General features: G+C 47.1%; 2 protein-coding genes and 1 long non-coding RNA gene across 3 annotated transcripts; all 3 read left to right on the top strand.

Moving 5' to 3' along the window:
* Positions 1-30,473: 30,473 nt before the first annotated feature.
* Positions 30,474-36,747, top strand: LOC133898703 (uncharacterized). Its single transcript, XM_062339377.1, has 5 exons — positions 30,474-30,892; positions 31,675-31,760; positions 31,924-32,274; positions 32,366-34,968; positions 35,077-36,747. Exons 1-5 carry the CDS (start codon positions 30,871-30,873, stop codon positions 36,323-36,325), a joined length of 4,311 nt encoding a protein of 1,436 aa, XP_062195361.1. The 5' UTR covers positions 30,474-30,870; the 3' UTR covers positions 36,326-36,747.
* A 1,637-nt stretch (positions 36,748-38,384) lies between these two features.
* Positions 38,385-40,116, top strand: LOC133898704 (uncharacterized). The gene is made up of 2 exons (XR_009906254.1): positions 38,385-39,053; positions 39,747-40,116. It is a non-coding gene; the product is annotated as an uncharacterized LOC133898704 (long non-coding RNA).
* A 12,136-nt stretch (positions 40,117-52,252) lies between these two features.
* LOC133899411 (cytokinin hydroxylase-like) lies at positions 52,253-54,879 on the top strand. The gene is made up of 5 exons (XM_062340400.1): positions 52,253-52,552; positions 52,654-52,883; positions 52,974-53,215; positions 53,698-54,091; positions 54,188-54,879. Exons 1-5 carry the CDS (start codon positions 52,270-52,272, stop codon positions 54,626-54,628), a joined length of 1,590 nt encoding a protein of 529 aa, XP_062196384.1. The 5' UTR covers positions 52,253-52,269; the 3' UTR covers positions 54,629-54,879.
* Positions 54,880-72,089: the final 17,210 nt, after the last annotated feature.

The raw sequence follows: 72,089 nt of genomic DNA, 5'->3' as shown, positions 1-72,089 counted from the left end.
CTCATGTACGGTCACTTCCCTCTCCCTCTGCTATGTGGCCCCCGCGAAGTCTTCCTCCTCCGACTCGAACTGGAACTCGTGTCGCCCGTGTTGGATACGAGTGTTGACGCTGCCTCTCCCCAAGCTCGTATCCCAACAACCCCCAAGCCTATCTGATTCCCACGCGCAAACCCTGCCTATATAAGTCCAGTACCCCCTCGCTTGATCTATTCCGCCAAACCTTAGATCGTTTCCGCCACCTCCACCATTGTTGCTCTTGGTCAAGCTTCGCTGCAGGCCGTTCTAGCCGCGCTTTACCACATCCGAGCGCACCTTCGGTACCACAAGCTCACGGGGAGTTGATTCCGCCGCTTCTTGTCGCCTCTCCTCCATCGTCGAAGACCTGTACACTGCCGCCACCCTCTCTCATCGCTAGATTGTCTCGCTGCCTCCCGGAGCCACACAAGCACCTAGGTGAGTTCACCACCCTCTTGATTCTCTTCCACCACTTGCCGTCGTCGCCGACGAACCAGAGCACCGATCCGACGAGCCTCCAGCCACCCACCGTTGTACCAGGTCCTCTCAGCCCGCTTTCTCTCTCCCCCCGGCCGCCCAACTCCCTTGACCGTTGGATCTAAAACATGCGGTCAATATTAGATCTTTAAATACCCTTTCACCATCCAACCGTGCAACGCCACGTGGCTACATGAACCCAGTCAGCTCTATGAACCAGCTTAGCCTACCATGTCATCGCCCAGTTAGCCGACCACATCATCAAATTCACCGACATGTCATGCCACATCATCAAAGCCGTTATCCAGTCAGCCTTAGTTATTTTTAATTCGGGAAAAATGGCAATTTTGCACTGTAGCCCCTAAACTTTTCTATTTTAACCTAAAAGCTCTTATATTTTTACATCTTAGACCCTAAAGTTTCTCATATTTGTAAATAGGTCTCTCTATTTTTAAAAAAGGTCCCTAACCTCTCTGTTTTATTTAAAATAAGTCTTTTTCTTTTTCAGATTTAACCCTAAAGTTGGTTTTAGCGTAACTTTCTCATCCTAGCTCCAATTTAGACGATTTTCACTCTCTCGCGTTCGTAGTAGTGTGTACTATCTTTTAGTACCTTTTCATAGATATTAGCTATTGTTTGGTGTATTATTCTTAGTTAGTTTTATTGTATGCTTTTTTTGTGTGTTCCAAGAGCAGACGAAGAGCAGTTCGAGAATCTTCAGGATCAAGTCTTTGAAGAGTATAAGTAGCATGTTAGAAGAGGTAAGTGTCCTCGAACATTCTAATCCTAGTTTTTCAAACACGTTCTTTATTTTAAACATGCATGCTGTTAATTATGAATCCTATTTACTTATAGTACCATATTCCATATATTCTTTGTCGCCTAGTTGTCAGTAGTGGTTATGTTGGGTAGCTTATACTTAGCTTTGCACAAGGATGTGGATTGGTAGTTAGTTAAACATGACTAATGAACTATGAAACTATGAGTTGGAAAATTTTTGTAATAGTATAGCAACATAGAACCTTAGGTCTTGAGCAAAGAGATATTGGTGATAGTGGTTACAACTATATTGTTGGTTTGGCAATTGCTCAAGTGACCTAAGTAAGGACCGGTTCATGGAGCTACAACCCAATAAGTTTCGTACCAACCACGAGGCTTGGTATGGGATATGAATGTCCTATTAATTAGTGAATTCTAGTTTTATGCGTGCCAAACCGTAAGAGTGGATGTGTGAGAACACTAAGGCAAGAACCATTTGGTTAGCGGTATGTGATGTGTAGTGAAAGGGAAGGTATATCTTTCTGGAGCTACAAGATGCAAAAGAGGGCTTATGGGTGGTGTAAAAGCCATTTTGATGATGGTGAAACCTAGCGAGCGTGCACATGCTAGATAAATCTTTATAACGTCCTTGTAGTGATTTTTTAGGCGGCACACCATAGGTGTGTGTTAAGTATTTCGCGAATGCAACAACATAGAAATCATGACTCGTGGGGAAAGTTGGATAACCTCTGCATAGTATAAAATCTGATATATTAGCCGCGATCATGGTTATGAGAGACTTAGATCCTCACATAATTAGTGTGGTTTAGTTGGATTGGTTGGTAGGTTTTTACCTATGATGGGTATCAAGTTGGTTAGTTTGTGATTCTGATGTGGTGTTCAGGTAGTTGAGAAACATGTGGATATGTTTCTAGGAGTTGAAAGTCTAGTGATAAATCACCTAGTTAAATAAGTTGTTTTTATAACTCTACGTTAGCATAGTTGGTATTTATGCAAATTTAACATGTTATAGCATATTCTTTTATTTAATCTTGCATGTTATTTATTTCCCACGCTTGCGACATACAACATGTACTCATACTTGCTATTTGCATCTAAATGTATATCAAACGCTGCTCAGATAATAAAGGAAAAAACCAGACTACTACGTCGATGAATATGAAGATTGTTAGACTGGTGAATCCGCGGTCAATTACCTGTGAAAGATAGGAGCTTTGTTGTATTTTGCTAGTCTGTTTTAGTTAAAGACTTTGAGATCTTTCTATTTTATTTAAGTTAAACATTATAATAATGGAATTATGTGAGATACATTAATGAAAATATTGTATGTATGAAACTTGATCCTAACATACGTGTGGTTTATATCTGGTTTTGTTTATAAAATCGAGTGTGATAATGCAATTACATAATATTTAAAAATAGGCTCTAAATGTCTGTGGTTATAAATCGTAGGATAAATATGATCAAATGGCATATGACTTTCCTTCTTTAGAGTCTTGTTCTTGTCCTTCCTCGTATTAGGTCCTCACCTTCTTCCTCAAATGCTTCTTTCTATAGCATACCGAAATTAACACCGAATAACTAAACTACGGCAAAACAGCTCAAGCTCAAATAAACTCAAACAAAAAATCAAATGAACTTCAAAAAATGTGAAATTAGTATGATTGGACATATCTTGAATTTAGATGAATTTTTGTGAAAAAATTGTCGAATTTAGAGTTGGAACGAAGGGGAATGGGCCTCGGAAGATTACAGAAGGTTTAATTTAGAAAAAGAAAAGGGAAAAATATTCCATGAAGTATTCTCTAGAATTTCCTAAAAATTATTTTCTAATTTATTAATTATTTTGGAAAAGTCAAAAAAGGACTATTCAACGGTGAACATTCTATGGAAATGTACACTAGGTTATAGGTCAATGTTGACTTAGTTAACGACAATGGGACGACTACTGTTTCATGGACTCGGTCTACGGAATCAATACACCGGGTCTACAGATCTGTTTTACGTGCTCATGAGATTCTCGATCCATGGACCGGTAGGCTAGAGGCTAACTGAGACATGGGGCTTGTCAAAAGCACATGCTACTTAGAATAAGGACATGCTACATGGCAGTTATGTAGGAGGCGACGTGGCTTGGAGATGGAGCAGTGGTTCCACGGTGGTACGGAGGGAGAGCCTCATTGGAATCCTCACTGGCGATGGCTTAACAATAGCGAACCCGAGCTTGAGCTACCTAGGGTGTTCTAAGGGAGATGGCGGAGATAGTGGTGGGGTTCGAGTCGATGGAATCCAAACGGAGCGGCAATGAGGGCTTATTGGAATTTTGACCGGCGACCACACACTATGGGATAGCACGAAGAATTGTATTTCCTGGGCTTTCTGCTATCAGGGAGTCACCTACGAAGTTCAGTAAGTGCCCCCAAGGGTTAGCTTAGAGTAGTGTCACCGGTGGCCGGCCTCGAAGAACAAGGATGGCGGCCATGGTCAGGGGCGAACCTCCCTTGATTCAAGGGCATTCAATTGAATGCCAAATTTTTTTAGCAAATAATTAAGCATATATATGTGTATTTGGCATATGTATAGGTATGCAAGTAATTTGCTATATATGATCAGGTTTACTTACTTAAACTTGCTCAGTTTTATCATATAAACTTTTCAAATAAATATTTGATGTCTCTTAGTTATCAAGACTCTTTATTAAAGATATATGTACAGATAAAAGGTTTGGAAAGTTGAAATATCTTTTGAGCTTTCAGTCATGCTTGTTAAAAGAGATAAGAGTATCATGTATCCTATTGTTTACAAGCTTCTCGACTTATTATTAGAAACTTTTTAAGTTGGTGTTAATTTTTTCGTGACAACTGCTAGTGTCGATAGGGTACTTTTAGCAATAAATTATAAAAAAAATAAGCTAAGAAATAGAATAGAGAACTAATTGTTGAACGTAATTGTTGAACGACTGTCTGGTCCTTCGTTGAGTGTCAGTTTTTGAGACAAGTCATGAACAGATCCTGATATTGTGCATCCAATCCATAAAGAAGCGTAAAATTAAACCATACTAGTTATTGTATAATTATATAAATATTTGAGTTTATCTCTAATATGAATACTTTATATTATATTATAGATTTTAATATTATGATTTTTTTTCTTTTATATTAAATACTTTATGCTACAGTTAAGTTTGAATATCCAATCCAAAAATCCTGAGTCCGCTACTACACGGTGACATGGTGCGGTGCGCGTGTGGGCTCAAGGAGAGGGAGTTGGAGCTCGAGGAAGAGAAGGGAGGGAACGCGGTGCTTACCAGGTGAGAGGATCGGAGATGGGCTAACGACAAAGGATGATGTTGGCGGTGGCGGCTTGCTTCGGCTCCCGTCCCGTTCTTCTTGCAGAGGCTCCCGAGCTGTAGTGAGAGGGAGGCTCAGGGATGCCACTGTGACCCAGAAAGGGAGGAGACCATTGGAAAATAATCCTTGCGGTGGCCACAATTGAAAAAAAAAAAAAAGAGAGTCACGGTGGAGGGGAAATTGAGAGTGAAGGAGAGGAAAGGGAAGACAACGAGCGGTGCTGTGAGGTGAGGAAGAGCATGCCGTGGCCATTTATAGCCAAGGAATGGCGGTTGGGCTAGCCAGATAGGCCGAAGCAGAGGAAAAATATCCCACCAATGTGCTCGCATTGATGGGACGTGAGTACGTGACAGCGGGGTGATGGTGTGCGTTCTGCAGCGGGTCAACGATGTGTGGTGCGCTAGAGCTCATGATTACGCCCTTCGCAGCTTGCTTGATGATACGGGAGAGGAGGAGATGGGACTGGACGCGAGAGGGGGGGTGGGTCGGCCATGGCAGAGCGGCCGCGCGCGTGCGTGGTTACGTGCGGGTGAGGCGCCATGATGGCACGGTAGCGAGGCGGCAGCGCTGCACCGATGGGTTTGCCGGCACGCCCGCCTACGCTGTTGCGGCACTGGCTCGGCTCAGAGAGAGAGAGAGGAGATAGATCGAGCACGGGAGGGGAGAAGCCGACAGGAGGAAGGTGACACGAGGAAGAAGACATGTGGTGGTAGAGCGGGCTGAAAGGAATTTTGGGCCAGGCGGTAGATGGGCTGGGCCCGATATGGGAATGGAAAGAAAAGAAAACGAGGAGGGAGGTGCTGAGTTGGGCCAGACCTAGGGTTAGAAGAGAGGGGACGGGGTTCGGCCCGAGGATGGTTTAGGAATTTAGAAATAGGTTTTATATTTTTAGGGAATGAGCAAACTTTAAATTTTAAAGGAATTCAAATTTGGACTGCCGAATAAAACTCTAAATAGAAATCGAAGAAAATCCAAACAAGTTTTCGAATTCAAAATTTTAAATTGGGTACGAACTCGAACTACTATGATTAGCTTCAATGGGAATTGCTGTAAAGTTTTAAAAAGTTCAAAATTTTAGTGGTTTTTAAATGCTGCCAAAACACAGGGTCGTAGTGCCAAACACTTCTGGACCATATATGCACTTGTTCTAATAGCTGTAGGTTCAGCCAAACTTCTACGTATGAATGCGACCTATGAATTTGATGGGAGAGATTGGAGCGAAATAAAACGCGGTGACGCTCAATGCAGTGCCATCTGCGTCGTCCCACCTGCCCCCATCCCCCTCCCGCGCGTCCGCCGACAGGATCGCTTCCACCAGCGCTCCTCCTCTCCTCCGTCCGCAGCAACAGGCGGAGTGCCCCGGCCAGTCTTGCCCGATGCGCCTACGCGCTGGCCGCGAGCCGGTCGTAGGAGCAGAGCTGTCGGCTGCTGATCTCGTCGGTAGTATTTGCATTCCTGTTCTCTTTCATTTGTGTGCGTGTGGTTGAGGACGAGTGGTGTATGCCTGCGGTAGCAATGCGTGGCGCCGGAGATAATCACATGTGGGTCATCGCTGTCGTGGTCTAGTGTGGCGCCGGAAGAAATGAGCTACAGATTGTCGCCTCTTGTGATCTAACGCATGTTCATGGCGTAGGAACTGAAAAGGACAAGGGTGTTTCTTGTCAGTGTAAGTAGAGTATCCGTCTTGTATTCAATCATCTATCGACTTTGTCGATAAACAGAAGGAAGGAAATTAAGGACCGCGTCAGCATTGTTGGATGCGTTCACGGTTCACCAAAAGAATTATCGAGTGATGTTCAGAGCAAGCGTGTCCTCCATGTTCTGCTCCTGTTCCAGAGCATGGAGTACCTAGTGAGAGCTACGAACTTCGACAGAATTTTTGAGAAATCTATGTGTCATTTTCAAAGAAATTGCCCCCCTTTCAGAAGTTGGCACATTCTCACCTGATAAGCTTTGCCTAATAGACACCGTGAAAAGTGTGAGAGATACTAGCCGAGAGGGAGTGATTCCAACAAGAACTTGTTGTCTGTCGAGGGGGCTCTTGGTTTTGCCTGCAGTTAAATCCAATATGTGCCACGGCTCTTTCTTTCCGACAGTCAGTGTCCGTACAGGAAAGAAAACATTCTCATTCCTCAATAGTCTGGGGTGCTCTGTTTCGAGGCAAGATTAGATATTAGACACTCTGCAAGTTTGCATGCACTACGGTAACTCTTTTCATCTATTACAAAGGTGAGGGAGAAAAATTAAGTATAAGTGATTACCTTGTTGAACTTTAAGGCGAACCAAACTTAAGTGATGAAGCAGATCCTTAAACAAAAACCTGTCCTTCAAATTCAAAAGGAATTAAGACACAATTGCACAGGTCAAATCACTTCTCCACTCCGAAACCTCATCTGGTCGTCGCTGCCTCATCCAGATTCGATGCCACTGTTGGGGGTCTGGCACGCACGGGGCATGGAGATGCAGCGGTGCTGCGTGGGAACACCGGATGGAGTTTGCCGGAGGCGGGAACAAGGAAAATAACAGATTTCCTTGGGGGCGAAGAGTTGGTTGGTGGTAGCGTTGGTCGGCGTACGGCTCACTGGAGAGCTTACGAATTACGATGGCAAGCAACATGCAGTATGGACTATGGAGCAGGTGTTCTCTTCGTCTTCGGTACAAGAAGAGGAAGAGGAAAGAAAGAAGATGGGCAAATTTACTTTAACCGGAAACCACAAACATAACTTTTATCTAAAAGCAAGATTTCTAGGCTGGGCATTGACTATCAGAGGTAGCACAAGAGAGCTCTATGAAAATATAAAGGCTCATAATAAAAACAAAATCCATAATACAGACAAAATAACTAGTACAATTTAACTTTGCGCTCCTTCCTGGCTTGCAAGCGGGATATCACGGTCTTGCTAATTGCTCAACGGTGCGCTCTGCGCTGCCTCAACCGCGTGTGTGCCTGCCGAGTGAGAGCAAGAGACAGAGAAGAATTGATTGAGGGAACTAATTTGATTGAGGATTTGGGGATTGTGGAAAAGGGAAATGCGATTACGGATTTTGGGTTCCATGGCGCTGCTCTGCTTCTGCTCGACTGGCGACGGTCAATGCCTGAAGCCGAGCGAAGGGAAGGTTTGTGCGCAGCCACAGGTTTGGGCTGGGCCAGTGGATGGGGACCTGGGGGAGAAAAAATGGGCTGATGACGTCATTTTGGGACAGATATACAAGAGATTTTGGCCCAATCGCAGCATTCTTGTACATGTATGCCTAATACGCATACATATACTAGTCTTTGTGGGTTCTCTCTACTGACTCTGAGGATGAGGCACCATCAAAGGACCTTACAGAGGAGACTCACTTGGTAGCGGTGGCAAACATCGTGAAGTACCAAGAAGAGACAAAACATGGGTGGACAAGAAGGTCGAGGGCATCACATATCGGCCCGGAGATCTCGTGCTCTGGCAAAAGCTAAATCATGAATTAGTTGGGAAGCTCCGGTCCAAGTGGGATGGCCCTTTAATTGTGACAGGGTCTTGAAGACTAGGGTCATATCATTTGGCCAATCTTGAAGGCGAAGCGCTGTCTCACACGTGGAATGTGGATTCAATCCGTAGATATTGGGTATGAGGACCACCCTTTGGTTATTTCCTTCGGTAGAGAGGTTTAGCTAGGATGTCTTTACTTTACTAAAAAATGTAAAGGCAAATGCCTTCAGAGCTATACTATTTTCCTTGTAGGTGAACCCATTCTGGGGTGCAAAGTTTTTAATGAGGCAACTTCCTTGTGTAATCCCTAAGTGAATAAAAATATATACCCTAAAAAGAATGCTTCGCTTTGCCTCGTGCACGAAGCGTTATACTCCAATGACTCCCCTGTGGCTGATGTCTAAGGACTCACCACCTCAAAAAACTAGACGGGTCTAAAGGCCATGGAGGGCTGATGTCTAAGAACTTGCCCGTAACAAAAGAGGGTGGTAGTCTAAGGGTTCCCCTTGGGGCTAATGTCTAAGGACTCGCCCGTAGCAACGAAGGGTCATAGTCCAAGTATGGGCTCGGCGCCTCAAAAACTTGATGAGCCTAAGGGCCCCGGAGGGCTGATGTCTAAGGACTCGCCCATAGTAACGAAGGGTCTTATTTAAGGACTCCTTCATGGTTGTTGTTTAAGGACTCGCCAGCTTAAAAAACCGAACGAGCCTAAGGGCCCCAAAGGGCTGACGTCAAAGGACTCGCTCACAATAACAATGGGTCGTAGCCCAAGTATGGACTCAACACTTCAAAATATCGGATGAGCCTAAGGGTCCCAAAGGGATGACGTCTAAGGACTCGCCTGTAACAATAAAGGGTCGTAGTCTAAGCACTCAACACTGTGACTGATGTCAATAGACTCAACACTTTGAAAACCAGCTTAAGGGCCACAGAGGGTGGATGCCTAAGGACTCACCTGCGATAACGAAGGGATGTGGTCCAGGGACTTCCCTATCTTGGCATCTAAGGACTCATCACTTAGAAGATCAAGCGGGCCTAGGGGCCTCGAAGGGAAAACACCTCAAGATTTCCAGGCAGCTGGGATCCGAGGAACCGCTTTGCATAAAAAGATAAACCAAGAGAAACTAAAGGCCACGAAGGCTAGCGCCATGCTAGTTGTTAGCACATAACTAACTGCGGCAAAAAGGGTCTTCGCAACCAGATGTCTCGCTTCAAAATGAGTAATCAAGCAAGGAAAATTGGAAGAAAACAACCAACACATTATTGAAACAAATAATGTTACATAATACAAATTACAAGGGATTCAGAGGTTTGTCCGAAGACCCTGAAGGATCACTTGAAAGTATCTCCATGTATCTATAGCTTCGCGCCAATTGAAATAAGAAGCCACATCTAGCATCAAAAGAGCGATGACCCCGAAGGTAGTCAGCCGAAACAAAAACCCTCTTGTCATGTCATCATGCCACATGGTTGCCACATCATCCTGTCACCTCAGCCTTCCATGTCAGTAACCCTGCTGATGTGTCATTCTTGTCATCCTAACACGTCATCCAAAGTCACCCAGTCAACTGTCCAGTCAGTAATTTAATCTTTTCCATTACACAAATAATTCCAGAAATTGCATCATTTGCATAAAAGCCCCTGTAACTTCAAAACCTCATATCTTTTTCGTTTTAGCTCCGATTTGAGTGATTCTTATGCTCAAATCTTCCTAAAAACAAGATCTATCCAACTATGCCAGTTTTAGGTGTCAATTCTCATATCTCTATAGTAGTTTTCTCTCATTAACATCTAGATCCCTATAACATGAAGATATTGTTTTATTTAGTAAATTTGTGGTTGTCACAATAACATATAGGTCATGAACTACATGTCACTGTATCACAAACATGGATTTATGATATTAAAATAATATATTAATTTGTAGGTCTTACATGTTAATGATTTAGTTAATCATTTCTATCATTTCGTGTGAAAACTTAACCCTAGTTCTTATATCTTTATCTTTCTTCGAAAGAAGTCCAATCGATTATGTTATCCTTGTCTAGCCCAATCCAAGATCTCAGTCTATCATTCTATTCCTATTTTTTTTTAATAATTTGGAGTTTATTTGGTGTTTATTCGATGTTGCTTTTGTTTGTCGATAGAATTTGTGATTGGTCAATAACTCTTCGGATCTGTTCGAGGGATTTCAAGACCAAGATTTCGATAACACTAAGTAGCATTGGGTAAAAAGCAAGTGTACTTCTTGATCATCTTAAACCTATGTTTTAAACTGTTTTATTCTACAAAATTGCATGCATTGTCAACTTGATGGGTAGTCACCTATGTTAGGGTTTATCCTAGTTTTTCCTTACATCCTTTGAAGCCTAAGTGATTTATGGTTAGGTGTCTTTTATGGGTAGAAGTTCTTAGCCATGCTATCGGGATATTGGTAAGTGTCATTTACAGGATTAGTGGACATATGCAGTGCCGATGGTAAACTTGATATAGTAACATGGAACCCTAGGACTTGGGCAAGGAGATTGTTTGATAATGGTGGTTTATGTGGTGGGCTTGTGGATACGTTCCAAGCAAAGATGTTAGGTTTTATTAGTTATTTTCCTGTTGAATAGTTTTTGCCTAAGTGTCACATATAAGGACCAGTTCATGGAGCGATAACCCAAGCAATATCATAACAACCACAAGACCGATATGGTTAAGGCTTAACATATTAATTAGACACCTGACTCGCATCCGTTGGGGTATCAGGACCTAATTGATGGACCATGCTTCATAGTGATCTCCTGACGGCACATCACTAGAGTGTGTTAAGTGTCTTGCAAGCATGGTAACATGGAAATCACGACTCATAGGGAAAGTTGGACAACCTCTACAGAGTGTAAAATCTGATATATCAATCGTACTCACGGTTATGAGAGAGTTGGATCCTCACATGATTATTTTGTTTGGGTTATGGTTATAGAATGGTTATGGATACGGTCTGGTGATATGGGATGGTTATGGTTTGCAAGGTAGGTAGCCTTGAGTGATAGTTATTGGGTCATTTGGGTTACATTCACTTAGCAACTACTTAATCTTTTCAATTACATTACTATTTTTTTACTCACCTTCACGCAAATATGCCATGTGTTAACTTATCATTGATATAAGCCTGCATATCATTATTCTCATATATATTGTTGAGCATGTCATGTGCTCACACTTGCTATTTTTCCTACGTCATGCGACATGTGTGGTGCTACTCAGTGAGTGAAGATGTTGAAGACTATCAAGACGAGGTTATGACATTCTAGGTGCGTATCTTCTAGTCGGTTGCCTACGGTGTTGTTGGGCACCAGTACTTCTGTTCCGCTGCAAATCTCTTCTTAGAAGACAATATATGTGAATTGTTGTAAAAGTTAACGTTTATTGTATAAAAATTATTGCTTTTGTTACTTCACATGTGACATCCTTATGTGTGTTGAACATCTTGGGCACACATAAGCTGCATCTAGTTTTGTCCATTAAAACCGGATGTGACAGAGAAGACGTAGCGAAGGCTGAGGTGTAAAAATTCCTCGATGCTAGGGTCATACGCGAAGCATTATACTCCGAATGGCTGGCCAACCCGGTGTTAGTCAACAAAAGGAACGGCAAGTGGAGAATGTGTGTTGATTTCACATACCTGAATACAACATGTCTGAAGGATGACTTCCCTATTGCACGCATTGACCAGTTAGTAGACTCCATAGCTGGTTGTGAAATTTTAAACTTTCTGGACGCATACTCAGGATACCATCAAGTTTGGATAGCGAGGGAGGACGAGGCAAAAACATGCTTCAGAACCTCCTTTGGAATATACTACTTTGTAAGAATGGCCTTCGGAATGCTGGGGCCACCTTCGCCAGATTGGTACAGGTTATACTACAGTCATAGTTGGAAAGGAACGTCGATGACATAGTCATCAAGAGCATCAAAGAAGACGATCATTTGGATGACCTTTGGGAGGCTTTTGGCAATCTACGAAGCGAGGGTTTAACGTTGAATCCAGAAAAGTGTGTATTCGATGTGCGCTCCAGGAGGTTGTTAGGATTCTTGGTGTCAAAAAGGGGCATCGAAGTAAACCCAGAAAAGATACAAGCAATAATTGATATGATGCTCCCGCATAATAGGAAAGAGGCACATCGCTTGGCTGGAAGATTGGCAGCTCTAAGCCGATTCGTTGGCAGGTTAGCTGAGTGAAGCTTACCCTTCTTCAAAACTTTCAAAGGCTCCGACTCGTTTAGGTGGAGCGCAGAGTAGCAGAATGTTGTTGATGAGCTGAAAAAGTATTTGACGAAGCTCACAGTGTTAACTAACCCAAATTTGAAGGCTAAGTTATTGATGTACATTGCGGTATCCCCTTCAGCATTAAGCGTAATACTTGTGCAAGAAATGCAAGCCAACAAAAAATTGCAATAGTTTCTGGTGTATTATGTTTTGGAGGCATTGCGGGGCTGAAGAGGCTCTATTCTAAGATGAAAAAATGGCATATGCAGTGATGATGGCCTTGCGAAAGCTTTGACATTATTTCAGAACACACAAGATAACGGTGCCGACCTCTTCCCCTCTTTGAGACATGTTTGAAAATCGCGAGGCGATGGGAATAATTGGAAAATGGGCCACGGAGATAGCACCGTTTACGCTATCCTTTGTCGCATGGACGGTGATAAAATCTCAAGCCTTGGCAGAATTTTTGGCAGATTGGACACAGCAGATCGAAGGCTAAGAACAAGTACCATTAGACTCATTATGGCACCACAACAGTTGTATCTTTGCTTTCGAGCGTGCATAAAACTACGATATGCAGCCAGACTCCATTTCCAGTCAACAAACAATGTTGTAGAATATGAAGCAGTCCTCCTGGGCCTTTGTAAGGCATGAGCCCTCAGTGCTCGAAGGGTACTAGTCAAGACAGATTCCCACGTATTCGTTGGTCAAATTGACAAAAATTTCTAGGCAAAAGAGCCGTAGTTGGCTAAGTGTAGGCTCTAAGTGTACGAAGCATGGAAAAACATTTATTGCGTTTCACTGTCAAGAGAATCTCAAGAAACGATAATTCCAAAGCTCATGACCTCACAAAAGCTGCGACACAACAAACTGTCGATTCCTGCATACGCTTTTTATCAGAATCTAAATATACCACCAGTCGAAGCCCCATAGTAGGCGGCCCATTGTGTCACCGTAGTTGAGAGCGAAGATTGGCGATTTGCTATAATGGCCAACCTTCGGGGCCATTATGAGCCCGAAGACCAAGTAGAGGCAAAGCATATGGTGCATAGAGCCAGGAACTACAAGATTATGGGGGCTGATTTGTACAAGATGGGAGTTCATGCATCGATGCTTCGATGCATATCCCATACAGAAGGGCAAAGTTTGCTTAAAGAAATACATGAAGGGTTGTGTGGCTCACACATTGGCACTCGAGCACTCGTCCAAATGCTATCAATGATGCGGAGGCCACAGTCTGAAGCTACGTGAAATGACAGTACATGGTGAAGAGCTCTAACAGGCCTTCATCAGCGATACAGCTCATCCCACCGATTTGGCTCTTTACTCGATTTGGGATTGACATCATAGGATAGTTGCCAGCCGTTCCAGGAAACCTTCGCTATGATGTAGTGGCAGTTGAGTACTTTTCCAAATAGGTGGAGGTGGTTCCATTGGCAAAGATCACATCAAAAAATGTTCAAAAGTTCTTGTGGCAAAGCACATCTGTCGCTTTGTCATTCCACGCGAAGTAACAGTCAACAATGGAACACAGTTTGACAACGAAGGCTTTAAGAAGTTTTGTGAAGACATGGGAATCAAAATTCGTATTGCTCTGGTGTACCATCCCCATTTGAATGGAGCTGTGGAGAGGGTGAATGACAACATGTTGGCTGGTGTGGCAAGGTGGCTGCAAGGTGTTCCGAAGGGAAAGTGGGTCGAAGAGTTACCGAAAGTCCTATGGTCACTCGAGACAATAGCAACTAGACCAACGGGTTTCACATAGTTTCGCTTACTCTATCAACGTTTCCTGCCACAGCACACTCGACGGGGCTGTTTCCTCTATCGACGCAACCGCCAGGCGAATCTCCCATAGGTCGTGCGATGTCAGCGGTTGCCAGGCGTACTTTCCTCGATTGGTGCGGCCGCCGCGCGTGCCGCCTGCTCCGTCATCACGCGCCGCCTGTCCCATTGTCACACCCTTCGGGAGTTATGTGGACGCGTGTCCATTCGGCTCCCCCGTTGTGCCGTGCCAAAGGCCCGGACCGGAGGAACCACCTTCTGAAAGCTCGCCACGTGGCGTCCGTGCCGACTTCGGCCTCGTTCGCGACGAAGGGCCCATCCGCAGTCTCTGGGCCATTGCCTGCCAATGGGCCCGGGGGCTACTATCGGTGTATCAGGAACCAGGGGTCCCCGAATCCCGAGGCCGGGCCAGCCATCCGCCACATGGTGCCATCCCGCGGGGTCTCCCCTGCAAGATGAGAAAAGATCAAAGTCCCGGGAGAAGGTGCTCGGGGCCACAGTCGGTGGCCCTCGAGTACCCTAGTTCCCCGATGATCCACGGAACCCAAGTACCGGGAAGAAAGTGCTCGGGGAGGTGTGCGATCACCCTCGAGCACCCTAGTCCCCCGATGACCAGGAGAGCTAAGTTCCGGGAGAGAGTGCTCGGGGCTGCGTGCGGCAGCCCCCGAGCACTCGGTTCCCCGAGGATCCGTACCAGAGGGCTCGGGAGAGAGTGCCCGGGGAGGTGAGCAATACCCCAGAGCACTCGGTTCCCCGAGGACTAGAAGGAGTGCTCAGGAGAGAGTGCTCAGGGAGGTGAACAGTACCCCCCCGAGCACTCGGTACCCCGACGACCCAGAAAGGCCCCCGAGGGGCCCACCGCTGAGGTATCAACCAGTCAAAGGCTTGAGGCTGCATTTAATGAGCGTGCGTGGCCTGTCACCTCCAACTGCTCCCGCCGCGCTCAGCGTCAGTTCCTGCCACGATTCTGGCAGAGAGGCGTGGGGCTATTAATTGCACGGATCCCGTCCCGTGCCATACGGCCTGTCTCGGGATAACGTCGTAAGGACCAAGGCGTTCCGTCTGCCGTGCTGCTATGGCAGGGGAACAAGACAGGACGGGCACGTCGGACTGCTCTGCGGCTGCCCGGTGGGCCCCCTCCACGGCGCCCGTTGCCAGGGCATTTATTGTGACGGATGACCGGACGTGCGACGCATTTTCCACCCCCGGTCATTTCGCCCAGAGGAAATGATGATGCCCTTTCCATTTATGGTGTCTCGAAACTCGTGCCCCCTTTTCCGTTCGGGGCACGCTGCTGTCGGCGGGTACTTAAAGCAGCCGGCGGCACAGAAGCAAAGGACGAAGAAACACAGACGAAAAAAGAGAACTGAAGAAGACGGTTAGAGGCAACGGATAGCTAAGAACACAGGGCAAGAGACATACTGTAAGGAAGGCTGAGCCCAGTCCCAGCCGAAGAACAAGGAGCCCTAGGCTCTTAGATAGAACAAATATTCTTGTAACCAGCAAAATCCTTGAGGGACTTCCTCAGGACAGTTATAGTATCCATACAGGAGTAGGGTATTACGCCCCCGTGCGGCCCGAACCTGTCTAAATTCCGGTGCATTTACTCCTTCCTACACTAGGCAACACCCCCACCACCGGCCGTTGCATTCATTCCCATTTATTTCTCCAACGAACTTATTCAGGATCATCCCCCCGGCCGAATCTCTAAAAAGGGGTCTCTCGGGATCCCTGCGACTGGAGTTAATCCTCCGACAGTCTCCGAAGGAGTTCATTCCAGGGGGTCTTGTGCTACGAAGGCTTCCCAATGCTTCGACTGTGGGAAAGCTATGAAGCAAGTGGGATGAACCTTTTCAGGTGAAGAGTTCAAAGAGGCATGAGTCTTATCACTTGACTACACTTGAAGGAGAAGAGCTTTCGCACACTTGGAATGCGGATAGCCTTCGCAAGTATTATATGTAATCAAAGACATCAAAAGTGGGCTTCGTAGTAATAGGCGAAGCACATGTAGTAGATTTACATTTATGAAGTCTAAATTCAGCATTTCAATTCAAACAATGTACATGTACTATATTATTTTCCTCATAGGGGAACCACTCATCGAGGTGTGGAGTTTTTAAAGAGACAATCACCTTTGTAAACCCTTATGATTATATGAAATTACCCTAAAAAAAAGCATGTGTTTCAATGGAATTCATGCATGATTCATCATCGAAGTGATGGAAACCTTCAATTGATGGATGCACACCAATCGACGAAATAAGGCGGGCCGAAGCCAGCAAGAAAAAAGTTGAGGTAAGGAATGTCAAAGTGTGACTAACACCTTACCCTTCGATTTAAATACAGGTGCACACCTGCAGGAAAAAAAGCCAAAATGTTGCTAGACCTTAAAACAAAGGCAGCACACCTCTTGACTTAAAAAGGAAAAAGCCAAAGTGTTGAGATACCTTCAAACAAAGGCAGCATACCTCTCAACTTAAAATGGAAAAAGCCGAAGTGTTGCTAGACCTTAAAGTAAGGGCAACACACCTCTCGACTTTGAAGGAAAAAAAGCCTGTGTCGCTAATCCACAGTGGAAACTGCACACCTCGACATGAACATAGTTAAAGTACTGCCCGAGTTAAAGATGAGTAACGCACATGTTGAATAAAAAAAGTTCAAGAGAACTTTGAACTACAAAATAAAGACAATTACACCCTTCGGCCATTACATATTTGGCTTTCAAGTAAAAAAGAGAGAGGCAAAAACAACCGTAAATCCATCAAAGCAACGCTCAACTAGGCGACGGCTCATCCCTACTGCTTAAAAGTTGGGGGATGGCATTTTTTTATCGACGCTTCACGCACGTGTTGCTGAAGGTCCCTATGGCTTAAAAGTCGGGAGGGGGGGGGTATTTTTTCGATCGACGCTTCATACACGTTGTTGCCGAAGGTCCCTACGGTATAAAAGTTGGAGGGTAGTTTTTTTATCAGCACTTCGCGCACATCACTGTCGAAGTTCCCTATGGCTTATAAGTTGGGGATGGGGGGACGGTGTTTTTTTGATCGACACTTCACGCACATTGCAGCTGAAGGTCCCTACAGCTAAAAAGTTAGGGACCGAAGGCTCAACGAAAGAATGCAACAAAGAAAAACAAAAAATCATTCTGTAAATTAATCAATGTTAGGATCTACAAAATCTTTATACATTTGACTACATCTAAGTTGGAAAGCGATACCTAGCCTTGCGAAAAAAGCTATGTCGGGTCCAGCGAGAACTCGACATAACCATCCAAAGAAGTGCTAGACGAAGGCAAAGTCGGAACACCATGACCGTCAACAAATGTTGGTCCTTGCAAGGGCTGAGGTTGCCGTCCATAACAAAAGTGCAAGAGCAAGGTCGAGTTATACTCTTCATCAAACGGCTCAGGCTTTGGCTCAAGGAGCATGTCAGAGGGTCAAAGTATCCACGCTCTATCCTACGGATTTTTTGTTCTACCCTTTGGATCTCTAAGTCCGAAGGGCGAAATGAATCCCAAAATGCTTTCGTTTTAGCGTTTCTAGCGTCATATGTCCTAGTCGCTGCTCGCCAATATTTATCAAATTCTATGTCAGGGTGGTGAAGGTGGAATGAATCCTAACAAGTCCATGGCATGAAAAAGTTGTCCCGCATCATAATTATAGGGACACCACCTTTGACTACCTGCGTGCAGAGTCCAAAGGGGTACCAGCACATGAAGCGAAGATGGCCAAGATACATCATGTTTTAGTCACAAAAGACTTCAGTAAGTCACCCCTCGCTCACACCTGCTCTGGCCCCACATTTTGTGCTTCATCAGCATCCTGCGAAGGAGGGGGTGGCGAAGTGGGATGGGCAGAGGTTCTTGTAATGGCTGAAGCATCCCTGGTCTTCATGGCAACCTACAATAAAAAACAGTTAAAATAAAATGAAAGAATAATAAAATAATGCTAAAAGGTACTTACTCATCGATGGTTGTTCTCCGCCTTTTGAAGGGTGAGGTCACGCCCTGTAACACCCGGTTTTAAGACCAAAATCAGATGTAAACTATATGTATGCCAGGATCAGTTTATTCATACATATAGCGACTTCATCAGTGCATAACAGACACAGTGCTTCTTATAACAACGCTATTTATTACAAAATGACCACACACGGGTCTAAAAGAAAATACACCACAGCGGAACAGAACAGCGCAGTTCCACACCAACAGGCTACCGACCGGGAGCTCCACAAGCCTAGAACTTGGCATCATCTTCAGGGAAATCATCCTCAAGGAATTCTTCAAATGTTTCACCTTCTGAAATAGCAAGCGTGAGTATTTCCAATACTCAACAAGTGGGGGAAAATTAAATTTGATATGGTGCCTTGAACCAAGGTTTCCTATTATCTAGGGTTTCATTTGCATAAAAGCTGATTTTATCCTTGAACTATGGGAAAAAAATTTATTTTTAAAAGGAAAAGATGCACAAAAGATTTTTCTTTAACCTCCGAGAATTCAACCAATTCTCAACCATGAAAGACATCCACCCGACTAATCATGTGAGGGTCCATGCTGCTCATAACCGTGAGCACGGCTGAATATTCAGTTTGACACTCTGCAGAGTTTGTACACTTTACCCACGAGTCGTGATCTTCTCTGTGGCCGGTACCTGCCGGTACCTTACACACTTCCGGGGTGTGCGCCAAGAGATCACTACGAGGCTTTTCCAAAGAGTCTCCCAGTATGCACTTGCCCACTGAGGTTTCATCGCCGTACATAAGTGGAGTAACCCTCTACCCCAGAAGCCCCCTCTTGTGCCGGGTAGAATCGGGAAGTAACCATTCCTTATCTACGCATCCAATTGACTCAAACAACACTGGAAGAACATCTAATTACTAGGCCAAGCCATACCATATTGGTCTCGTGGTTGTTCTTTTTGCCATGGATGATCGCTCCACGAACCGGTCCTTAAAATGGTCTGGGCAAGATCGCCAATAATCCCATAAGAGTAGATTACCAAACATTTCCAATCAACTAACCATGCCGAGAATAACCCTTTCTTGCCGAAACCCCCAAATATCCTTGTTGTTAACTCCTCTAACAACATCAGTTTTCATGTCATACTTCTTATATCAACTTTTAGTTCATAACTCATGATTCATCACCTACATGCTACATGTTCATCTAAAAGCATGGCTAAGCATAAACATGATGTTATTTTGAGGATAAAACATCTAAAACTAACACTAGTATTTGCTATACTACCCATTTTGTAAAACAGCATGCATATTTGATAAAGACTATCTTTATGTAAAAACTGGGTTCGCAACATGGTCAAGACACTTGCCTTCGTTGAAGTGATGCACAGGTCCTTCAAAATCTTCTTCCTGAAAGTTCCCGAACTCCTGGACTGAATCGTCTACACGAGCACACAATCATACAGAAGAACAGTACACCAAACAATCCTAAAACTAGGGGAAAACCCTATAAATAGAATCTACACATCGCTATGAGAATATGAGCGTAACGATCGCCTAAATCGAAGCTACGAGCAAAAAGTTATGAGCGTTTGAAGTTCCAGGGGTGTTTCTGCAAATTTTTCTTATTATCAGAGAATAAAACCGATTATTTTTATACTAAAAACAGGTTTATTGTGCAATGATGATGTCATAAATCGGACATCAGTAATTCTGTGAAGAAAAAGGTGGTGGACTGAGTCCACCGAGCGGTGAACCGGCCGAGATCCCTCGGTCCATGGTCCACCGAGGACCGATGGCTCTGAAGCGGCTACGGGCCAGCGGCGGGCGGCCGGGGGACGGCCGGGAACACGCACCGGTGAGCGGCAGGCTCCGGCGAGCGGCTGAAGAGAAGGAGGGAGGGGCGGCGAACTCACCCCGGGCGTCAAGGAGACCGGAGCGGCGCCGGAGTGGCTGGACGATGACAAGAACGGCAGCGGCGGTCAGCTAGGCGGCGGGAGGGGTGTTCCAGCTACCGAATGACGAAGACCATAATATCATCAATAAACATCACGACGAACTTGTCCAGAAACTCCATAAAGACCTTATTCATTAGGTACATGAATTATGCTGGTGCATTTGTCAAGCCAAAAGATATTACCGTGAACTCATAAAGGCCATATCGGGTAACGAACGCGGTCTTTGGAATATCCGAAGCGCGAATCTTCAACTGGTGGTATCCGGACCGAAGATCAATCTTGGAGAAAATACACGCTCCATTCAACTGATCAAACAGACTATCAATGTGAGGCAATGGGTATTTGTTCTTGATAGTTACTTCATTGAGAGCCCGATAGTCTATGCACATCCTTTGCATTCCATCTTTCTTCGGTACAAAGATGACTGGAGCTCCCCAGGGCGAAGAACTAGTGCAGATAAACCATTTGTCTAACAGCTCTTGGATTTGCTCCTTGAGCTCTGCCAGCTGATTAGCATCCATTCTATAAGGTCTCTTATATATAGGTGCAGTTCCTGGCACTAACTCAATAACAAATTCTATTTCACGATCTGGCGGCATACCTGGAAGATCATCGGGAAAAACGTCCGGGAACTCGTTTACCACATTGATCTCTTCTATAGGAATACCCTTCATTTGATTTAGTGAGCATTCCTCTGCCGAGGGTATAGTTGCATCAAACTCGACCTGCGTGCCTTCTCTGTTGGTCAGTTGAACTGCTCTTCTGGCGCAGTCTATGATTCCCTTATATTTCGCCAGCCAGTCCATACCCAAAATAACATCAATTCCACTGGATTCCAGAACTACAAGGTTGGCTAAGAAGTCTACCCCCCTTATATAAAGGCTTAGCTTTGAGCATATATACTTTGTCCTCATCTCTCCTCCAGGAGAGCTAATAATCATTTGCTGCTTCATATGCACAATTGGCAAATTATACTTTGCAACATATCTTGTAGTGATGAATGAATGCGATTCTCCTGAATCAAATAAAACTGAGGCTGGGTTTGAGTTGACAAGGAACATACCAAGCACCACATCTTGCACTTCTTGGACTTCTTCAGCAGTGACATGGTTGACTCGCCCACGTGCATAGTTCTGTTGAGCCCGGTTGGTTGGAGCTGGTGCCAGGTTCCCATTGCGGCCTGGAGCTTGATGCTGACCTTGCTTTGGAGCATTCTCATTGCCATACTGCATGGGAGTGTTGTTGGATTTCTTCCTCAGGCATTTATTGGCATAATGCCCTACTTCACCACAGACGAAACATGCTTTTCCGGTGGAAGGTGCCTGATCGCCAAACTTCTGTTGAGGTGCCGGTGGTTGGGTCTGACGAGGGGCTTGGTAGTTTGAGCACTAAGCTTTCATCTGTAGCTTGTTCTGGTTTTGATGCTGGTTCTGATTTGGATGCTGGTTCTATTGGCGGAACATTGGTCCTTGTTGAGGTGGGTTATAGCAGGGTCGAGAGTGACTGCTTGAGCCTTGGCCTTGAGAAGACATTTTCCTCTTATGATCCATCTGGCGGCGTTTGTGTTCCACCACCAGGGCTTTATTCACCATAGCCTGGAAGCTTGCAAAGTCTTGGGGAAGCAATGCATATTGGATACCATCATTTAGGCCCTCTAGGAAGTGCTCCTGCTTTTTCTCATCCGTATCGACATCCTCGGGGGCATACCTTGATAGTTGCGTGAACTTGGCCACATATTCACTCACAGACATAGCTCCTTGTTTAAGCTCATGAAATTCCTTCCTTTTGAGTTTCATTGCCCCAGCTGGTATATGGTGAATGCGAAAGCTGGTCCTAAACTCCGCCCACATAATGGCTTGTGCGTCTTCATGGGCGTTGACATATGCGTCCCACCAATCTGCCGCTGGTCCGGAAAGTTGATGTGAAGCAAACAAGACCTTTTCCCTGTCGTTGCACTGAGCTATCTAGAGTTTCTTCTCCGTGGCTTTCAACCAGTCGTCAGCATCCATTGGTTCCACAGCCTGTGAGAACACTGGGAGTTTGGTTCTCATGAACTCTCCCATCCTATTCTGCGGTGGAGGAGGAGGAGGAGCTTGCATGTGCACGGGGGCCTGCTGCATAGAGCTAGTCCCTGAAGAATTTGCGTTTGCATGGTCATCATTTGCTCCATGTTGAACTGAGGTGGCGGAGGAGGATGCGGTAGTTGCTGGTTGTTGTTGACATTGTTGTTGTCGGCGCGAGGGTTTCTCCTGGTGTTCACCATCTGCTGGTTGCCAAGGTATGAGCGGAGAACAGAGGGAAAAAGCAAAGATGACAAGATATGACCGAAACAGATAGAACAAGAGCAAAAGACTCCCAACTAATTATTATATTATAAGATAACTGATGCAACGTGGAGAAAAAGCATCCACCTTACATCAACAATCACGCAAATATCCAGCTCATAACATTGATCACAAAACAGACACGACCACACAAAAACTAGAACAAACGACATAAACAATCTAGACGACTTATTAAACTGGCTCCAGGTGGTCTCCTAAGCATGCGATCCGGCAGATGGTTTAGCAGTTGACTGGTCGTCGTCCTCCGAAGACTCCTCATAGAAGGATCATTGCGGCGCGGCCTCTTGGGAGAGGGTGAGTGAACGGACTGGTCCTCTGAATCAGAAGAGCTGGACATCCCATTGAGGCTCTTCTGCAGCTCCCTGATCTATGCTTCGGCATCACGAAGGCGCTTGTGTGTGTCCTGAAGCTCGTCCAAAGCTTCATCCAGGTCCTCATGCAGTGTCGTAGCTAGTAGCACCTGCTCTCGAGCCACACCACTATGCTCGTGCGTGGTCGTCTTCACCTTGATGTCCCGGCTTCCACGCTCTCAACGAGGAAAGTAGTCATAGGAAGTCCCCCTCAGAGTGCTCCTGTGGTGCTCACAGACACGAGCCAGTGCCTGTCTTGCTGCGTCTCGGATCCCTGCTTCGAAGCTTGCACGGACAGCCATTACTTTGTGGATTCCCACGATCTCATAGTTGCCGTTGCCTTCTGGAGAACCGTAGATGCACACTTCTACCGTCTACTCCTCACGTCTTGGACGAGTCTGACGAAGACCGTGGTAGACAGGCGCCTTGGTGTACCCCAAACGCTGCAACATTTCTACCAGTATCATTGGTGCCTTCCCTGCTTCGAATCCCTTGGAATGGTACAGCTTCTTGCTTCCATTCTTAGGAATAGTGACTCCACGGCTAGGTCCAGCAGAGGCGTTAGGTGCAAAGGTGGCAAGGGCACAGGGAGGAACATAGCCGTCGGTGGTCTTGCGGGCAGTCTTCTTGATGCGGGCCATCTACAGTTTGGAAACAAGAGAGTATCAGTAAAACATTTTCAATAAAGCAATAAAATGAAGCTCAAGGGTAAACGAAAAATTTACAAATATAGTTTTTATAAATTAATCCTTAATATGCAACCATTTCTAGCTAGGCTTGCGACGTACGGTCAACACGGCTCTCATACCACTTCTGTCACACCCGGTTTTAAGACCAAAACTAGATGTAAACTATATGTATGCCAGGATCAGTTTATTCATACATATAGCGACTTCATCAGTGCATAACAGACACAATGCTTCTTATAACAACGCTATTTATTACAAAATGACCACACACGGGTCTAAAAGAAAATACACCACAGCGGAACAGAATAGCGCAGCTCTACACCAACAGGCTGCCGACCGGGAGCTCCACAAGCCTAGAACTTGGCATCATCTTCAGGGAAATCATTCTCAGGGAATTCTTCAAAAGTTTCACCTTCTGAAACACCAAGCGTGAGTATTTTCAATACTCAACAAGTGGGGGAAAATTAAATTTGATATGGTGCCTTGAACCAAGGTTTCCTATTATCTAGGGTTTCATTTGCATAAAAACCAATTTTATCCCTGAACTATGGAAAAACAAATTTTATTTTTAAAAGGAAAAGATGCACAAAAGATTTTTCTTTAACCTCCGAGAATTCAACCAATTCTCAACCATGAAAGACATCCACCCGACTAATCATGTGAGGGTCCATGCTGCTCATAACCGTGAGCACGGCTGAATATTCAGTTTGACACTCTGCAGAGTTTGTACACTTTACCCACGAGTCGTGATCTTCTCTGTTGCCGGTACCTGCCGGTACCTTACACACTTCCGGGGTGTGCGTCAAGAGATCACTACAAGGCTTTTCCAAAGAGTCTCCCAGTATGCACTTGCCCACTGAGATTTCACCGCCGTACATAAGTGGAGTAACCCTCTACCCCAGAAGCCCCATCTTGTGCCGGGTAGAATCGGGAAGTAACCCTTCCTTATCTACGCATCCAATTGGCTCAAACAACACTGGAAGAACATCTAATTACTAGGCCAAGCCATACCATATTGGTCTCGTGGTTGTTCTTTTTGCCATGGATGTCCGCTCCACGAACCGGTCCTTAAAATGGTCTGGGCAAGACCGCCAATAATTCCATAAGGGTAGATTACCAAACATTTCCAATCAACCAACCATGCCGAGAATAACCCTTTCTTGCTCAAAACCCCAAATATCTTTGTTGTTAACTCCTCTAACAATATCAGTTTTCATGTCATACTTCTTATATCAACTTTTAGTTCATAACTCATGATTCATCACCTACATGCTACATGTTCATCTAAAAGCATGGCTAAGCATAAACATGATGTTATTTTGAGGATAAAACATCTAAAACTAACACTAGTATTTGCTATACTACCCATTTTGTAAAACACCATGCATATTTGATAAAGACTATCTTTATGTAAAAACTGGGTTCGCAACATGGTCAAGACACTTGCCTTCGTCGAAGTGATGCACAGGTCCTTCAAAATCTTCTTCCTGAAAGTTCCCGAACTCCTGGATTGAATCGTCTACACGAGCACACAATCATATAGAAGAACAGTACACCAAACAGTCCTAAAACTAAGAAAAAAACCCTATAAATAGAATCTACACGTTGCTATGAGAATATGAGCGCAAAGATCGCCTAAATTGAAGCTACGAGCAAAAAGTTATGAGCGTTTGAAGTTCCAGGGGTGTTTCTGCAAATTTTTCTTATTATCAGAGAATAAAACCGATTATTTTTATACTGAAAACAAGTTTATTGTGCAATGATGATGTCATAAATCGGACATCAGTAATTCTGTGAAGAAAAAGGCGGTGGACCGAGTCCACCGAGCGGTGAACCGGCCGAGATCCCTCGGTCCATGGTCCATCGAGGACCGATGGCTCTGGAGCGGCTACGGGCCAACGACGGGCGGCCGGGGGATGGCCGGAGTCGGTCGGGAACACACGCCGGTGAGCAGGAGGCTCCGCGCGAGCGGCGGAAGAGAAGGAGGGAGGGGTGGCGAACTCACCCCGGGTGTCAAGGAGAATGGAGCGGCGCCGGAGTGGCTGGGCGACGACGAGAACGGCAGCGGCGGTCGGCTAGGCGGCGGGAGGGGTGCTCCGACGACCGAATGACGACGGCAAACCACGGAACCGACGCCGGAGGGTCCTGCAAAGATGATGAACGAGTCAATTTGGCCAGAGGCGGTTCGGTCACGAAGAACGAAGTCGGCAGAGCTCCTCACCGGAGACAATGGCGATGGCAAACCGAGAGAGAAGAAAGGGCGGAGATGGTTGGACGGGGTGCGCAAGAGAACGGCGAACTCAGTGGCATCGGATTTTATAGAGGGGAAGGAAGGGAGAGGGACGTACGGCCGGCCGGACTTCAATGCCGGTGCTAGCTCCATACGGCCGGAAACGGCAACGGACGGCCGTTTCACCAAATTGAAGAAGGGAAAGGAGGGGAAGGGGCACGCGCATGCGACGGAGGCGGTTTGGGGTGGGGAGATGAACGGGGGAGGCCTTAATTGAAACCGGCAGCGGCGGCAGTGCTTAAACAAGGAGGCGGGCGAACGGAGGTGGGAGAAGGGGAGGCATCAGCTCTGCTTGGCGCAGCCGGCTCGGCTAAAGGGGCCCACCTGGCAGCGAGAGAGGAAAGGAAGGGGCGGCTCGGGCGGGCGCTCGGCTCGGCTCGGAGCTGGGCCCACCGGGCGGCGAGAGCGGGGGCAGTAGCCGGCTGGAGAGGTCGGCTCGGGTGGGGCAGGCTGACTTGGGCTGACGCTGAGAGAAAAGCCGGCCCACGCGGGAGGGGAAAGAAGGGAGTGGGAGGAAGAGAAACTGGGCCGGAAAAAGGAATTCGGCCCAAGCGCAAATTCTTTATTTTTAAAGCCTTTTCCAAATGAATTTCAACACATTTCCAAATGAGGTATTAAAGCGGCGAAACCTAGCGAAATTTTGCAAATTTTTTTCCACCCAATAAAACCTTATTGCATCTACAACGGCATGAATGCATTCAAACAATTATCCTAGGCCAAGTTAAATTTAGAAATTAATTTCCTATTGAGCTAAGTTGCAACACCTGATTAATTTCTAGAAATTTTTTAAATTATTGCAAATATTGAATTTTTGGGTGTTACACGCCCGTACATGCACTAGTAGTTGCTGGTGAAAGCTTTGGCGGTGACCTTCGACGTCTTCATCACCGCCCCGATCGACATGTCTGGGGGGTAGCAGCATGTCATCTCTAAAGATTGTATAAGGCTTTGTCCTGAATCATGGTGCAAAAATCGCCATACAAGTGGGCTACTTGCTGAAGGCCTTCAGACGATTACGCGACCCACCCGAGAAGGCCATCAAGGTTGCAGTGGTTGAATGCTGGAATTGAGGCCGAAGCACCCAATTCTTGAAGAGTTTTGCCAATAGCTTCGTTGGCTCTCACCGCTTTCAACTCCAGAACATCTACCCGCTTTTGGACAGCGTCCCAAGCAAGTTGCCTCGCCTCGTGTAGTGCTTCGTTTAGGCATTGGTTTTTACTTTTTCGGCCGCATAGATAGCTCCAAGTTCTTGGTGATCCTTTTTAAGGTCATCAAGCTCTGATACGCGTGCTTTGGACAGCTCTGCGCATTGGCGAATGGTGTCTACCTCTTTTTCCAATTCCTGCGCACTCAGTATGTCCAGCTTCATTTGTCGGAGGTGTTCACCAATCTTTCCTTCAACCTTCTCTGCTTTTTTTAGCAGCATGTCTCTCGTCGCCTCCGCACCTTTTGGGCGAGCCACCGCCTATTCCGCACGTATTTGCATAGCGCGCGCGAGAAGCATGCCCTATAAAATAAATATTAAATTATAAGTACGACAGTGCAAAGGTAAGAATAATGATAATCAAAAGTACCTTTGTTGTCATGACATCGAAGGCGTCCATATGTTCAGAAGCAGGTTTCTGTGCCAATTGTATCTCGGGCATGGGGAGGGCGAAGATATTGAATATGTTCTTCGCATCCTTCACCTCTTCGGCCTCAATGACTCTAGCATTGCATGAGGCGCCCACTAACATAAGGTCTTTGCCATCGCGACAACACGGCTGTGGCCAAGCATCCCCCTCTTCGGTCTCCACAGTACGTTGACTTTCAGAGGAGTCAGAGTCTGAGCTGGAAGAAGATGAGCTGGCTGACTCGGATCCAGAGTCGACAGGGTTAGCCTCTTCAGCCCTGTTGCCGTGCTGAAGCTCGGTCTCCCTCTCTTTTGCCCTAGTTGTGACAACAAGCTGAGACCCTAGCGGCTCGTCATCATCGCTATCAATTATGAGGGGACGTAGTCGATCCGCGCAGAGGTCGCAGAGCGCCTAGGAGAAGGAGTGACCACATCTGTTGTCTCCTTCAGAGGGGTACAAATTCAACGGCCTTGGGGCCCTGAGGTCCTCCTCACTGCATGCATCACCAAATATTAGTTGGCGAAGCCCCTAAATATTCGATGCAATTGTCTTCTTTTTCTTGGCTACTTGAGTCAGAGGGTTTACACCTTTCCTCTTTTTTTGAGCTTGGGTGGCGGAGGGATCTCCAGTGCTGGAGTCTAAGAGGCGCCCCCATTTGGCACCACTTGTAGAGGGCCTAGTGAGCTTCGGTCTATCCTCATATGTGAGGCCACGTAGTTTAAAGATTCGATTCAGCCGGTGGCCGAGGGCCCGTTCAACACAGGCTTGGCTTTCGGCTAGTGTGAACTTTTTGAGAGAAGTCGGGCTCCGGCTTCCACCTCGTTGACCATCACAGCTGCATCAAAAGTTCAATTTTTTTGGATAAAATAACAAAAATAATTGAAGACTTATGAAAGTCGAGACCAAAAGACACACCTGGTTTTCCCCTAAAATCAAACTGAGGGTGGCACAACCCCTCTGGCCCCTTTAGCCCAAAGGATGGAATATCCCACCCTTTGCTCTGTGGCCAAACCCCTGCAGCGACAAACTCTTCGACAAGGTCGTGGGTTTTCAGATGCTTCACACACCTAGTGAAGGCTTCGAATGTAGCTTGTTGAATGCTTTTCAGCATGATGTCTGGGGCATAGTTGCTTTTGTAGTCTTGGCACTTGGATACAAGATACCCCCTCTTCTCCACTTTGTGGTAGAACCACCACTGCGTCCAATCCTTCGACCATTTGTTCTTATAGGCCGTGATAGGTGCAGCCAAGCCCCCACGATAGCAAAAGTTAACGCAGCCATATTGCGCTTCGCTCTGGACATTGTCCACGAAGACGGGCTTCGGCTGGTGATGAATGTCCACGAAGACGAGCTTTGGCTGGTGATGAATGTCCACGAAGACGGGCTTTGGCTGGTGATGAATGTCCACGAAGACGGGCTTCGGCTGGTGATGAAGAAGCTGATGGGCAGCAACAAAGGTTCGTGCGGAAGCCTTCGCCTCTTCTGATCTCGCTGCCCAAGCGAAGAGGCTGAGCCGAACACTGGCATTTGGTGTCAACTAGTGTAGAAAAATCTCGAACATCTTAAGGACCTTTGCCCCCCATTTCATCATAAGGTAGGCAAAGTCTCATGTGGAAGTAATCCATGAAAATAATGGCTTCATCATCTTCTAGGATCGGGATCTTTTGGTCCTTCGGAAGCTGGACTTTCAAAGTATTGCTTATTATGCCCTCTTTCTTTAGGCCAGCCAGGACCCCTTTGTCAACTTTTGACCGCCCGATTCAATAGGTCTTCGGCATCGCGATCTTGCTTTTTGGGGCCATCGGATTAGGTTGCCTCACCTTCGGTTAAGAGTGCGAAGGTTGTCGGATGGCTTTGGGCAGAGTGACAGAAGCGGATTACATGGGCTTGAAAGCAACATGTTTGCGGTAAAAAGAAATGCATCGCGAGGTAACATATATAACGATCAAAATGCCAACTCAAGGGTAGTCGAAAAGACATGCGTTGGGAATCGAACCATCTCATTAATGGTAGTTAAGACAAACAAATAATAATCAATATTTTGGAAATTGAACCGTCTCACTAGAGACTATCACTTATAGAAATGTTAGACACTTCGGGTGAGCAAGGGGGCTCATTTACTGAAGGTAACTTATATAGCGCGAGATCTTTAACGGGCGAAAGGGACGACGTTCGGTGGTACCATCTAATTCATGGGTTCAGCCCATCAAGGGGGAACCTTGCCTGTGTAGGGCTGCTATTGGGGAATGGTCTCACAGACCCCTTCGAACATTGGGTCGAAGACCTCTGCAGACACCTAACTAACAAGGCTTACAATTGCAGTGGATCTGTCGTATTGCATTAACCCTTTGGCAAGCTGAATGAACCATTCAGACTCTCCGTGCCGCAAGAACGGTTCCGATAACTAGGATGGGCGAAGCCTTCGTTGGGTCTTTAGAGCTTGGCCGAAAGGCTTCGCTCGATGCGAGGGATTCATGCAAAGGGATGCCGAAGGTGTAGTCGAGCGGAGACCTTCGGAAGTCCAAGTGAAAGGTGGCCCAAGGCCGACGCGAAGATGGAGAAAAAAAAAGGCGAAGGCATGATCTAGGAGGACCGCTGCTAGGGACCGAAGAATACGCCGAGAATACGACAGTTAGAGGGGTAATCTCGTAAACTATAATAGTGAGCGGTTGATTACGACATGTAAATAGGATGTAAGTATAACTGAGATGACATACGACATTAATACCAGAGGAAATTTCCCTACTTTGTATACATTTCCTTTTAGCCTTCGAATCACTTCGGATCCGAAGCCCATTACTTTATTAGGGAACACTAGTCCAAACACTATTGTTAGTTAAAATTTGAAAAGTTTAACTAAAACTTTTTAAAAGGTATGCATTTATGATAAAGGGAATATTAAAGACCATGTAATGGACATGATTTTGCAGGTGCACACCAGCACTCAACGGAACAAATCTGTTGCAGCTCGGCCTAAACAAATGGCCCGATCCATCCGCAGGAATCAATCCGCTGCGCTGAGCTCGCTCCATCTAGAAGAAAGAGTAACCCCCACCCCAGCCTCCACCTCCAGGGGCAATCCGGTCCATCCGAACGAAGATTCGTGCCACCAGACTCCATAGTCCATACCCACCAAGGGAGAGAAAAAATAGGCATTTATACCGAGCCCTCGCAAAATCACAGAAAAATATGGTCTTCATCTTCTCCTCCCACCCGCAGGCGGCGAAGTAGAACAAGGGAAGGCTCCAATAAAAAAATCGCGACCGGCGGCGGCGACGGCGAGGCGGAGTCGTAAGCGGGAGCTGCGGAAGGGAGGAGGCGTCGCCGATCGATCGGTCCGGCCCGGCGCGGTCGGGGGTCAAAAGCGGAAAAGAGGAGCCGCGGTAATTTCTTCGCGCCGCGGCGCACGCAAGGAATCCAGCGAGGGAAAGACAGCGATGGTGCGGAAGGGTCCGGATTCCAGCTGAGTCCCGAGCACGCAGGAGCGGCAGCGGGGAGAGGAGAGAGAGGGGACAGGCAGAGGCGGACGCGTCGCTGGGTTTGATGAGGAAGGCTGGAGCAAAAGGTATATGCAACCCTAGATCTTAGAAATCTGAGTAGCCTCCGCGGCTGCTGCTTTGCCAGCTCCCGCCGCCGCCGCGACGTCCGGATTTGCGGGGGTTTGGGTTCGGCCGCCGCCGCCACGGAGATCACCCTGTGTTCCTCTGGTTTCTTTGTATGTTGCGGATGAAGGACAGGTTCTCGTCCTTCGGGCGTCAGATCTGCTTTGTCTGAGGGATTTGGACTGCTGGCGGTGGAGTTCTTTTCTCAGGTCAAACTACGGCTTGCCTCTGTTGCATCGTCTCTACATGTCTGCCGGAATGATGTGTTCATCAGAAATTGGCCCGGATTCCAGATCTACCTGCTTGACAGGGGATTAATTGTTTTCAAAGAAGAGGAATTGGTGTTTTCTCTGGGGTGGAGGCCGATGGCTGACGGCAGAGGGCAGTTGACTTGACTTATGAGGAGCTGCTGTGTTATTTTGTCGCTACGGGGTTCAGTTCGGGCAGGAGAGCCTTACTTCTGGTTTAGCTTCTGGCTTTCAATGTGTGCTGCAAGATAAGATTGCTTGTTTGTATGCGCTCGGCCAGAAGTTGAAGCTTTTCCCTGATTAGCACTAAGAGGGTTCAAGTAGTGGCTGTCTGGCTGATGATGGGTGACCAGGGGCGGTGGCATGGCTGCAGAGGCGTTGTTTAGTTTTTTCCTTATGTGCATACTATGTGGACTCTGATGCTATTATTCTTCAAACAGTACCATAAGCTTTGGTGGTGTGGTGCTCAATAGCAACCTGTTGTTTTTGTTTTCCAGAGGGATCAATTGGATCCAAGGGTGCGGTTGATGTGAATCAATCTCCTGTTTCCGTTGCAGTAACAGGAAGACGATCTGATTTGATGGTACGCTCATGATTTACCAACACGTTGATTTCTTTCTTGCGTAAACTGTCTGCGTCCCTAAAAGCTTGTTTCGGTTCACTTCGCTAAAATGCTACTATTTGCCTCCTTGTATCTTTAGCTTTCTGCTGTTCGGGATCTTATGGCTAGCTTGGTCTCTTTTCAGATCAAATTTTGCACTTGCACCGGAAGGTCATCGTCGTCATCATTTCGCAATATCAATAACACAGATATTTCAATGACCTGCAAAGGCTGTACTGGTGAATCAACAACAGACAGAGGCGGGCCTTCGTGTAGCAGCAAGCTTAACGGTATGGGCCTGGAGCTCCCAAGACCTATAGATCCTGAGGTGAGATGGAAAACTGTAAACAGAAGGCAAAGAGCCGCAAGGAGAGCAAGGACCTCCTTCTCTGGAGAGGACAGAATGAAGGATGAAATAGGATCTTTCTATGCATTCGGCAATTCTACGAATCAAGAGATGGCACAAGAAGATGCTCCAGTCTCTGAATCTGAGAAGGTTCTTACTTTTCTCTTTTGAAATATGATGAAAATAACAGTCAATACATTCATCAATGCTAAGTTTTCGAATGATTCAATTTATCTTGCAGTTTGGGGTATCCATTCTTGTTAGACGCTTTAGTGACCCCATGGAAAATGTCCCTATAAAAAAGAGAAGATTTCATATGGATTGTTCTCCATCACCTCCACCCACTCCATTGCTAGTGGATCCATATGAAAAAATAGTGGGCAGCACTTCTGGAGGCATCCCATCATTTGAGAAGCATCGTAAGGTCATGATGCTTAGAGGTGAGTGCAAGGAGGAAAATAAAGGCCCTTTTGACGCTGATGATTTTTCTGGTATATCAATACTAGCTGCTGCTGCTTGTGAGAGTGAGATGGATGGTGACATATTGAATGTGGCATGCTCAAAGTTAGCTCATCCTCTCGAAGGAAGGAAGCTGGAAAATACTATGGGTAGCTCTGAGTTGAGTCTCCTACATGGCATGGAGGGGGATAAATTAAATATTACGGAGGCTTTACATTGTATTTATGATAGGCCTCTCAAGTCACCTAATTCTGCTCCAGATATGAAGCCCTTATTTGTTACCACACTGAAAAGCTCAGAAAATCTTGTTGAATCTGCATCTGCTCCAATGGTTAATTGTTCGCTCTATTCTGCATCGAGCAGTGCAAAGAAAACAGAGATTGCTTCTGATGCTAAGTCGTCAAGTGTTGCAATGCCTAACAGCTCAAGTAATCCAGATAAATCTGTAGGCTGCTCGCAAGATGCAGTTGAGCAAACCAATCGTGCCAATGGCACTTATGATTCTAGGTTACACTGGGATCTAAATGTTGCAATGGAAGCATGGGACACCAATTGTGGTGATGATGATGATCCTACAGTTGCTACTGTAAGCGATCGTAATGATGCTGGAAATGACACGAACAAACCACAGATATCTCATGATCTTTTTAACTCAACAGATGCTGGTGATGTTCCTGGTCTCTCTGTTGACAAAATTCATATGGTTGATGCACTAAAAGATGTTAATACAAAGGATGAAGGTGGTTTTCCTGCTGACAGTTCATCTCACCCTTTGCACCATCAGTCTTCCCAAAATTTGCAGCTAATGAAATCTGAATCTGTAGGGAATGATACCGCTGCAGAAACAATGGATTTGCCTGATCAGCAGAAGAGCAGATTTGCTTCTGTAATGGAATCACACCTAGGGTCTAATCCAGAACCGGCTCTTATCACAGATCATTTTCCTTTAACTGAAAATGTGGAGAAAATCGATGGTTCACATCCCCCACCTGTTGATTGTGAAGGTTTGTCTCATATGTATCCTGCAAATGATCATGTTGGAGGTAATTCAATCCAAACAAGTGAACTGGGCTCGACAGTGAAGCCTGTGGCAAGCAGATTAGTTTCTGAGGAAAGCACAAACCTTCCAACAGTAACTGCTTTCAATAAAAAAATTACTGATTTTGGCTGGAGCGATAATAAAGTTGAAGAAACTTCTGAACAAAGCATATCTGAATTTAAGAACCAGGAACTTTTGGATGTTGATTCAGGAACTAGTAAAATGGACCAGTCAGTTAGTAGGAAGGGTGAACATGGCACTGATGTACTGTGTGTGCCCAAGAGCTCTGCAGATCCAGAAAATCTCGTTCCTCCTCCAGAGGACAACCCAGGGTCATCTGTTTGTGATATGACTCATGTGCATGAAGAAGATGGTGCTGAGGCAATGATTAATTCTAAAGACTGTTCAATTACTTGTGCCAACAGTAGCAGTGCAGAAACATATTATATTTCAGGTGTGGCTCCTCGGGCTCCTGGTTTCAATTCAGAATGCAACAAACCAGGTGTTACTGACACAGGCAGTATTGTGGATTCACAAGCTGCAGCTCATAGCTACCAGAATGGTTACGAAAATGAGCTTGGGAAGGTCGCATCGGATATTTGTTTAGAGAACTGCTATGAAACTGACACATCTCATATTAGCAAAAATCTAGCTGGTATTGGAGAAGTCGATGTCGAGGAGGATGATTCTCAATATGAGGATGGGGAGCTTAGAGAATCTGGTGATCGTTATTGGGCGGATGATGGGTACAAAGAAGTTAATCGTACCAACTGGCACTATCAGGTATCAGATTACAAGAATGAAGCAGCCACCCCTGACATCCCTTCTCTCCCTATTGACTCTGTTTCAAAGAATGTGGGTATTCCTGTTTCTGGTTACAATGGAACACAATCCAGAAAGGAAGATGATGCTGTTTCACCTGTCTCATCTAAGCGCTCGTGGTCAACAATATGCTTAGATGGTGGATCTAGTGCTGGTGGGAAGGATCAGAACATTCATTCCAGAGTGACAGGTGATACTCAGATGTATGAGATAAACCCAGGCCGTGTAACAGTTGGATCTGCTGCAACAGCCAGCCAGTCTGAAAGGTGCAATGATGGTTTAGGTGCTGATCTGTTAAGTATCACAGTGAAGAATACAGGTTGGGATATGCTGCCTGAAGATCAAAGGCACTCTCAACGTGATCCAAGGGACGGATCTGATTCTTCTAACCAGTGTGTTTTGAGCTTATTAGATGCAGCTGGAGATGATGAATCGTTGCGAAAAATGGGGCTATCGAATAGAGATGTGCAACGAGTGGAGCAGCCAAGATCCTTTGACGGACCCCACAGAAATGAACTGAGCAGGTAAATTTTGAGTGATTTGTTTAGTCATCATACAGGTAATTCAATTCCTGATGATTTCATTGTCGTGATACCATTGACTAATATCATGATACCCCTTCTTTTATGCAGATCTGATGATGGTTATGGCTCAGGCTCAAAAGCTGAAAGGACAATTGACTCTCATAGATCACATGGTATCTATGATGCATCACGACATACTCAAGCGGGCAGCCGGGGGGAGCAGTGGGTGGAAAATTCAAAACATCCTCGTTCTACTCGGCATAAATCACCTGAGTATTATAATTATGGCTTGTCTGGTCCAAGGAACGCTGCAGAAGCTGCTGTTGCGAAGATGGAGAGCAATGGTTTTGTTGTTGCACATGATGGCACTTTAGTAAGAGTTGTTGATGCTGCAAATGCTGGTCACATGGCAAGAAGGATGAGAAACACTTTAAGTAGTTCATACCGCCCTTTGTCAGGACACGGTTCTCCAATTGACAGGGATGGAACCTGCGGGTTGTCTAGAGGGCCTGCACATGCTAGGGAAGCATCTGCAGAACGGCACTTTGGTGCAAATAGTAACAGGTCTGGTCGATATGGGCCTGAGATGGAGAAAGATCATACTACTGATGGAAATTTGAGTTCAGTTCGTTGCTCACTGTCCAGCAGACAACGGGGCATCCCGACTGGGAGAGCATCACTTAAACTTTCATGTGCTCGCAGCAGATCCCCTTCTGGCTCAAGGTCTCGATCCCCACATGATTGGTCATCACCAAGAAATAGAAGGAAAATAATGGCAAATGGAGGTTCAACTTTACGGAGGCATAGTATATCTCCACCTAATCACATGACTAAAGTTAGAATGGGTAGAATGACTTCACCTCAGAGACAACCTGGATATGATGATCGAGCTATGTGTTACAGCACTCCATCGAGAAACCACACATACTCCCAACATGCTTCAACATGGGTTGATGGAAGGACCAGCTCAACGGTAGATCTTTCTGATCATAATAAAAGATATTCAAGGAGAAGCCCTCCTCTGAGGATTACCTCACGAAATGACAGATTTGATGTAATGAACTCCCAAGGACGATCAAGTTCTAGAGAATTCTACCGCCCGACACAGGGAAGACTTCCTTATGGCTTTGATAGGGGAAATAAGTATGATGGGAATGGTTATGATCAAAGGGAATATGCTGATAGATATGAAGGTCAATCAGTCAAGCCATATGACCGGAATGGTGCTGTAAAGCAGTTCAGAAATAATACTGGAGATAAATTTCGCACTCGACCCACTCGTATTTCTGCTTCCAGATCACCAGAACTACAAAGAAGGGTGAGTCCTCGGAGGCTTGACAGGAGCTTTGAGAGGTAGTTGGGAAGCTGGCTGTGAATTTGCCTCATAGAACTAAAAAGGATAATAAAGTTCCGTTGGGATATGATTGGACTGGAAAAGGCAGTGTTGCAAATCCTTGATGGAATTCAATCTCTGCAATTTCATGGAGGACTCTCTTGGGAGCAGCACTTTGTGTTCTACTGCTGCTTTATGTGTTCAAGCACAGATGCTCAAATCATGCACTTCTTGGGAGGGGAATGCAGATTAACTTCACAATTTTCCTGTTTTCGCCTGTAAATATTTATATTGGTAGTAGAATTATAATCACTGCTTTCAGCTTTATGGCTGTTCTTTTTATCTTCTAATATTTTGTCACGTTTATCCCTTGTGTTCTTTTTAATGGGCGTTATCCCTGTATGAGGTCTATTTAAGCATATCAATCAATTAATTTTGAGCTCAAATATCTGTCTCTTATGTTTCTAATTTTCATCGGGCATTTTGTTTATCCAACTGCCAGTGGGCAGTGTTACATGTGTTGTTCAATATATATTTAGTTCACAGTGCCTGAGCCCATTTTAAACTCTGTTCTCGAAAGTTTGACATCCGTGAGGTGAATAATTTTCTACTTTCTTCTATTATATTTTGCTTTTTTTGCCACGAAATTGACTTTGACATTCTTTTTTCAGGAGAAAGGTTGGTGTAGTGCTCTTGTACATCCAAGAGGATGCAAGGTATTGAGCCATAGTTGATTCTGTTCCATTTTTTGAGTATATTTAATAATGGTTGATTTCTGGAGTACTGGCCTTGACTTTCTGTCTTTTTTCTGCTCATTAGTCCTAGCACACCATTTTCAGAAATATAAGGGACATGGCTCCTCTTCCATAGGAATTAATCGAATATTAGCATATTACTGCTCTTGGTTTACTGTCACATATCAATTTATGTGATTCAATGGTTATGAATGCAGAGTAGTTTCTCCTAGAACTTTTGTTATGGTCTTCTTTTGGGCATATGGCCTTTGTAAAAACTCTTCGTACAAAGACTTCTTTTACTAACAAAATAGAAAAAAATCAGTAGGGGGCTCCTCCCCTGCTGGTCTGGTAAAAAATGGTTATGAATGCAGAGCTGTCAATGTGCTCAGCCTGATTTATTTTGTTGGGGTCAGGTCCTGATAAGAGCCCCAATTAGATAGCACAGCATGGTTTTCGTGTTGTCAAACAGGCCAAGTTCTAACCTGATTGTGACATGACTATTTGATGTTTTAAGATGGAACAGTATGGTTGAAATGATATATACTATTTTCAGTAGACAATTGGTGAACAGGTCAGTACAACATGGTTGATTCTTGGTACGGGCACGATACCTATATATAATGGATCGAAAACGACAATGTGTTGTATGGAAAATGCAAATGAGAATTTACCAAGATTTAAATAACATTGTTTGACTGGTTATTTGTTTGTCAGCTTGCCATGTTTTGTTAACATGTAAATCGTATTAAGTAGGTTAACCTGACCAACCTAATCGCTGAAAATGTCTTGTTGTGTTTCTCAAACCTGTTAAATCTATTTTTGTCTGTTTAATTTTCACATCTCTAAATGGATGCCATTGCATAATGGCTCATGCTGAGTAGGGCAAAATTGCTTACTAATTTCTGGATGTCACATTCATTTTATATGTGGACTTCATATTATTATGACAGCCAATCTGACAAGGAAATGGTCATCAGTGTTTTAGCCCAGAGAATGCATCCATATTTCACCTACCTAGTTGTCTGCAATCTTGTTTGGTATAAATGTGATTTGTTGGGCAGCCATATGTGGTATGTAGGTTTAATTAGTGAATATGATGTTATCATGTTGTATAACACGGCTTTAGACAATGTATTAGTGTGTATAGACGGTTGTCTTGCTGATTGAGGCATTCAATGTACTGATGTTGGAGCCATTTGCTCCAATGCTGCACTCGTGAATTCATTACACTTGTGTGCTTCAGATAGTGGCATACTCTGGAACTCGTGAATCTTCTTTTGGCTTCATTGCAGGATGGAGGCCCTAGTTTTGTCATGTGCAGGAGAATTTGAAACTTCCAAGTAAGATTCAGTGCTGTCACTCGAGATTCTGCAGATTGCTTAGTTATATTTGAAATTGACGTCGTGTTCTGCATCTCAATTCATCCCTATGGTATCATGGTAGCAGCATCGTGTGATACCAAATTGCGCTCTTGCACTGGAAGTGCAACACAAATTGATTAGAAATCATAAGAAAAATGAGCAGTCCCTTTTCTGTCTTAGAAGATGTGCCATTAACCGATTAATGCTTGTAACACTCAAGAATATGATTCTTCTAAACTACTGTTGTAGTGAAAAGATTTTTTTCCTTAAAAAGAACAATCTTGGAAATTTAAAAGTTTCTTTAGCTTTTAAACAAGAAATTAGGAACATAGGATAACTTTGATTTCCACGAGTAGCTATGTATTTATACATTTCGATTACCTCCATCTCTCTTTATATGATTTCTGTCCTTGTTTTCTGACTCCAGTTTTGTGTCAACTAGATATTCTGGTGGCCATGCCTCCTCGATGCTAGCACTATTGAACAAACACATCATGTATAGTACAATGTCGGAGTTTACTAGAAACAACCGAAATGGAATAACTTTTTTTTTTTTACTTTTTTCGAAGGATATCTCTCTTTACTCTTGATTGCATATGCCAGATGCTAGGCTGCTACACTAGTTTTCGGTGCCTGGGGGCCGGGGGTGGTAAGGTATGAGAATCAATATTGACTTGTGTTCCCTCCAATTTGCGACAGTGTTATCAGAGCGTATTGGAGCATATGAAAAATTCAAGGGGAACTTAGGTGCTTCAATTGCAATCCATCACAATGGGGTGAATTATCTACAAAACAAACGAGTATCCAAGATATCTGCATGACGGCTTTGGTGTTGCTTGATTGCTTGCAAAACCCTCTGTTATCACATAGCAGTGATGTTCCTTCATTGCCAAGTTATTCTTGTTCTGCTACACCCTCCATTCCTGTGTTAATTCGTAGAGATCTGATGACACCGCACTTCCTTATTCACAGACCACAATACTGTATTCATGGTTCAGAACATCCACGACACAGGTTTCCGTTCAAACCTGTAGGCTCTATTTTTTGACAAGTGGTCCAGTTCAGGGCCAAAAATATCCCCCCTTGATCTTTCTTTTTTGTGGAACTATATTGCTTATTAGGCATAGCCAAAGAATCCAGTCTGAGTCTTGAAAAAGAACTTGAAGCAATGGGTGGTAGCCTTTTCCTTTTTTTGTTGTTGTTGACCCCCTGAATCATTACGATGAACTATTGATTTTTTTATATATTTTTCTCCTTAAACATTAGTCTGAACTGACATATCATCGTTGTAAGATCAATCCGATACACTTTATGGCAGTTTTGATTTGTAGCTGGCTATTTTTGCAGGTGGTGGGAACGAACATACACTGCCTTTCGGTTTGTGGCACATGTCCAGCAACTGCAATTCTGTTTCAGAAGCCTCGAATAAAGCTTGCACAAAGGCATCAACATGCCATCTTAAGCAGACCAAGCTGAGAATCTCCTGAATGTGCTTCTCTCAAGCTTATTCAGGAAAACGCCAGAGGTGTGAAGCCGCTCGTGGACCATCCAGATGTTTTATCGTGGCTAGTTGTTACTGAAAAGATGTCAGAAAGCGCTGATGGATTGCACGAATCAGGTCTCTTCGGCCCAGAGCAAAGATTCTCAAATCCATTTGGTGTACTATTAGATCGCATCTATGTTTGCAAAATATATAAGCCAGCATTCATCGTCTCAAGCTGTGGGCAGTCTGTCAAGTATGTTGTGAGATTTGCATACTTTTTCGCTTCTAAATCTGCTATTTAGTTTCATTGCGATAACGCGTCGAAACATGTATGATTGAACAATTAGGCCCTCAGTTTTAAGTCCTTTAGTAATAAGGAGAAATGTGCTGAACCGAGTCATGTTTTGTCTTTGAGATGTGTGTTCAGTTGAACTAGTTAGGCAGAATCCTTTTGGCCATCGACATAAACAAAGGAGCCCTGTCTCGCGGTTGCTCTCCGAAGGAATCCCAAGCTCACCATCAAATCTAGTAGTCTACACCCTTTGTGTTTCTTTTTCCTCGTCAACAAAGCACCGACGCTATTGTTCAAGAGCCACTCTTATCATGAAATTGTTGCAAAATATATCGCTGAAAGTATACATATATATACCCTATATCGTTATCATGAAAATAGGATATGCCATGCTTGCTTTCTTGTTATCGGAGACGAAGAAACTCCAACAGATTAGTAGCCGTGCAGAACGAGTCTTTCACAATGAAGAACTGTTGACATATGACAAGGTGCAGCGCATATTTCACAGAAATGAGGTTCAGAAGACAAATACATCTGCCTGGCTTAGGTTTTAAGCGGCAACTGAAACCAAGGGAGAAGTCCTTAGTCCAATGAATTTTGTAACCTCAACCACAAGCTTTCAGTGTCCGGTGCATTCCTCCAAGAAACTATATATGCAAGCCTTTGACCTCTCTGGAGTCTGGAACTCTGTGATACATGCAATTCAGGCTGTACTCTCCTCTCAAGACGCACCCTTCTGAAGTAACTTGCCACATTTCTTTTCTGCTACTTGCATCAAGTGGAGAGCTGTAATGTTCCTTACCAGAAACTTTGTTTCAGAGAATCATCTATGGTGGAAGACTGAAAGTGAGGAGAACAGAATAAAGCCTCTCAGAAATCTTTTTTTAATGATTGACTTAACCATATGCTTACAAAACAAGAAGTTCAACTTCTGAATCTTATTCTGATAAATTTACTTGCAATGGAATTTAACCTTACGTTTAGAGGAACTAACTACCATGATTCAAGATGTGGAATTACTCATGTTGTAGGATAATCATTAAAAAAAAAGTTGAACTTGACCAGATAACTGAATTGACCAGATATTTGTACCCCACCCACTGCTACCTTATCATGACTCCAATGAAACCATGAGCCCAAATCAAGGTGTCAACTGAAAAGCCTTTGCCCTAAACAACCTGTTTCAATATTGAAGATATGCTGCTTCTTTTCACTTAGTGGCAGGATTGATTGCTACACCAGCTGTACTTAACAAATGCAGTTATCTTAACCGGTGCCGGTTTGCCACTTTATGCCAAAGCCTCCCCACTCACACACCACAAACCACTCTTATCTTTCCAATTTGGCCTCCACATTTCGGTCAAAAACAAGTCAAAACACCTTTCTTCTCACACATAGGTTGCACGAACAAACCAAATACGAGGGGGCGAAAAGGACAATAATGTTCCATTTGGAACACAGGTATTCAGTCCGGTTCTTGCCAAATTTGAACTATTTCCTATGAAATTTCAAGGTAGGCTGAAGGAAAGACGAGACGTCGAACGAAAGGTAGGACCAGGTAACCAACCCAACTTCTGAAAAGAAAAGATTTTAAGAAAGGAGGCGTTGTTGATACTCATTGGGATGTGCCCTGTAACGCCCTAGGTATCCACCTACCCAGAGGTCACTACCTAACACCTACCCTGCATCGCCTCTTTCCTGGACAATCAGAAAACACATAATTCCCACATGCATAATATTTATAAGAAAAAGTAAGCATCACAACCCAAAACTAGGATCCGATACAACGTGTGGATCTGATACATTCGACCCAACATCACCGAGCTGTTTAACTGACCAAACCAGCAACTACAATGCTAAAACATTATTAAAAAGACCACATATTGATATTTATGTGCTGACAAGTGCTGCCACGTGATACTACTTCCCCTTCCAAACATGATGAAATCAGTGTGTACCTAAAAACCAAATGAAACACAAGAGTGAGTAAAAACACCCAACAAGTACAATATGGAACCTGGAAGAACAAACACAACAATGAAATCCATGAAGAGTGAGAAATAGCGGAATTTTTTCTTCTTGAAAACAACAATGAATAGTAGTTTTCGTCTGAAACGGACAAACCTGAATTTCTTGAAAATCAGCAATGAATGGTAGTTTTTGCCTGAAATGAACAAACCTGAATTTCTGGAAAAGCAACAATGAACAGCAATTTTCGTCTGAAACGAACAATTTGGAATACATCCTTAGCATTTACCAGTAAAAATGAGCAAGTGGGCCCATCACTTACTCACAAGAGTATGAATATAATAACCAAATTGCACATCCGGTACCACCAGAACATGAATGAAATTGTAAAGGAACAACACATCCATGGATTGGAACACTCCATGGAACATGAACGATATAAAAGGATCATCATGAAGACAAGAATCAGAAACATGAAACATCACATTGAAACTTGAGTTACGAAATCACAGGAACACATGAATCATGAAGGAGTCAATAACATGATCGATAGGAAGCCAAACCATATGACACACATCAATAGGTTCGTCATGCACTTGTCTTAACCGTGAAGAGGGATCATCTTCACACCATTAGCAGTGACACTCCCCAAACATGTGGAACAAGATTATACTCAGAATATGTCCTAGAATGTGCACATGACTATATGTTGGGTGTCTGAACTAAACTACCTACCCGACCCCAAAATTCCCGATTTTAACGTTTTTCGGAAATTTGACCATCATAATTGATCTATGAACGGTTACTAATTACGTAGGAGCTACCCTTGATGCGAAGATCACAGACTGGTGAAAAATTTAGAGAAATTCCTGATTTTTCCCCTTTTCTCTTCTTCCTCATTTCTTTCTTTCCCTTTCTTTCTTTCGTTTTCCTCTTCTCCTTTTTTTCCTTTCCTTCTTTCTCTTTTCTTTTTATTTCTTTCCCTTTTTCTTCTTCTTCTGTTCTTCTTTCTCTGCCTTGCTTCCTTCTCCTCTGCACTGAGGTAGCAGCAAGGAAGCAGCGGCATAACGCAGGAGACAACACTGACTCCGGTGGCTGGTGGCGGTGAGCGCCAATGGCGGCGGCTGGTGGTGTGTACAGACAATCAAATGGTGGGCGACTACTGTCATGTCTCAAAATGCTAATTACATATTTAGGCATGCATAATCGTTATCGCATGTTCTTGCATGTGTTTGTCTATTAAAAAACCGGTTAAATAGGTCTCAAACACCCTGGAGATGGTTTAGAGCACTTGGGAGAATCCCTACATGACTTGGAGAAGAAAAATGATAGAAGGAGGATGATGAGGGGAGACTTAGGAAAATTTCAGCAAAAGAACCCTCTCGCGGTCTGACCGGTGTCACCCGCAGTTTGACTGCCAGGTGCGCTGCCATGTGGGCTGCCAGGTGGATTTCCCACGGTCCGACCGCTCGAGCTCACGGTCTGACCGCCAGCACACACATGCTCGGGTTAAGTGGATCGGTCACTTCCTTTTGCTCTCTCCCTCTCACTTTTCTCTCACTCTCCCTCTCTCCACCCAACCCTAGAAAGAGAAAGAGAGCTCTACTCATCGCGTTCGAAGGTCGAAGATCGGAGGTGGGAACTCCCAAGAGCTTCCCTGCGGACTTCCCCAAGTTTCCCCCCCTCTTCTCCCTCGTTGGAGAATCATTCATCGACCGCAACCTTCACCACCACTCCGAGAGCCGATCCGCGAATCAGAGCCTCCCCGAAGCATTCCAATATAATAGAAAGCTTCGATAAGCTGAGGTGAGCTATCCCCTACCGTTTCTCTGTTGTTTTCGAGCTCAATTTGACCCTCGTGTCTTTTAGACCTAAGTTCAATCTAGCCTAGATCCAATCCATAGGGTATTTTGAGTTTAGCTCGGCGAATGATATCTAAATCACTTTAGAAACACTCCACTAGTCCCATAGAGCATTTTGGCACCCTTCATTATCGAAGGTCTTGCCAAAATCCTCATCAGCGACTCGGCAAAGGCGGTGCCGGCAAGGTCTAGTGGTCTGACCACCGTTAGGGCTGGTCTAATTGCCAGTTGGGGATCGGAGAATTCGAGCTGAATGTTCAATTGAAGGGAGTCTAAATTGATAAACTATGTTTTATGTATGTTTGCATGTATTGAGTTAAGTGTCGGGCTTATTCGGGTAGAACCTATGTTGAATTGCATATCCTCTACCTAGAGTTGTTAACTATCCTCATCCTTGTCACCTCGGTAATGTTGTTGATGTCTAGTTTAAGAGTTGTTCGACATACTTAGCAATGCATAAGTCATCGGTAGAAGTCGAGCGACGGTGATGCCATCGTTTGCGAGCATAAGGCTCACTTATGGTTTACAAATACGTTTATGATGTTGAGATGGTTGGATGAGTGGTGAGTATGAAGCGAGATGTGGACGGTGTTATGGGTGTTTTCTGCTCAGGAGGAGTCCTCGGGGCAGTTCAGGAGAGGAACCCAGGCACTATAGACCGCTTTGCATCGTTTAAGCACCGACCGTTGGCTTTAGCACTTATAATACTCACCACATACTGATCTAATGGTAAGGTGAGCCGAATACATTTGTAGCTGTAATCATTTGGGCCTAAACATCGATGGTGTGAGTGGGTGGGCTTGTAGGGGTATCTAGTTTGCTCCGGGATTAGTTTTAGATATTTCCGCACCGAGCGATGCACAATCCAAATGGTTGGAGCTTATTGGGAAAAGTTATCATGAGTACCCCTTGTGTGCACTTTAGCGGATGGAATAAGCCGAATGGTCCTCATGTCATGTGGGTAAATGAGTATCTCCCTGGAGGGTGTAAAAACAGTTCGAATTGCCGCGCTCTCGTTCATGAGCATGCCTTCTGTCTATACGCACCATCGTAGAGTCACAAGTTGTGGATTGTGTTGGATATGTTGGTCATGGTGGAGATGGTTCGTGTTACATATATGTTCATGATGGTTCCTTTTACATTTATATATAGTTGGTTATTGTAGGGTATAATTGTATTGTTGTTGGTTATGTTTAGATGATCACACATATGTGTCTAGGTTGCGGGCGCATATGTTTTAATCAACCTTGTGGCCTTTTTCCTTGCTAATGGTCAATTGCATAATCCTTAGAGTCGGGTTTTTTTTTGTATGTACCTTATTTGGATTAAGTCTTGCAAGTACCTTCGTACTCTACTGCTCTACAAGTTTTGCAGGTGAGGAAGATGTGATGTTTGGCTACTTCATGCCCATCGATGCTAGCGGCGGGAATGAGTAGGCAACTACTCGGAGGTCGCGCTTATGGGGTGAAGCCTAAGGGCATATGGCTTCACCCATATTTTGCTGTTTTTAGCTTTTGTTTTCGCTGCGTAGTTTCTCTTTTGGCTAGGAGTTGATCAGTTTTAGTATCCTCATAGATCTCTTTTGCTGTAAATTGTTAAACTTGTAAATGGTTAAGAACTTGTGATATAATTTAATTACTCGCTCTTTATTAAGATTGGTTATGATTGCTTATGTTGGAAATGCATGTGTTCCGATCTGGACACAAAACACATGTTAGGACTATCGGGATGGTATTCTGATTAATCATCAAGGTTGTGGTTATGAATATTGATCCTCCTGATGATTAATTAGAATACTGTTTGGACGGTTCCTCACAACTACACGGCACAACGCGACAACCACCAACATAGGGGAAGGGGCAACAACTGGCGTAAGAGCGAGGAACAACGTGGTTGGGCAGTTGGAATAATGTTATGCGGTGCGACGCGAGTGAAGCTGAGCTATGGCAACAGCAAGTGGCAGTAGATATTTCTCCGGAGCTGAGCTTCTTCCAATTTGATGTGAATAGGAACATAGTTACACATTAGACGTGAACAACTTTGGATATTTCTCCCGCATTTGAGATTCAAGCTCCCATGTTGCTTCATGTTTTGTCTGATTTGTCCAAAGAACCTTGACAAACTTTAGCATCTTACGCCTCATCACTCTTTCAAATTCTTCCAAAATCTTCACAAGTCGAAACTCAATTGTCAAATCTGACCCAATAGTCATCGGGTCCAACACTTTGTGGTGTTTGGGATCCCTCAAGTATTTTCACAACATGGAAACATAGAATACGTCATGCATGCCTTTAGTCGGCTCTGGTAGCTCCAGTCGATATGCCAACTTCCCAACTAATGCAACTATCGAGAATGGACCAATATACGTCAGACTAAGCATCCCTTTGGTACCAAATCTTACAACACCTTTAGTGGGAGAAACCTTGAAAAGTACTTCATCATTCACATGAAACTTCAAATCTCGTCTCCTGACATATGTATAGCTCTTCTGCCTACTCTAGGTAGCTAGCATGTGTTGCCATATCTCAGCCACATGCTGTGTTGTTTGTTGAACCCAATCTGACCCTAAAACTACATTCTCACTCACTTAATCCCAACAAAGTGGTGATTTGCACTTTTGTTCATAAAGGGCATCAAAAGTTGTTGAACGAATGCTAGCATGATAACTATTATTGTAGGCAAACTCCACAATTGGCAAATGATCTTCCTAACTACCTTTCTAAGACAGAACACAAGACCTTAGAATATCGTCCAAGGTCTGAATTTTACATTTAGATTGTCTGTCCGTTTGAGGGTAAAAAGCAGTGCTAAGATTCAATTCAGTACCCAAGGCACTTTGTAAACTTTCCCATAACTTAGAAAGAAACTTAGCATCTATGTCAGAAACAATACAACGAGGTACTCCATGCAATCGCACTATCTCGCGCATGTAAAGTGGTACCCAATAACTAGCTGAATTTGTGGAACAAATAGTGATAATATGCGCTACCTTACTCAGGCGATCAAGTACGACCCAAATATCATCTTTTCCCCATGGGGTACGAGGTAATCCAACAACAAAATCCATAGCAGTATCATCCTAGGGCCACAAAGGGACCTCTCGTGGTTGCAATTTCCCAGTGAAATGTTGGTTCTCAGCCTTAGCTCGCTGGAAAACCCCACACGAGGCCACGTACTTTGACATGTCTACCTTCATGCTCTTCCACAAAAAGCTCTTCTTCATACCATGGTACATCTCGTTCTCACCGGGGTGTACCGTGTATGGCGTGCGATGTACCTTTCAAAGTATATCCTCTTTGACATGGGATTTCTATGGCACAAAAAGACGACCACGAAATTGCACCACTCGTGATGCATCAAAAGTGAAAATTTCCACCTTCCCTTCTCCAATACGTGTTTTTACCCCTTGTAGTAAACGATCATGTTGTTGTTCTTGTAACACACGCTCAGGTATGACAGACTCAAGAATGACATGTGTCCTACTTCTGTCACTCCAGTATAACAATATGCAATACCCATCCGTTCAAATTCTTTTATCAAACAATTCAAGGTAGCGGGAACATCCTTACGACTCAAAGCATCAACAACCACATTGGCTTTACCTGATGTGTATTGGATATTAAGGTCATAATCTTTGATCAACCTAACCATCTTTTCTGCCTCAAATTTAGATCCTTCGGGGTAAAGATATACTTCAAACTCTAATGATCGGTGAAGATATCACAAAACTCTCCGTACAAGTAATGTCTCCGGATCTTCAAAGAAAACACCACATCAGTAAGTTCTAAGTCATGTGTGGGGTAGTTCTCCTCAAGCTTCTTCAACTGCCTCGATGTGTAGGCAATTACCTTTCCATCCTGCATAAGGACACACCCAAGTATTACATGAGAAACATCAGAATAAACGGTGAAATGTGTGCCAGGCTCAGAAAGGGATACCTCTCCTTTAGTACTCCCTCAAGTCATAAATACTTGACGCTTTGACCAAGATCCGGCCAAACTTTAAAACTTTGAACACCAATAACTTTCAAAATATTTAGTTTGGAAACATAAAAATTATACATATAGATTTGTCTTGAAAAATACTTCATAATATTAAATTTTTATTAGATATTATAATTATATTCTAATAGAAAATAGTGGTCAAAATTCCACATCGAAGACTATGAAAAATAAAAAATGCCATGTATTTTTTTTATCAGAGGGAGTATTTAAAAACTATGCTCACACTCCTTAGTCCACTTAAATTTCAGATTTTTTTTGGGTGAGCATGGTCATAGGATTGGCAATGATTGAGAAATCCTTTACAGAATGTCGATAGTAATCCACCATGCCCAAGAAACTCCTTGCCTTCCTGACATTGGTCGGCATTTCCCATTCTACTACTGTAGAAACCCTGCCTAGATCAACCGAGGTACCCTACTGATTAATGACATATCTTAGGAAACTGACATATGAAAGCTAAAACTCACACTTCTTCAACTTAGCATAGAATTTGTTATTTCCTAGGGTCTCGAGTACTTTTCTCAGATGTTTCTCATGATCTTCTTTGGTCTTGGAGGAAATAAGAATATCATCAATGAATACCACCACAAAGTCCTCAAATCGATGCAACATGTTGTTCATTGTCTCCATGAAATAAGCAGGCGCATTTGTAAGTCTGAAAGACATAACTCGAAACTCATAGTGTCTGTACATCATGGTAAACACCATTTTCTCAATATCCTCTCCGTGCACTAGAATCTGAATATATCCTGATTATAGATCAATCTTAGAAAACACTTTGGCTCCTTTCAACTGGTCAAACAACTCATCAATACGGGGCAATGGATACTTATTCTTGATTGTCACTGCGTTCAAGCCATGGTAGCCTACACACATGCACCAACTTTCATCATTCTTCTTAGTAAACAGAACATGAGAATGCAGTGACACACTACGTCAGATCAACTTCTTGGACAATAGGTCATCCAATAGTTTCCTCAATTCTTCTTGAAAAGAACAAGCCAAATGGTATTGTGCTATTGAAATAGGATGAGTACCAGGTATAAGGTCAATACAGAATATCACTTCACGCTTGGGCAGCATTCCTAGCAACTTAGCAGGGAAGATGTCGGGATAATCTTGGACCATAGGTATCTCTTCAATCTCTAAGGACAAGTTTGGCTTTTCAGCTAGATCCTAGACAATTTCGGACTTCATGGAATGCTAGCCCAGAAATAGGCATGACAACATAGATAGAGAATCTAATGGTGTGCTTGCTTGAAATATTATCATCTTGCCCGATGATGCTTCCATGGTAAATACTTTCCAAAAGTAAGGTATCACAGCCTGATAACATTGTAACCAGTTCATGCTAAGAATGATGTAAAAAACCGGCAAAGGAATTACCATCAGGGTTGCTACAAAGTCATCACCCTCTATGTATACTACACAACCTAGGCATACCATCGAACTAGAAAACCAGACCTCACGAAGAATTAACTTGAATGGACCAATAAATTTATCAGTTGGATACATTAGCCCTTCTAACAAAGTCAAGTGAAGTGAATGAGAAGGTAGCACCGAAATCAAACAAAACTAGGGCATCATACGAATAAACGGTAAGGATACCTGATACCACATTTGGACGACCAAGAGAAGAGGTGGTAGGCATGGTGTAGATTTCAGTGGGAGTCAAAGAAATAACACCTTCCCTAATCTACAGTGGTGGTGGGGTAGTAGATGGCACAAGCAACTGAAGCGGGGTAGGTGGCACACGAAGCTGAGGCATAAACCAAGAGTAGCCAGGAGGTAAAGGCATGTACTATTGAGGAAATTGTGGACATGGTATCGGGGAAATGACCATCATCTAGATTGTTCCTTGAGGAGCACTAGCAGAAGGAACTAAACTTCGAGAACTAGCTACTGAAGATCCTATCAAGGAAGAACTAGACCACTGCTACTTGATGATAGAATTTGGGTTCCTCTTGCAAATTGCTCCCACATGTCCCTATTTGCCATACACATGTCATGTCCCAAAAAAACTCAATCTGAGAAATGATGGGGTTTTTCACACTTAAAGCAAATCAAACCCTATCTGGGAACCAGACGCAGAACTGAGGTTCCCACAAGATGTTGTATCGAAGAAGGCTGGGTCCCTGGCTGCTTGGTCCTAAATGATTGAGACTGCTGGGATTGCTGTGTTGGCCTAAACTTCTTGAAAGGTGTTCGTTGAATGGACTCTCCTCTCTCCTAGGGACCCCTCTTCTAGCCACCACTCTGGACACTCACACTCCCGATACGTCTCTGCTGCTTTGTAGTAAGCTGAATTTCCAACTCCATTCCTCTAGCCTCCTCAATTGCTGCAAGATAAATAGTGGGTGGAGTTCTCCTAATCACCTCTCTTTATCGTACATTAAGGCCTCTTAAGAACTTTCTAGTCTTCTCATGCTCATCACACACCATATTGAGCACAAAACAAACAATATTATTGAATTCCCTCTCATACTCATCAACCGTCTTACTCTCTTGTTGAATATAGTTCATCGCATCATTCATCCTATCCCTGAAAGAGATGGGTAATACTTGGCTGTGAACTGATGTATAAAGAACTCCCAAGTAGTGCCACCATGAGCAGGGATCCACGCCTTTAAAACTCCATCCCACTAGATATCCGCCTGACCTACCAGCTGATGTGGTGCAAATTCAACCTTCTTCGCTAGCGTCATCCGACACCCATCCATGACCCTTTCTATCTTGCGCAACCAATAAGCAGCATCCGTCAGCATCCCTGACCCATCAGATATGTCCATCACATAGATATCCATCTTGATATGTCATTCTTTGAACTGTAGAGACCATTGGGACAACAGTAGGCTGCTTCAGCTTTGGCAACTGAGTGTTCCACAAGCTCTTCAGATTACTGGTTCTCTTCCACTACTTGTGCCGGTATCTTGGCTGGCCGGTACGACCTCTAGTGCGACCCTAGTCACAAGCACCATCATGGCTATCGGTGCGTCCCTCACAAGCACCTTCACATGCACGATCAACAAAAATTAACCAAGGACACGATCAACATAAGTTTATCATATCTAAAAAAATACATAAGAGAAAGAATTTCAGACAACAACGTAAATACAATGCATGCCCATACAAACCTATCATATTATGTATAGTGTGTCAAGTTTTAACTTGGCTCAGCCAATATCAAGTTTAATAACAATTTATCTAGGTTCACCATTCACTATTCCCTAAGGAACTACTGACTCTGATATTAACTGTAATACACAAGGTATCCAATATTCATAGATCACTACATAACACCTACCAAAACTGGTAACTTTGGAAAATTCGACAGAGCTTCCTCTGTAACCACCTCTTTCCTGTATAATAAAAAAACACATAATTCCCACAAACATAATATTTATAGAGGACTTTTATAGTACACCTAAATGAGTGCATACCGTCTATTTTCTTCATCCGGTGGTTTAGATTGGCCCAATGATACTCTATCGCCCATCAGTATCATGGGTATCATTAAAGAGTATCATAGGTATCATAAGAGTAGGATTGGAAAAAAAATTATGATAAACTTGTAAATTATATGTTTAATTAGGGAATGTCAAAATATTAGTTTATTCTTCGCATAAGTTTTCACTTATTCTGTTCATTTCATTTATTAGGGTTTCCATCCTCCGTCAGTCGGTCGATGATGGGTAGCGAAGGTTCAAAATCCGGTCAGTCAATGACGTATATACCCCTAAGGGTATCAAGATAATTACATTAATACCTACTAAAATAGATGGTTGGATCACAACAATGATACTCTCTACTATCTAGTATTATAGTGTACCGTAAATGTTATCTATTTATAAGTAAAAGTAAGCATCATAATCCAAAGCTAGGCCGAATGGCGAGCGACATGAGGCGAGCAACTACACAGCACAACGTAGCTACGACCGATGCAAGGGCCAGGGGCGATGCAAAGGGTGAGGGACGACACGGCTGGTCGGCCAGCGCGACGTGGTGCGATCGGAGCCGAGCTGCAGTGGCTAGGGCGAAGGGCGGCACTAGACTAAGGTTTGAGGCGTCGGCTTAGCTAGGCCTTAAGGCCGTGGGGGCAGTAGCCGATTTCTTTAAGCGGCGGACTGACCGTAGGCCAGCTATTCTCATTTTTTCATTGTTTAAGATTCGGGTGTTACATGCCCCTCTTCTTGGTGTTTATATATATGCAGGGCGCCTAGTGCAATCTGCCACTGGCACTTGCAAACAAAACCAGGCCAAGATGACATTGGGCTTACTCGGCCTCGTGCTCGCATTGCCACTCTTGTTCATGCTGACAAGGGCCGTATTGGTCACCGTCTCCTGCTACTGCCTCACGCCGATGAGGATCCAGAGAATCCTGGCCGGCCAGGGCGTCCATGGCCCGCCGGCGCGCCTCCTTGTTGGGAACCTCCGTGATGTGTCCGCACTTATCGCCGAGACCACCGCCTGCGACATGGGATCTCTCAGCCACGACATCGTCGGCCGCCTCCTGCCTCATTACGTCCGTTGGTCCAAGATGTACGGTGAGTAGCTCAAGTTGCATTGCCGGCCGGCCTAGGGCGCGCGGCGCGGCGCGGATGCGGAGCTGACCGGAGGAGTTGTTCGGTGTTTTGTGCGTGCGCAGGGAGGCTGTTCGTGTACTGGTACGGGAGCGAGCCGCGGGTGTGCGTGACGGACGCGGGGATGGTGCGGGAGCTGCTGTCGTCGAGGCACGCGCACGTCACCGGCAAGTCGTGGCTGCAGCAGCAGGGCGCCAAGCACTTCATCGGCCGCGGCCTGCTCATGGCCAACGGCGCCACCTGGTCGCACCAGCGCCACGTCGTCGCGCCAGCCTTCATGGCCGACAGGCTCAAGGTAGTAACCGTGTACGCACGCACGCATGGCGGCGACGCCACCACCGGCACGTCGCGCATTCCTTGACCTGTCGTTGTGACGCCGTGGCAGGGTAGGGTGGGGCACATGGTGGAGTGCACCCGGCAGACGGTGCGTGCGCTGCGGGAGGCGGTGGCGAGGGCCGGGAACGAGGTGGAGGTGGGCGCGCACATGACGAGGCTCGCCGGCGACATCATCGCGCGCACCGAGTTCGACATGAGCTACGACACCGGCAAGCGCATCTTCCACCTCATCGAGGAGCTGCAGCGGCTCACCGCACGCTCCAGCCGCTACCTCTGGGTCCCTGGCAGCCAGTGAGTCACAATTCCTCTGCTCCACGTCCAAAACAGAGCATTGCCAAAAACGCAGCAGAACCTGTGTCTATTCCGTTCGTTGAATGTTCGCTGACATGTAGGACCCACCAGTGCGCAGAAAGGGTGCCCATGGGTCTTAGTCTCACTGAACATTTTACAAGCTTATTTTCCTCTAAAATGCTGGTAATATAAAGGACAATTCCATGCACATGAAATTTAAACTAAACGTATTTAAGAACTAAATTGTTCCTTGCAAAATTCCTACAAAAATCTCATGTTCTAAACGAGTCTCATAGTGATACACTATGTCTTCTTTCAAAATCGAAAATTCGTTTACGCCAAAAATCGATATGTCACACGTTAAAAAAAAGATTTCAATGCTCAATAGTCCGTGCATTGCTCTTTTTTTAGCAGTATAGTAGTATTTTTCAGTGGATATATATTTTTTTGAACGTGATAATAATCCACTGTTTTCATTTCAGGTATTTTCCAAGCAAATACAGGCGGGAAATAAAGCGGTTGAACGGGGAGCTGGAGCACGTGCTGAAGGAGTCGATCCAGCGCAGCCGCGAGATCGCCGACGAGGGCCGGACGCCGTCCTCAGCGTGCGGCATGGGCCTGCTCAGGATGCTCCTTGCCGAGATGGAGAGGAAGAAGAAGTCCGGCCACGGCGAGCTGGGGTACGACGCTCAGATGATGATCGACGAGTGCAAGACCTTCTTCTTCGCCGGCCACGAGACGTCGGCGCTGCTCCTCACCTGGGCCATCATGCTGCTCGCCACGAACCCGTCGTGGCAGGACAAGGCGCGCGCCGAGATCGCGCACGTCTGCGGCGACGTTCCTCCCACCGTCGACCACCTTCCCAAGCTCACCGTCGTAAGCCACTAACTCCGGCGAACCATGCGTTCCATCCGCTTGCCGTCCATGCCAGCCACTTGTGCAGTAACGTTTCGCCGCCGCGCGTGCATGCAGCTGCAGATGGTGATCAACGAAACGCTGCGGCTGTACCCGCCGGCGACGCTGCTGCCGCGGATGGCGTTCGAGGACATCACGCTCGGTGCCGGCGCCGGCGAGCTGCGCGTGCCGAAGGGCGCGTCGGTGTGGATCCCGGTCCTGGCCATTCACCACGACGAGGCCGTCTGGGGCGCGGACGCGCACGAGTTCAGGCCCGACCGATTCGCGCCCGGGCGCGCGCGGCCGTGGGCAGGGCGGTTCCTGCCGTTCGCGTCCGGCCCGCGCAACTGCATCGGGCAGGCGTACGCCATGGCCGAGGCCAAGGTTGTCCTGGCCATGCTGATCGCGAGCTTCCGCTTCGGCATCTCTGACGAGTACCGCCACGCGCCCGTGAACGTGCTCACGCTCCGGCCGCGCCACGGCGTGCCGGTGCGCCTGCTGCCGCTGACGCGGCAGTAGGCCTCACAGTTTAGCTGCATAATTCGCGTGGCGTTTGCTCCTGGTGGTCTTGGTTCTTTACAATTTTGGAACATTTTTTGTTTTTCTTTGATTTTTTTTGTGATGTTTTTTCTTTAATTTTTTGTTTAACTAGAGGGAGAAAATTATGTGCTTCAATTCGCGATGGATTGTCTGACATGTAGAAGAAACATAATGTTTGGAGTCAACATGTTGACAGCGTTTTTGTCACTGGAAAATATTTTTGCGTATTAGTAATGGCATTGATGTCAACATTTGGTTGACAATGTTTTTATGAGCAGATTGCAACCTCCTAATATTACCATTAGAAGATTTTTACGGTACACCTAAATGAGTGTATGCCATCTATTTTCTTCATCCGGTGGTTTAGATTGATTCAATGATACTCTATCGCCCACCAATATCATGGATATCATTAAAGAGTATCATGGGTATTATAAGGGTAGGATTGGAAACAAAAAAAACTATGATAAACTTGTAAATTATATGTTTAATTAGGGAAGGTCAAAATGTTAGTTTATTCCTCGGATAAGCTTTCACTTGTTCTGTTCATTTCATTTATTAGGGTTTCCACCCTCCGTCGGCTGGTATGGGTGACGAAGGTCTGAAGTCCGGTCAGTCAATGACGTAATTACCCCCAAGGGTACCAAGATAATTACAATAATACCTACTAAAATGGACGGTTGGATCACAACAATAATACTCTCCACCATTTAGTATCATGGTGTACTGTAAAGGTTCTCTACCATTAACATTTAAGGCCTATTTGGACGTGGCGTGGGGGACTGATCTTGTAATTTTGGATTTTAGGTCAAAACTGAATCGCAAACAGGTTTTAAAACTTCTAAATTTATAACCAAGGATGGGAGGGTGTGGGCGTACACCCTCACCGTCTAGGTCGTAATCCTCTTTTATTCATATTAAGGTGTCTATTTTAATAAAAAATCGCATAGTTCCTTCTAGTCTTTTTTTGAAAAAAATTCTAATCCACTGGATATCATCCACCTCTGACCTTAATGATTGGCCGGAGTTGTTGGATCAGATCCAACGGCTCTTGTGCCATCTTCGTCTCTGCTAGCACCAATCTCTCCTAGCTCTCCTAGCACTAGATGGTTCCCAGCTACACACCTGAGATACGATCGAACCCAAGTTGTGGCGTTCAGTTCACTCCCTTCACCGTTGGAGGAACATCATGAATTCATGATGGTCTTATTTATCCCATATCAATCATATTCAAAGTGATGACTAAAGCAAAACATGGAGAGGAAAAGTCAGATATAACCGAGTTACCAACCTATTCAAGATAGTACGACATCGGCATTCAATTTGCATTTGAACGGTAAAACTAAATATCTTTTAGCTAAAGAGGTTTAATTCTCTTTCTACTGTCGTTGATGTATGCCTTTCCCATCGCCATGTCTACACCAAACCTAACTCAATGCTAATGAGTCATGATCCTCCACAGTCACTCCACCGCTACAGACGCCCACGGCTCTTATCGACAGCTGGTGAAGTATTGCCACTAGCTATCCTACCTTGTGAAATTAATTTAATTCTATCCCACCAATTAACAATATAGTAGGATCTTAATTTAGGAGATGGAATCATATAGATTAATTGTTAAAAGCATAATCCTACGATTAGCTAAGCTCCCACTTACAGATGTATGCAGCAGCTACACGGCACTACAGCGAGCTACCACTTTCTTTGCCCCAAGTGCCCAAGTGCCCAAGTGGGCAATACTCGATCAGCATCAGTCTCTTGCCCTTTGGCGTCCATGCTTGATCATTAGCTGATAGTTAAATTGAGCCGCGGTTTCTCTACTTTTAATCTGATGCCAAAGACAGCAACAACTAATAGGTTAGTTATAAATATTGGTCACACTGCAGGCTTTTCTAGGCCTCAACCGTAGAGTAGGAGTGGACGACAAAGTTTTATTTATTCAAATTGTGTCGGCTAGAACTTAAACTCAAGATATCTAACTCCCCACCGTATTGAGGTACATTAACTAACCAATTTATTCTAAAAGTTTAAAATGATGAGAGAATGGGGGACAATTCATCGATACAACTTGATTGGGTAATAAGTGTGAACTAGGCATGTTGCAACAATCTTCTACTTTCAGGCTGTCAAATGGAGGCTCTTTATTTGATCAGAAAGAGAGGTCACTCGTAAGTTTCGATAATGCTCCAAGAGGAAAGTAAATTTGGATATTTAAAAATCTAATCTAATTGGCTCTAAAAACTTTAAAAACTTTACAAGATAAATCTATACTAATTTTTATATAAATATGCTCTAGTTTTATCTAGTGTATCTATTCTACTATTCAAAAAGAAATTGCAGTCTATTTAGAAAGGTAGATTGCAAATATGTAAATGTGGAGACGTAAATGAGGTAGAGAGAGAAAACTCGACAAGAGGGATTTTTATCTTGTGCTATCAATAGCATAAATTCCACCTCTAGTTCACATTAGAATTCCACTAAGGATATGCTCCCGAACGACACACGATCACAGCTCTTGAGCTACTATAGCCTCAAGCTGGATGAGCCAACAAGCCAAGCCCTCACCACACGCCTCTCTTTCGGTCACTTGGCATCATGATCACTTTGGAGCTTGAGCCACCAAGGCAAGAGTTTCTACGTCCCTGTACACGTGTCTTACCGCCGCTCCACACCAAGTTGGAGGGTCAACAAGCTTGAGCAACTCCGGCTCAAGTTGCCAGTGAGCCACCAAAACTCCAAGACGCCAACGTACCACTTAGTACAAGGTAGGATCACTCCTTGACTCACTCTCTAGGCAGCAATCACCTAGCAACACTCTCTCTAGGCCTATAAGCACTAATCACTCACTAATCTTGTGTTTAATTGTCTTAGATGATCACTTTAAGTATTTTGGTGGCTTGGATGTCTTCTCGAGTGTCTTTGTGTTTCTCTAGACTTCAGCAGCATGCCACACCTTCAAATGACTAAGTATAGGGGTACTTATAGCCTCAAACCCACTAACTAGCTGTTTTCCCAACAGCTCAAAAAAGCTGTTAACACCGGATGATCCGGTGAGAACAGTAATACTAACACAAGATCATCCGGTGAGTACATCTTCAAAAACTAGCTGTTGAAACCCCATTCAAAGCCTTTGTGAACACCGGACACTCCGGTGTATACTACATCTCTGTCACCGGACTATCCGATGAGTACATTTGAGGCATCCGAGCCTTTACAGCCTCTCTGTGTAAATTACTCCGGTATAAACCTCCGATGCACTTCATCTTGACACCGGACCATCCGTCCAATTATTCTAGTTCTTCAACATTTAGAATCGCCTCTGCAAGAAATGCTCCGATATATATCTTTCGCTGATCACTGGACCTCCTGGTGAGTTCAACTTCTTCTGTCCCGAGCCAAAATACTCTGATGTACACCTTCTTCACCAACACCGGACTATTTGGTGGCTTCTTTAGTTCTGCTCTTCTCTGTAGATAAAGCTCCAGTGCTACACCTTGCTGAGCACCGAACTATCCGGTGAAGTCTCTAGCCTTCTCTCCCCTTTGTCAGAGATGCTCCGGTGTATTCAACATACAGAGCACTAGACCATCTGGTGAGCGCAATTCTCCTAAGACTTCTCTAATTCAATCAATCTTGTTTTGGCTGCGATGATTTCTGTATGTATTACATCTATAAGACATACTAAAGTATATACTTGACAAACATGTTAATTCCAATGACTATATTACCATTAATCACTAGAATCATAATCATAACTAATAGAGTCATTTTCGCTACACGCCTGTTTGGTGTGGTCCTAGGGGCATATCGAATCCATCAGCGTAATAGTTGATTGATTGTTTGTGTGTGTGAACTCAGTCAAACACTTTGGTCATGTCGGCGGAATGCTATCGAGAACATCCTGGCATGTGCGTGACATCACATGGATCCCTGTGGCAGTGCAAGTGTGTGTGGATTCATGCATGAAAACAATGTACTGACCTAGTCCAAAATCCGTGATCTTACGCAAGCTATCATCTCGCTTCTGTGTTCACCCTATATATTGTGTCATACAATAGGATGAGTCCACTCTAATACATATCTAGTTGTCTCTTCGTTTATTTGTCAGTATGTAGAAGCCGACCTTAAAAAAAGGCCGGCTGGAGTTACAATAATATATTGTCGATGACACTCTCTAGCTCCTATCTCAACCAGCACTCCGACATGTAGAGTTTGATAGTTGGAGATGCCCTAAACAGAGCCTCCAAGATGTTATTTTCAAATCAAATAACTCAATATATAGGCCAATGTACATCTTAAATTTGACATAGATGTTGTTTTTCTTAGTTGGCCAAAGAACAGCTCTTGTTTGTGTTCTATAATTAAGCCAAATCATTGCTATGTTGAACTAGTTATCTTGCCATTCATAAACTTTTGTAAAGAACAAAAATATATCAAATGGATTTCTCAGTCTCTTACATATCACCCAAAGGATCGAGAAGTACCAATATATTTGAGGCCCAAAGAAAAGAGACACGAGTGGAAAATAGAGGAGACTATACATTAAAGGAAACAATTTTATTTCCTAAAGAGATATAGACAAATGAAAAGTTGTTGACAATAGGAAGCCACTTGTTGTAGGCAATTGTTAGATTGCATACTAGGGATCATGTTCCCAATCATACTAAGTATGAAAAACTGAAGTTGCATGGTCATGTTAGACAATGTACCAAGGTCCACTACATTTTGCCAAAGGGATGGCCAGTGAGTCAGATTCAAAGTGGCATTTCCCCCAAGATTGATTTGGTCGACCATGAAAGAAACGTATATGTATATATGTGGACTAATCTTTTAGCCTCATTAACTAAAATATTGACCACCCTCATCTTGGGCGAACCCCTCCCCCACAATGCCATCCTTCTACATCTTCAGCGCTCCCACTGCCATCCTTGCCCATCGCCACCCTACACGCCCGTGGCTCTGCCAGCACCATCGCCGCCTCACCACTACCCACTGCCGGGCCCCCACCTCCCCGGCCTCACTCTAAGCCTGAGGGGCCTCGGTGAACCTCAAGCACTAACCTCCCCAGTCCCTAATCCTAACTAGGCAGAAGGGAGAGAGAAGAAGATGCAACCCTCTGGAAAATAGAGAGAGGAAGATGCAACACTTTGGAGAAAAAGGGAGATGTGCAAACATATTTCTAGGATTTTAGAAGATTTCAGGTGCCTAATGTTTAGACATTCCGTATTAGTATTTATAGTGTGCTTTGGCTTGTACTAACATATTTCTATTGAAGTTTGTAAAAAATTTGATTACCTATCTATATCTATACTCCTATAAAATGGATGAGTTGTGGCAGATATGAACGACAATTACTGTACATCTTACATGATCAAACAGTTCACAATCAAAGTTGGCCCCTTGTCTCCTTACCTCTTAATTGTTTGGAAACCTTCAATTAATTTGGAAACCTGCAATTAATATACGCTATCAGCCTTAAAAAAAATCTAATACACAATTATTTCCTTCCATCAATATCAATAACTAAAATCAATATATATCTTCTATAATAATTAGATATAGAATGCAAGAGCTTTTGATATCTACCGTTCATAAGTCTTAATCACGTGGCTCAAATTCGCACATAGACCCCACAAATTATGGAATGTAATTAAATTCACTGATCCTCTCCCCCAGGCAACAACAAATCACCTCACTTGCCTCATATGATCGCATCAAACTCCGAGCTCACTTAACCATGCTGCGCGTAGAAGTTTAGTTTGACCTTCTTTCCTTTTCTTTCCTTTCCTTTATATGTGTAGGACCAAGAAAGATGACTAGAGGAGGGGGGGGGGGTCAATAGGCGCCTTAACAATTTCTTCCGAAGCAGATGACCTTCTCCTATTTTGTCACCCAATGTACCTCAAAAATGGATCACAAAAAAGTGCGACATAAGGCACAAAAACCACAGTAGAAACAGAAGAACCCGGAAGTTTCGAGTTAGATCTAGAAGTTTCGACCTATTGGAAGTTCCGGGTTGAACCGAAAGTTTCGAGTTGAACAGAACCGTGTTTCAAAAATTCAAAATTCAAACTTGAAAATCCAATAAATGGCTAGTCTCATGATTAGAATAAAACACTAGATTTCACAACATACCAATCCATAACCCATCCCCACACAAGGCTTGGGTCTTAAGAAGAAACACCAAAATATCAAAAAGATGAACACCAGATGAAGATAGTCATGTTGATAGATAAGAGGCAAGGGAATTCAATACCCAATTGTGTATGTTTGTATGTGAATTTTATACCTCTAGTAATAAGAAGAACTACTCCAACAAGGTGAAATTTTTTAAATTAAGCACGAAAACAAAAATCGCGACCGAAGGACGAAAAACTTGCAAACTTACAAGGGAACTAATATAAGGAAACTAGAAGGAGGTTGTCGGTGTATCAGGAACCGGGGGTCCCTGAGTCCCGAGGCCAGGCCAGCCGCCCGCCACATGTCACCATCCCGCGAGGTCCCTCCTGCGGGATGAGAAGAGATCAAGTCACGGGAGAAGGTGCTCGGGGCCACAATCAGTGGTCCCCGAGCACCCCAGTTCCCCGATGATCCACGGAGTCTAAGTACTGGGAAGAAAGTGCACGGGGAGGTGTCCGCTCACCCCCGAGCACCCTAGTCCCCCGACGATCAAAAGAGCCAAGTTCCGGGAGAGAGTGCTCGGGGTTGCTTGCGTCAGCTCCCGAGCGCTCGGTTCCCCGAAGATCCGTACAAAAGTGCTCGGGAGAGAATGCTCGGGGCTGCACGTGGCAGCCCCCAAGCACTCGGTTCCCCGAAGGTTCGTGCAAGAGTGCTCGGGAGAGAGTGCTCGGGGAGGCGAACAGTACCCCCGATCACTCGGTGCCCTGACGACCCAGAAAGGCCCCCAAGGGGCCCACAGATGAAGTGTCCGCCCGTGAGAGGTCCGAGGCCACATTAAATGAGCGCGCGTGGCCTGACATATCCAACTACTCCCGCCGCGGCGTCAGTTCCTGCCATGCTTTGGCAGAGGGGCGTGGGGCTATTAATTGCACGGGTCCCGTCCCGTATTATCCGGTGTATCTCGGGATAACGTTGCTAGTATCAAGGTGTTCCGTCTGCCGCCCTGCCGTGGCAGAGGAACAAGACAGGGCGGGCACGCCGGGTGGCTCTGTGGCTGCTCGGTGGGCCCTCTCAACGGCGCCCGGTGCCAGGGCGTCCACAGTGACAAGTGACCAGACGCATGCCGCGTTTTTCGACCGCCCTAGTCACTTCGCCCAGAGGAAATGATGACGCCTTTCTCAGTCATGACGTCTTGGAACTTGTGCCCCTTCCTTCTTGTTCGGGGTATGTCGCGGCCGGCGAGTGCATAAAAGGGTCGGCGCACAGGAAGAAAAAGAAGAGACCAACAAGCCCAAGCAGTCGACCGTTCCGCAACAGACGAAGAAGACGAACCCCACAACGAACCAAGCCAACGGACGAAGACATTGTGAGCTAGCCTGAGTAGAGCTCCTGCCGAGAAACAAGGAGCATCAAGCTCTTAATTAGACACAATATTCCTGTAACCAGATACATCCACGGGGGACCTCCCTCAGGACAGTTATTTCATCCATACAGGAGTAGGGTATTACGCCCTTGTGCGGCCCGAACCTGTCTAAACTCCGGTGCATTTACTTTTCTTTGCACTAGGTCGATCATCCCCTACCACCGGCCGTTGCATTCACTTCCACTTCCATTTATTTCTCCGACGAACTTATTCAGGATCATCCCCCCGGCCGAATCTCTAAAAAGGGATCTCTCGGGATCCCTGTGACAGGAGTTAATCATCCGACAGCTGGCGCGCCAGGTAGGGGGGAACATCCCTGAATCTGTTCGTTTGTTTTCTTCCGCAGGAAAAAATGGCCGGAGGACACCGTCTCCAGCGTTCCGGCTCCACTTCCAGTGAGAAAATGCTGCCCGACGTCCAGGAGGCCCCAGTCGCTGCTGCGTTCCAGCAGCAGCCACTATCTGCACGTGCGGCTTTTCCCTCCCAAGGGGACCAGGGCGCTGGGCCCAGCAGGGCCGCCGCCATCGCCACCGGTGCGCCGTCCGACCCCCAGCAGGTGGTCGAAACCCCGGCCGCCAGGTCCGCCTCTGGACAGCGTCGGGTGCCTCTGCGGCGTAGGCTCGCCTTCAGCGAGGCTGGCCCCGGAAGTGCGCTACTTGCGGCGCACGCTCTCCTCAGGCATCCGCCTGTCCAGGCAACGTCGAACACTCCGGAAGGCCGCTGGATCCAAGACGTCGCCGCCCTGGTCGGCACTGCTCGCCGACAGGTGCTGGCCGGGAGTTCTCGCGCCACCACCCAGCATGGCGCTGCCAGAACTGGCTCATCAACGGGCAACGTTCGCACGGGCCGGGGGGCCTCCAGGCGGAGCGCCACCCCCCTGGCCGCGTCCGAAGCCCAGGACCTTCGCTCGTGCCTCAACGAGCGGAGGGGCCACGAAGATGCGCGTGTCACCCTCGAGCGCTAGCGGGAAACCCGGCAGGAGGCCGAGGCAGAGGATCAGGCTTCCTCTTTCCCGGCCCACGATCGCCAGGAATCCCCGGCTCGCCGGCATTCGCCGCCAAGGACTGCCACCCACGCCACGGGGTACGGCACCGGTTGCCGTGCTTTCACCACTGAGCTCCGTCGGGTCAAATGGCCCTCCAAGTTCCGCCCTGAGCTGCGAGAGAAGTACGACGGGTCCATCGACCCCGTCGAGTTCCTCCAGATCTACACTACGGCCTTCCAAGTGGTCGGGGGCAGTGAAAAGGTGATGGCGAATTATTTCCATGTTGCCTTGAGGGGCTCTGCCCGTTCTTGGCTCATGAACTTACCCCCAGGATCTATTAGCTCCAGGGATGACCTCTGCCACCAGTTTGTGGCTAATTTTCAGGGCACATTCATGCGCCTTGGTTTGGAGTGTGACCTCCACGCCGTCAAGCAACAGGAGGGGGAGACGCTGCGGCGCTTTATTCAGTGTTTCAGCCAGGTCCGCAACACCATCCAGCGGATAGCCCCCCACGCTGTCATCGTCGCCTTCCGGCAGGGCGTCCGCGATGAGCGGATGCTCGAAAAGCTAGGTACGCACGAAATCGAAACCACTACAGAGCTCTTCGCGCTGGCCGACAAGTGCGCCAAGGCGGCGGAGGCCCGGGCGTGGCATGCCCCGCGCCCCACCGCCGACCAGCCAAGTTCTTCCCGTTCAGACAGGCAGGAAAAGAAGAAGAGAAGAAGGCGCGAGGCCACTCCTGTCGAGCCGGCCCAAGAGCCTGACCGCCGGCAAGAACGCCGGGCGGCCGCCGACAGACGGCCCGCGCCCGCAAGGGCCCCTCCTCGGGCCCCGGCCCCTGCGAGGGCCCCGGCACCAGCTAGGGCACCGGCTCCCGCAAGAGCCCCGGCACCCGGCTGGGCTCCTGCTCCAGCAAGGACCCCCGCTCCCGTGGGGCCCGAGCCAGGCAAATGGTGCCCCATACACCAGACCAGATAGCACGATCTCACGGAGTGTCGTACGGTCAAAGGTCTCGTCGAGCAACGCCAGAGGGAGCGCGATGAGTCCCGCGGGGGAGGCGATGCTGAGGCCACCCCCGGCAACACCGAGCTCGGCTTCCAGGAGCCCGAGCATACCGTCGCCTTCATCGACAGAGGCGCCTACACGCCTTCCTCGCGCCGTGGCATCAAGGTCATGCGGCGCGAGGTGTGCTCGGCAACCCCGAGCGAGGAGGCCGCCAGGCCCCTGAGGTGGTCGGACACCCCGATCACGTTCAGCATGGCCGATCACCCCGCGAGTACTGCAGCCGTGGGGCGACTACCCCTGGTAGTGTCCCCCACCATCTGCAATGTCAAGGTCGCCAGAGTGCTGATCGATGGGGGTGCAGGCCTCAACCTCCTATCCAAGGAGGCCTTCGAAAAGTTGCAGGTGCCCTCCCGACACCTAAAGCCGTCGCTTCCATTCTGCGGAGTGACGCCTGGGCACTCTCTACCCCTCGGGCAGGTCAAGCTACCCGTGACCTTCTGGAGTCGGGACAAATTCCGCACGGAGAACGTCCTCTTCGACGTCGCGGAGCTCCCCCTCCCCTACAACGCCATCCTCGGGCGCCCGACGCTCGCCAAATTCATGATGGCCGCCCATTATGCATATCTCACGGTTAAGATGCCGGGCCCAGCAGGCTCCATCTCCGTGACTGCCGATTCCGGCGGCGCCGTTTCCTGCGCCGAGCAGACGTACATGGCTTTGGTCTCAGCCCAGGCCGAAGTCGAAGGCTGCATAGGGGGCCCGGGACCCTCTTCATCCAAACCCCGACTCACCGCCGACGTCTCTGTTCCTATGAAGGAGGTCGTGGTGGGCGAAGGTGCTACCCAGGTCGTCCGGATCGGCGGTGACCTGGGCAGCAAATAGGAAAGCGCGCTTGTCGCCTTCCTCTGGGCTAACGCAGATGTGTTTGCATGGCAACCGTCCGACATGCCTGGGATCCCCAGGGAGGTGATCAAGCATCACTTGGCGGTGCGCCCGGACGCCTGCCCGGTGAAGCAGAAGGTCCGGCGGCAGGCGCCTGAGCACCAGGAGTTCATCCAGGAGCAGGTCAGCAAGCTCCTTGACGCCGGATTTATCCGAGAGGTCCTCCACCCCGACTGGCTGGCAAATCCAGTCATCGTCTCGAAGGCCAACAGCAAGCTCCGCATGTGTGTGGACTACACCGACCTAAATAAGGCTTGCCCTAAAGATCTTTTTCCCTTGCCCCGCATTGATCAAATTATAGATGCAACCGCGGGATGCGATCTTTTATGTTTTTTAGATGCAAACTCTAGGTATCATCAGATCCGCATGGCCGTTGAGGACGAAGAAAAAACTGCTTTTACCACCCCGGTGGGGACTTACTGTTATACGTCAATGCCTTTTGGTTTGCGCAATGCTGGGTCTTCTTTCCAGCGCACCATCCGCATTACCCTTGATTCGCAGGTTGGCCGCAACGTCGAGGCCTACATCGACGATCTCGTGGTCAAGTCCCAAGACCGCGCCACCCTGCTCGAGGACCTTGCCGAGACTTTCAACAGTCTCCGCACTACCCGCCTAAAGCTCAACCCTGAGAAGTGTGTCTTTGAGGTACCCGCGGGCAAGCTCCTCGGTTTCTTGGTTTCCAGCCGAGGAATCGAGGTCAACCCAGAGAAGATCCGGGCCATCGAGCAGATGCGACCCCCGGCTCGACTCAAGGAGGTCCAGCGTCTCGCCAGCTGCATGGCGGTCCTTGGGCGCTTCATCTCCAAGCTCGGGGAGCGAGGGCTCCCCCTCTTCAATCTTCTGAAGAAGACCGGTCGTTTCAACTGGACGCCGGAGGCCGGGCTGGCTTTCCGTGATCTGAAGAAGTACCTCACCTCACCACCCGTGCTGGTGGCTCCCTCCGAAGATGAGCCCCTACTGCTCTACGTCTCGGCCACTCCTCAGGTTGTGAGTATGGTGCTGGTGGTGGAGCGTGATGAGTGCACGGGGCTAGGTGCTGGATCCCAGCTCCCGATGGCCCCCGAGCACTCACCCGTCCTCGCGGCTCCCCCCGAGCAGGGGGTCGAGCCCGAGCACTTGGTTCCCTCCGAGCAAGGGGTCGAGCCCGAGCACTTGGCTCCTTCCAACCAGGGAGTCGAGCCCGAGCAACCAGCCAGCCCCGATCACGCCGCCAAGCCTGGGGGCTGTGACAGCCCCTCGGGTGAGGCTGTGGTCCGGGCCCGCCGAGTCCAGCGACTGGTGTACTTCATCAGTGAAGTCCTCCGGGAGGCCAAGGCAAGGTATCCCCAGGCTCAGAAGCTGCCCTACGCCATGCTCATTGCTTCCCAGAAGCTGCGCCATTACTTTCAAGTGCACAAGGTCTCGGTGGTTACCACGTATCCACTGGGACCCATCCTCCGGAACTGAGAAGGCACCGGGCGAGTTGTTAAGTGGGCGGTGGAGCTGGCGGAGTTCGACCTGCACTTTGTCAGTCGCCAGGCGATCAAAAGCCAGGTGCTCTCTGACTTCGTGGCAGAGTGGACATCCGTCCCCGAGGTCGCCCCAGAAGAGATCTCTGCGTATCCCGGGCACGACGCGCCCGGATACTGGGTCATGCACATCGACGGTTCCCTCATGCTGAAAGGCGCGGGGGCCGGAGTGGTTCTCACCTCCCCAATGGATGAAGAACTCTGGTACGTTGTGCAGCTGCAGTTCCGCGCATCCTATAACATGGTGGAATATGAAGGTCTCGTCTCCAGCCTCCGAGCCGCGGTGGGCCTCGGGATTCATCGCCTCCTGGTCAAGGGAGACTCCCAGCTGGTGGTCAACCAGGTGTCCAAAGAGTACTAGTGCACGGATCCTCAAATGGCGGCGTACGTGGCAGCAGTCAGGAAGCTGGAGAGGTGCTTCGATGGCCTTGAGTTGCGGTACATCTCTCGCCACGACAATGCTCTGGCCGACGAGCTCTCCCGCCTAGCCTCCTCCCGTGCGCACTCCCTACCGGAGTCTTTGAAGAAAGACTCACACGGCCTTCCGTCCTGCCTGCCGAACAGGACAAAGGGGAAACCTCAAACTCAATTCAGGGGACCCCGACGGTGCCCTCAGTGGGAAGCCCCGTCAGGGTGCCGCCGTCCGGCGAGTGTGCTGCACTTGCTGAATGTTCTCAAGATGCCTCGTGGATGTCCGACATCCGAGGGTATTTGAAGGAAAAGTCCCTTCCCGGGGATGAGGCGTCTGCCGAAAGAGTTGCTCGGCAGTCCAAATGCTATGCCATAGTAGATGGGGATCTCTACCGGCGTAGCGCAGGAGGCGTCCTCCTCAGATGCATCTCCCGGGAAAAAGGCGGTGAGCTTCTCGCTGAGATCCACGAGGGCGAGTGCGGTGGCCATTCATCGTTCCGCACGCTGGTCGGGAAGGCCTTCCGGCAAGGTTTCTACTGGCCTACGGCTCTCCAAGATGCTTCCGAGCTAGTTCGGCGCTGCAGGGCGTGCCAGTTCCACGCAAAGCAGATTCACCAGCCAGCTCAGGCTCTGCACACCATCCCCCTGTCATGGCCTTTCGCGGTCTGGGGGTTGGACATTCTGGGTCCATTCCCCCGAGCAATCGGGGGCTATGAGTACCTCTACGTCGCCATCAACAAGTTCACCAAGTGGCCAGAGGCGGTCCCAGTCATCAAGGTGACCAAGAACACGACGCTCCAGTTTATCCGTGGCATCACCAGTCGCTTTGGCGTCCCGAACCGGATCATCACCGACAATGGCACCCAGTTCACGAGTGCCCTGTTCGGAGACTACTGCGAAGACCTCGGCATCAAGCTCTGCTTCGCCTCCGTTGCTCACCCTCGGAGTAACGGGCAAGTCGAGCGCGCCAACGCGGAGATACTAAAGGGCCTCAAAACCCGGACCTATGACGTGCTCGCAAAGCACGGGAAGGGATGGGTGGACGAGCTGCCCGCCGTGCTATGGGCTAATCGGACCACGCCAAGCCGCGCTACCGGAGAGACTCCATTCTTCCTCGTATACGGCGCTGAGGCGGTCCTCCCCTCCGAGCTCACTCTAGGCTCCCCTCGGGTGCATGCATACTCTGAGGGTGAGCAAGATCAGCAGAGACGCAACGACGTCGATTACCTGGAGGAGCGCCGGCGGTGTGCCGTCGTCCGAGCGGCTCGGTACCAGCAAAGTTTGCGGCGCTACCACCAACGCCACGTCCGGGTACGGTCCTTTGAGGTCGGGGATCTAGTTCTCCGACGCGTCCAGTCGCGCGAAGGAAGGAATAAGCTGTCCCCTATGTGGGAGGGTCCCTTCACCGTGATCGGGGTCCCGCGAGAAGGTTCTTTTAGGCTGGCGGCAGAAGATGGGCAGCCGCTCCCCAACCCGTGGAATATCGAGCACCTGCGCAAGTTCTACCCGTAGGTGGCCATGCTCGCGGCTCAGGTCAACCAGGCCGGGGGCTTCCCCCCCCCCCGCCCCAGTTGACCGGGGGCTACCACTAGCTGGGTAAGTCACCCAACCTTGTAAAATTTGTCAATTCAATGTAAATATTAATGTGCAATCGTATGTCAATTTCTTTTTTCTGGTTTCCATATGTTTAACCTGTCTGGTGAGATGCTCGATTGTGCGAGAAAAGTTCGCTCTCTCATTTTCCCCGCTGATAAAAGAATCCCGATCGATATGCGCGCGAGCAGCTGCCGCTGACTTACGTCCGACGTGGTAAGGCTATGGTGTTCGGTATCATAGCTGATCTTCGGGCACTGCCGAGTCCCTGGGTGCTCTGGGTAATCCTATCGCTCGAGCCGCTCGAGTAGTCCGGAGCTCAAGCCCCAGGGGCGGGCTGTCGGTGCTCGGTCTGGTCCGTCATACCCGGGCGCCATCGAACCATAGGACCTCTGGGTTATGCCTCTGCCTGCTCTTGTCCGCCGGTCTGGGTATTCAAGAGGTCTCGGGTCAAAAATGAGAGCAGTCTATAACAAGTACCGCACTAACAGAGCGCACCAAGCAAAGAAATTCCCTATTCTCTCTTAAGTCACAGGTCGACAATCAAAGCAAAAGCAGCTCGACCGCGAGGGCCTCGATGCCCAGGTCGCTGCTCGGCCCCTAGGGTCCTCGGGTGGTCCTACCGCTTGGGCATGAGTGGTCGAGATCACTCGACCCCGGGCTCCTCGCGTGCCCCTTGATGCTCGGGCGCCCCGGCTGAAGGAACCAAGCCCCTGGGCACCCCAAGCTCGGAGTACACGTTCCTCCTGGATCGGCCGGCCGAAGGGCCGATGACTGTCCGGTGAGTGATTAAATTCAGATGAATTTGTGTTCAATAGTATTTTGTTCCCGAGTCATCCTCGGGGGCCCTTGTATTCTAATCTACCCGGTGAGATGATCTCCTCACGCACAAAACCCTACCGTGTGTCTACTTTTTCCTAGAACAACAGAACGGTCCGTAGAAGGGTGCACCGTGCGTGCGGTAATGTCCGATCGAAGTCCTTTGTGGTGGTCGTGGTGTTCGGTCCGCTTTTAAGGGCCCCGAGCACTACCGAGCCCCAGGGTGCCCTGGGTAATCCTATCGCTCGAACCACTCGAGTAGTCCGGAGCCTAGGCCTCAGGGGCGGGCTGTCGGTGCTTGGTTCGGTCCGTCTTAAGCCCGGGCACCACCGAACCATGGGGACTCTTGGTCGCATTCCCGCCCGTGCGTGTCTCCGGTCTGCTGACTGAGTGGTCGCAAGGTGAAAAAGTATTCACCGGTCATGGCGTGTTTCGTGCTGGATAGATCCATCTCCCGAGCAAGGAAGCTCGTGTCTTTGTCTCTTGACTTAGCCAATACGGATTCACGAGGGCTCGGGGGCTGAACACGTCGAGGAAGATAATCAGGACGACTTCGTTCCCGGGGACGGAAAGGTCGGGAACGGCCCGACTGAGCACTCCCCGGGGCTTCAAGGCAAAACATCAGAAGAAACGCTAAATACTCAAGAGCACCGGAGCTGCGAGCCCAAAGAAAAGCTTCCATTATATTCACAAGGAAAATACAAGCATTTCTAAGGGATCGCTCCCATATTTACATCCAGCCAAGACAAAAATAAAAGAAGAGGAAACTACTACAAAAGCCTAATCGGAGGCAAAGTCGGCATCGGAGTCGTCTTGGCCATCCCCGGGGGCTGGCGGCGGCGGAACTTCCCGCTTGAAGCCGACCGCCACCTCGGCAGCGGTGCTCCGAACTGCTTCCCGGGCGGCCTCTCCCTCGGCTTCGACCACTCCTTCCCGCGCTGGCTCCAGCGGGAAGTTCGAGTCTTTGCTCCGGTAGCAGGCCAGGACATGCTCGACCACCGCTTGGGCCAAGCCGCGTCCTTCCCGGGCGGTGAGCTCCTGGACGGCCCAGGGCAGCACCTTGAGGCGCTCGCAGACTTGTTGAAGCCCCAGGACTTGTCGTCCGGGGCCATCGCTCTTCTTGTCCGCGACGAGTCGGCCAAGGCCGGCCCTCTCCACGGCTCGCCGCATCCGCCGGAGTACGTCCTCCAACATCTGCTGCAAGTTGACCCGCGAGACAAAGGCAGTCTCGAGCTTCTCCTTCGCGGCCCGTAGCTGCTCCTCGAGTCCCTGGCCCTCGGCCACGCCAGAAGAGCCGGCGTCGGTTGCCGGGCCGGCGGCTTGCTTCGTCCGCGCCACCAGTTCGGACAAAGTGCGCTCACGGGCGGTCAACTCCGCCTCGTGTTTAGCGTTCTCCTCCTCCCTGGTGGCAACGCCCGCCGCCGCGGTAGCCTCCCCCTCCCGGCGGGTCAGCGAGTCTTCCCGGGCGCCCAGCTCCGCCGCCGTAATCTCGTTGTCGACCTCCCGGATGGAGACGTCCTCCTCCCACCGTCGGACATCTCCGTCCATTCTCTGGAGCTCATCCTTCCAACGTTGGAGGCTGGCGCGCGTCCGATCGACCTCGCCCTCTCGACGGGTTAGCTCAGCCCGAAGGTCCTCCGCCGCCTTCTCGCGGCCGGCGACCGCCTCCTCCCGTTCCTGCGCTTGCGCCTCCCTGGCAAGGGCCTCGGCAGCCTGCTGCCGCGACGCCTCAGCCAGGCGGGCGGCGTCTTCTCACTCCCGCGCGGCTTCGGTGCGGGCGGTCTTCAAAATCTCCCGCTCCCGCGCGACCTCCACGCGGGTATCTTCCAAAAGCTTCTGCTCTCGCGCAGCAGCCGCACGGGCCTCTTCCCAGGCGTTCGCGAGCTGCGCCCTCTCCAAGTCCAGCCGGGTGTGCTCCGCTTCAAGCTGCCCCTCCTTTGCGTCCACATCCGCGCCCAGCCGCTCGACCGCCGCCTGGACGCTCTCGATCGCGGCCAGGAAGGGGTCGGCAGGCCGACCGGGCGCCGGTGGAGCGCTGGTTTCCCCACGATCCGCCTCCGGGGGGTTCGGGGTCCCCAAGGGTCGCCACACGATCATCCGCCTCGGGCTCGGCAAGCCCGGGGTAGGTTCGACCGGCACCGGGCGCTCGGGCGACGGCCGCGTTCCCGCCTCGGCCGCCGCATCCACCGGCCCCGCAAGGCCGCTGCTTTCACCATCATCCGCCCTGAGCTTTGCTCCATCCTCCCCTCGACCACCGCTTCCACCGTCCTCCCCTCGGCCGTCGCGTCCACTGACCCCCCCGCCATCGCTGCGTCCGCCTGCCTCGGCTCGGCCGGCAGGCTTGGCTCGGGCGCTGGCGTTCCTTCGCCCTCGACGGCGCCCGTGGGTGGCCTGCAGGAGATAGGCGAAGGTCAAAACCGAAGTCTAGTTCGGGCGAAGGGTGCCCAAGAAAAAGCGAAGAATGAAACTTACGCGATCGTAGTTCCCCAGTACTGCCATTTGGCCGCCGGGAGCCTGAACTCCGGGTCCGACAGTGCCGGCCCAGAATCCTCCCATCTCCTCTTCCACCGGGGGCTCGGCAGGGCCGTCGCGCGGTCTCCAGATGCCGAGTCAGGCCCCATCCTCACGAGGCGC

Source organism: Phragmites australis, chromosome 18 (assembly GCF_958298935.1).
Source record: "Phragmites australis chromosome 18, lpPhrAust1.1, whole genome shotgun sequence".
Taxonomy (NCBI): domain Eukaryota; kingdom Viridiplantae; phylum Streptophyta; class Magnoliopsida; order Poales; family Poaceae; genus Phragmites; species Phragmites australis.
This window is presented reverse-complemented; position numbering and strand designations above follow the sequence as displayed.

Bases quoted from the DNA above. Each gene is read 5' to 3' on its own strand.
- LOC133898703 (XM_062339377.1), top strand. From the start codon at position 30,871: ATGAGGAAGGCTGGAGCAAAAG. The intron at 31,761-31,923 runs GTACGCTCATGA...GTCTCTTTTCAG, and splicing joins GAAGACGATCTGATTTGATG to ATCAAATTTTGCACTTGCAC. The intron at 34,969-35,076 runs GTAAATTTTGAG...TCTTTTATGCAG, and splicing joins CACAGAAATGAACTGAGCAG to ATCTGATGATGGTTATGGCT.
- LOC133899411 (XM_062340400.1), top strand. From the start codon at position 52,270: ATGACATTGGGCTTACTCGGCCTCGTGCTCGCATTGCCACTCTTGTTC. The intron at 53,216-53,697 runs GTGAGTCACAAT...TTTTCATTTCAG, and splicing joins CTCTGGGTCCCTGGCAGCCA to GTATTTTCCAAGCAAATACA. The intron at 54,092-54,187 runs GTAAGCCACTAA...GCGTGCATGCAG, and splicing joins ACCTTCCCAAGCTCACCGTC to CTGCAGATGGTGATCAACGA.